Raw genomic sequence first — 72,089 nt, 5'->3', positions numbered from 1 at the left:
AAAATATTGAAATGGGCTCGTCAAACTTCACTTGGAGATATTGCAAGGTTTGTTTCATCCAGAGGACTTGGGTACAATAAGCTACTGATACTATGTGTTCTGCTTCTGCTATGGATAATAATGTTGAAGATTGCTTCTTTCTTAACCACGAAACAATACAAGCACCTAGATATAAGGTTTCTCCATTAATTCTCTTGCGATCATCAACACTTCCTTCCCAATTTGCATCGGTATAACCTTCGATGGTTAACTCATTTCCTTTAGGATACCATAGTCCATATTCTATTGTTCCCTTCGGATATCAAAAAATCCTTTTTACCACAATGACATGGGATTCCTTTAGTGCTCCTTGGAATATTGTAAATTTCCCAATTGCCTACATCACATCTAACCTAAAAGATGTTACATATAGAAGACTACCAATCATAGATATATACATCCTCTGATCCACATCTTTTGATGAATTGTTTATGCTTAACTTGCAACCTATCACCATTGGGTTGAGAATTGGCTTGCAATATTCCATTTGAAATATCTTCAACATTTCCTATATATATATATATATATATGGTTTGATAAATAAATATTCCCTTGTCTTGTTGAGATATCTGAAGTCCCAAAAAGTATGTCAATTCACCTAGCAGCAACATCTCGAACTCACTCTGCACATTGGCAGCAAAAGTTTTACTTAACCTGTCATCATCACTCAGAAAGATTATATCATCCACATACACTTCAATAATAATCTTACTATCATGTTCAATACTTACATAAATATTGCTATCCACACTTCCCTTCTTGAATCCTTCTTGTTACAAATACCTGTCAATATGGGCATTGCATGGTCTGGGTGCCTATTTGAGACCATACAACGACTTTTTTAACTTGCAAACATAATCTTTCTTGTTTGTGAGAAAAAAACCCTCATGTTGTTCTCAATTACTTCTTCTAATTCTCCATTTAGAAATGTTGATTTCACATCCATTTGATAAAATTTGATCTTTCTCGAACATGTATAAGCCAAGAATATCCTCATAACTTCCATTCTAGCAACGAGAGAAAATGTTTCTCCAAAATGAATTCCTTGATCCCATGCATATCCTTTGCAAACCAACTTTTCCTTGTTCTTGGTAACCTGTCCATCCTCATTTAACTTGTTCCTGAAAACCCATTTTGTCCCAATTACAATTTTATCTTTTGGTTGTGGGACCAATTCCCAAGTGTCATTCTTCTCAATTTGATCCAATTTTCCATTCATACTAGCTACCCATTGTTCATCTTGATTGGCTTCTTCAAAATTGTTTGGCTCAAATGTAGCTAAGAGAGCAAGATGACTTGTTGTGGTATACAAATCCGTGAATTTCTTCTAGTTCTTATTCCTTCATTGATATCCCCAATGATTTGATTTGATGTACGATTCTTTTGATAACATTCTTTGGGGGTCCTTTTGGTGTGCTTCTTGTTCAACTTTATGTTCGTCTCTTATCTCTTCCTACTTGGTAGTTGTTTCCTTATTCAATTGTGCTTGATCTGGGACTTCATGTTTGATTTGTTTTAGTTCCAATGTTAGGTCCTTATAATATTAGTGATCCCCCCATTACTATTGTCGTTTTATCCCTTATTGTTATTATTGTGCCCTTATTGTCCCCATATTGTTATTATTGTGCCCCATAGAATCCCTCTATTGTTATTTTTGTGCCTTTATATTATTATTGTTAAGTCGGCTTGGTTATATTGTGACCTCGTAGACTCCTATATATAGAAAGGAGGTTTTGTCATTTGAATAACTTAAGAATTGTTCATTTATGTAATGTAAAAGAGGTTGCCCCTTTGAAGAGGATTATTTCTAAGGTGTTGATCTATTCTTCTATATTTTTGTGAGCTGGTTTCATAACATTTGGTATCAGAGCTTTGGATTCTAGGGTTTCGATAGTCCAAACGGGTCATCGTGCCATTTTCGCTATAACTTTTTTTCAGCGACATTTCAGAAGCTAGGAAAAAAAACAATTTATACCGAAATATTTCTGAACTTCGCATCCAAATTTCAAAGCTTTTCTCACTATATTGGTAGAGATATGATATAAGGAAGTTGGCGTTTTTGTAGATTCCCGAATTCCATTCCAAACAGGTGACCTGGGGAAAATCGTCATAAATTTTGTTCTGAAAATCAGATTGAAATCCCATAAGACGTTTCAGAAAGAAGACATCCTCTAGTTTTTTGTGTATCAGTTTTAGGTACTAAGGTTGAAACAATGACACATGACACGCTGTACAAGTTCGCTCTATTGAACTAGTCTATAATCAGGTCACTGTGAGAGATTTGGCATAACTCTTCCTTGGAGAATCCAATTTTGATAAGGCTGGTGGCATTGGAAAGAGGATGTAGACGGCTAGTGTAGGGCACGATTTAAGAACTGGGAGATCCAAAATTACAGAGGTACATTAGATTCAATATCGAGCTCCTACAAGTGAAAAAAGGTGTGTATTTTTTAAATTTTTGCATAAGCTTGGTTTGAAAAATTAGTTTGAAGGAACTCAAAGGGCATAGTGAAGCATTATTATCGATAATTGATGCCCCTAAGAAAGAAAATGGAAACACCTAGCAAGAAACCTAAAAGCTCTAGCATGACTCATGAAGAAGAGGAAGAAATGAAACATGATATGTCAATATTACGAAACCAAGTGCAACAAATTTCACTTGCACAAAAAGTAATAGAAAATATAATGGATGGTTTAAAGAAAGACGTAGAAGCTAAGATGGATGGTTTATGGAAAGGTGTAGAAGCTAATATGAATGACTTGGAAGCTAAGATGGATGACGTGGAAACTAAGATGGACGACATGGAAGCTGAAATGAATGTCATAGACGCTAAGATGGAAGCTAAGATGAATGACATAGACAATAAGATGGACGCAACCTTTTTTTGTTTGCCTCTTTTAAAATAAATATATAAATAATTATTTCCTTAAGCATTTTTTTTAGCTTTTTCCTTGATAGTTAGTAATTTATTCTTTATAAAAAAATGGTTTATAACCTCTATATATATATATATATATATATATATATATATATATATATATATATATATATATATATATGTATATATATACAATTTACATGTATTAGACAAGACTTGTGATTCATGTAAAGAGACATTGTACTTATTTTGCTTTTCTTTACATTGCTAATACCATTGGAAATTACTATGGGTTGCAAAAACCATGGGTTGCAATAACCACAAGCTTGTAAACGACCAATGAAGCTTTTCTTGAAGAATACATGTTAATTTTCCAGTGTTCTATGCTTGACACAATCACTTGAATTCTTCCCAATAGAACTTAATTTTTCAGTAACAATAAGCAATTGTAGATAGAATGGTAAACCAAATGTATAATAGAATACGACCAAGAACAATAGAGACAATGGTTTTAGTTAAAGACCATGGGAAAACCCCACAAGGGGGTAAACTGATGCAGGGTTACCCCGCACATACCCATAGTATGCATAAATACATCTGTCCTAGGTATTTGACTCTCAAAAGGAGTCAAATCTTCAACCATCAAATGGTTAAGGCCCCCTTTGTCTGTTCCTTTATATCGGAACTCAATCACCCCAATGAAAACCTCCTATCAGGACTATTCACCTTCTCATAACCTTCCTTTAGGCCTTCGTAACCTTTAACTAGCATATATAACCTTCCCTTTTTAAACCTTGGCTACATATGTTTATTGCATGAAATAATTTATCGACACATATTTTCCTTACAAAACCTTTTACAAAGGAAAACACTGCAAAACATACCTTTTTTCTGCCTTATACAGCCTTTGCACAATTTCAAAATTCATGCTTAATTTTATTGTTGTAATATACATAAGTAAATTTAATTAAAAATGAATTAAATTTTGATATTATGATTTTGTAAAACATAAAGTTTGGATGAAAAATTTGATGAAGACAAAATAAACGAATAATCATATCTAGATATTTTTTTCAAAACGTGAGAATTCAACATAATCACCTCATTAAAAAATTCTTGACTTTTCATGAATTTATATAGGAAATAACTCAAGGAGGTTAATAGCAATTTCCTTGGAATACTCTTACCATATTCTTTCATAAATGATAAAAAATAAAGAAATTAAGATATACTGAATCACTCTTAAATGCAAAGGAGAAAACAAAATGTTTGAGTTGACCTTAATTCAACTTAGAAGTTATTTGAAAGAAATGTTTGCAAATTGTCTTAAAACACCATTAGGCAAATTTACAGGTCTAAAATGGGTTTCCTAAGAAAAATAATAAAATAATAGTGAACCTTTGAAGGAAAAGAAGGAAAAATACTTTTCTTTTAATTCTATTTCTAGCTTATCTCCTTATATGTTTACTCAAATGCAAATTGTAAGCATCCAATGATTTATTTTTATTTTTATTTTATTTTATTTTTTTCTAATTATATTTTCAACTTATCTCCTTATAGGTCTACTCAAATCCCAATGGAAGCACTCATTGGATGTAAAATTTAGTTATGCATCCAACGAGTCCCAACTATGCATACTTTTGAGAAGGCTCACACTAGGAAAAATTGAAAATACATGAAGAAAGGTGAATCCAATGCTTTTGAGGTTGTAACCTTGTAAAATGGTATCCGAGTCATACATAAAGATTATGAGTGCTATTTTATGCAAAAAATTCATAAGTCTTGAGCCATGAGCTTTGTGTTTATAAGTGAGATGTGATACGCTGCTACTTAATCGATGTTATTACAATACCTGTCACTGAGTAGAGTCTTTGAGTTCGTGATGCAATTGTGAAAACCTAAGTATGCATGAAGTTAAAAATATATCTCTTTCCTTGAGTGAATTTTTTTCTTTCTTTCTATTTGCTACCTTATTTGCTTACATAAAACACAATTAAGAGATTAAGTAAATGAAATATGGAATTTCCAAAGAATGTTAGTTCTCAATTTTATGATTTGAATAATGAAATTCATAAAATAGAAAAAGAAATCATGGATTCCAAAATTATTAAGTTCTGTTAGCTTAGAAAAAATGATATGATACAAAGATCAGAGTGCAAAAATTGTTAAACACACTATGGTAATAGGGCGGATAAATGCCATGCACTAATTAAAACTTTTTACTTGATTAGCATCCATAAACCATGTATAGATTATGCATTCATCAATAAACTAGTATGTAAGAGATCATCAACAAAAGTACACCAAATATTTAATGATGAGAATACATTGATAAAACCATGATCAAATACATATACATGAGGAGACAACAATCTTCTTGATTTATGAGCACCAACTCAAAGGAGGCTACAAGCCCCGTGGGTTTCGTTTGTTGTGATTGACATGGAGCACCAACTCCCTTGGGTTTTGCCACACCACAAGAAGGAGGCTACAACCCCCTGAAACACAAACTTCAACTTGTGTATGATCTGCTGCAAAGTGGTATGCTTCAGAGATATAACAAGTCACCTTTAGATATGCCTTAAAAAATTCTCAAATCAATATTCAAATCTACTCAAAATCAGACATCAACTCCTTAACCAAATATGTCCTCTTTTATTTGTCTGCTTCAGATCTGTCCTCTTTATGCCATCAATTATGTTCATAATCAACCAAGTATTATATCAATATTGCAAAATCATGATACCTTAGGTCTTCCCTTAGCCACAAGTTCAATATTGATCACTTAATTAAGTTATTGTTAAACCACAAGTCTATAGTCAACGAGTCTATGGTCTTCATGAAAAGACCTCAACATTCGATCTATTCCTTAGATTAAACCTCAAACTTAACCATGCAATATGAAAATATTAACTTGCAAAAATACTAGATGATCCATATTTATGCAGGAAAGAAATGAAATACAAAATTAAACAAAAACACAGAGTTACAGTGAAATCTGAACTTCAATTGATTAATAACAAATATTGAAAATGTTTTACAAGAAGAATGGAAATGAGCTAGCTCGAGTGATGGTAGATTATCTCTGAGAAAAGATGTGATATTTACATGCCTTTTGAATTATGTTACAATGAGTCTCACAGACCTTTTTATTATTGAGAAACAAGGGTCGAACAAGTGGTTGCATCTTTTTCTCTTTATGGGCATCTTCATTATTGTCTTGGTGAAAAAAAAGTGGAACAACATGTTTTCTTGATCAAGTAGGTGCATCAATGTTTTGTCTAGAGTCCGTGTCAGGTATCTACTCCATTGTAGCCTCATCTCTTGATACATTGGCATTTACATTCCCCAATGATGCTTCAAGATGTTGAAATCCTTCCCCAGATTAACTCCCATAACCCTGGTCCATTGAACTCCTTTCTTAGCCAACTTGGCTTGACATCAATGACAAAAATCTCAACAAAAATATGAACCAAAAACTTTTTTCTTCCATTTTGGTGAATTCTATGTGTATATTAGACATATGCTCTTTCATTTCAAGGATATATTGTGCCATATCATCAAGATTCTATGATAAACACTAAACATTCTATGCCAAATCTCCTTTTAAGATTCTTTGTATTCCACATACTACTTCTAAAATTAGAGAAGGCTACTTGCCTTTGTCTCCTCATAGAGTAAAAGAAATGGATTCTTAATTGTATAAGTTTTCCAGATCTACTTCTATGAGAGAAACACAAATATTTGTAGCTTGAAATGTTTAAGAAAGAAATGGAAATAATCAAGAATGTAATTGTTGCTACTGATCTGGTAAAGGAAAAATGTCTCTTTAGTGAAATACCAATTTGATAATTTGAAAGACAATGCAAATAGTTTCCACAAGTCACTTGTTAATGCAATTAATACTGAATTCCATGGGTATTTTGGTACTCATGATCCCCCTATATTTGTAGAAGATGATGCTACCAGAAAACCTTTCCAATTTGCATGGGAAACATGGTGCCAAGTAATTCATTATGATCATAGTAGTTCAAGAGATTTCATGAGTATTTCCTATAACAATATAGACCCTAAACCTATTACAAATCTAAATTTTACATCACGAAGGAAAATATTAACTATTTTCCAAAAGTTGTTAGAAATACTACAAGGGGGGTTGAATAATTATTTCTCAGCAATTATCACTTTATTAATCCTTGTTAGAGCATTAGTTAACCCTCAATTTTTATTATTATGGTTCAATAAGAGAAGTAAACAACAACACAAAAATAAAGACATTAGGCACAAGATTTTTAGGTGGAAAACACCCTCCGGGTCAAAAAACCACCAAACACTTTTCTAATAAGTTATTTAATCTTCAACCCCAACTCAAAAGGAATTAACAACTTCCTAGAACTCTAGAAAAACATTTTTTTCCAGCTCCCATTGGAAGGACATCCCAACGCCCTGGTTTTATCAACATTCAGCTAAAAGGATGCACCAACACCCTAGTGATCCACAACTCGCCCTAGCACCAACCTACCACCCTGAAGTGTTTAGAGGCCCCATCTTGAAGGTGACTTCATTTGCTTGCCTATCACTACCTTACCAACCTATAAATATAAAATAAAATAAAATATTTGGACTCCCGTACCAGGGACAATGGCCCACATACAATGATAATCAATGATTTGTTTCAATTGATCAACAATTCTAGACTCAACTACCCTTGACTCCTAGAACCCTTGACTAAACTATAATACAAGCCCTTATCCCAAACATTTTTTCCTTCTTCAACTCTAGGAAACAACTCAGACTCTTTACAAAATTTGTGCTCCCAAATTAGAGACGGTGACTCAATTACAATAATTACAATGATGTACAATAATTGACTCGATCGATGAACATAATTTGAAGACAATTCTTTACAAGCCAGTGGGATATTGCTGGAGTAATTTTGTTTGACTTCATTGCTTCACTGTTTGTGCTTCTAACTCCATGGGCCCACTGCTTAGTTCTTGTGCTTATGATGCTTTATGTGATCACTGTTCTATCCTAAATTGGTGTAAATGCTCTTATTTTCTAAAGAATGTTTGCACCGGAAATTTAAGATATGCCCAAGACGAATCCCAATACCAAATAAAAAAAATATGCCTTAATAAAACACTTGCCTGTGCCTAAAGTAAGGGGATTAGTGAAATATTAATTTTATAACAAAAAATATCATATAATTGAAATAAATTCAAGAATAAAAGAGTAAAATAATGCTCACTTGGACCTTGCTTGTTGCCATGAAGATAGAGTTCAAGACTTATCTATACTTCAAATCAGTCCTAAACAATATGAAACTTTTATTGTCTTTTCACAACACTACACCAGACAAGCACCAAGGCTTTATTCAATCCCTAACTTGAACTCATCAACTGTCCTAAAACTAACTCTAAAGGACTTATAACTTGTATGCTATCATAAGACCTAAATGCTGCAACCAACCTCTACATACATGTTAACTCTATGAAAATTAACTTTTTTTTTGTACACTTTGTGTCCTAGAGAGGTCGTCTCTCACTTGAATTCATTTCTTTTATGATTATGAGACATAAATAACCCTAAGACATAAGGAAAAACCTTAAAATACTTAAGAAATGAACCTAGGACTATGATACAAGGCCTAAAATCTATACAAGAGTACTAGATTTGAAATCTAGACATCATAAGGCCAAAAGAAATATAGAACATGTTCAAATTATTTTTCTCCTAATGAGTCATAAGAAAAATAAGTGGAGGAAATTATATACCTCATTCTTGTAGCAATATGAGCAAACTTCAACAGAAATAATCCTTTGTAACTTTAGTGATTTAATATCTCAAAGAACTTCACAATGAACCCTAACCCTCCTTGAAAATGTTTGCGTCAACCTCAGGGAATATGCATCGAATTCAAGCCTTTTCTTTACTACTCCAAGATTAGTGATGCTTTTGATTTAGTCTATGTAATGTGACATGTCTTTTGTGATTAAAGCCCTAAGATGTAGGGGTTAAATACATGGTTTTTTCATGAAATGAAATGAGTTGCAAAGGAAATATTTGTAACCCTTCACTTGCCGAAATATAGATATGAAACAAATCCTTTCATTGATCTATTGTCTCTTCCTGTAATAGGATAGGACGAACCAAACAACATAAACTTCACAATAGGAACCCTCTTGTCTGATCTTACATATCACCACAAGGCTGTAAGTATCCCCGAGATTAAAATAGTCAAAATATCATTGTTTTTTTCACTCACACTAAGGTGGATAATAGATCTCTCTATATATAGACACACATTTGAGTTGTGAGGGGTTTCAAAGATAGAACATTGAATGATAGTAGGGATAGATGTTAGAGTAGATTAGGATTAAAACATTTTTTAAGTTTATATAACCAATTTCTATATTATCTTAAGAAAAAGGTCATTAGCTTATTTAATAGATGAATGATTATTTTAATAATTTACCAAAATAATATAATTTTATTAATATTGATTAAATAATAATAACTAACCATTAAGGCCCCTATTTAATATTGTTTTAAATATCTTTCTTAGAAATATTTTCGATTCCATTGGAAATTTGAAATCAATGATTGGCTTAGTGCATATGGTCCTACCAAGGTTGTGAATTCAATGATTGAGTTACTACCTTTGGTTCTTGAAGGTATTCAAATTATACACAATGAGATTGTGGGAATGATCACTGTCATATAGTGACAGCCGTAGGTGAATAAATGATAAGGTGTCATAACACTACTCCTTAGGGTTTTAGCCCACAAAACTAGGACTTCAACTTAAAAATAAAGTAACTTTCAACCTGTAAAGAACATCGTGGGGTACCACATCATCGAAAAGATATTTTTGAGGAGAATATACTAGAAGGATTAGGAGATAGAAAACCATGAATTTCCATGCCAAAGTTTCCGACAAAGATCGGGGTGGCTCATGGTACTTCTTGGGTTGACATCAATGACAACCACCTATCAACAATATCACTCTTTAGCATTCATGGAAACGCAAGTACTCCCCCTGTGATCATAAATCCCATTGAAATCATACTACTAACCTTCCTAACATTTCATCCCCCACTTTGACATCAATGGCAAAGGGTAACTCCCCCTGACAACCTACCTCTCGTGAGGACCTGTAACCTTCCTCAACTCCTCCTATATACTAAACGAGATAAAATAATAGTCTAATGAGGAATTGGGAGAATCCCAAGATTTTAGCGAAGATACTCAAATGTCTCACGAGGCAATGGTTTGGTAAAGATGTCAATGATTTTTTCTTTTGTCATGTTGTATTCAACTTTAATGTTCTTCTCAACAACTTGTTCTCTAACAAAATTATACTTAATCATAATGTGTTTTGTTTTAGAATGCATCGAAGGATTCTTGGAGACACTAATTGCATTGGTGTTAATGCACAATATTGGAATGGGCTCATCAAACTTCACTTGGAGATCCTGCAAGGTTTGTTTCATCCAGAGGACTTGGGTACAATAAGCTACTGATACTATGTATTCTGCTTCCGCTATGGATAATAAGATTGAATATTGCTTCTTTCTTAACCACGAAACAATACAAGCACCTAGATAGAAGGTTTCTCCATTAATTCTCTTACGATCATCAACACTTCCTTCCCAATTTGCATCGGTATAACCTTCGATGGTTAGCTCATTTCCTTTAGGATACCATAGTCCATATTCTATTGTTCCCTTAAGATATTGAAAAATCCTTTTTACCACAATGACATGGGATTCCTTTAGTGCTTCTTGGAATCTTTAAATTTCCCAACTGCCTACATCACATCTGACCTAAAAGATGTTACATATAGAAGAATACCAATCATAGATCTATACATCCTCTTATCCACATATTTTGATGAGTCGTTTATGCTTAACTTGCAACCTATCACCATTTGGGTGAGAATTGGCTTGCAATATTCCATTTGAAATATCTTCAACATTTCATATATATATATATATATATATATATATATATATATATATATATATATATATATATATATATATATATATATATATATATATATATATGGTTTGATAAATAAATATTCCCTTGTCTTGTTGAGATATCTGAAGTCCCAAAAAGTATGTCAACTCACCAAGTAGCGACTTCTCGAACTCACTCTGCATATTGGCAACAAACGTTTTACTTAACCTGTCATCATCACTCACAAAGATTATATCATCCACATACACTTCAATAATCATCATACTATCATGTTCAATCCTTACATAAAGGTTGCTATCCACACTTCCCTTCCCGAATCCTTCCTGTTACAAATACCTGTCAAGATGGGCATAGTATGGTTTGGGTGCCTGTTTGAGACCATACAACTCCTTCTTTAAGTTGCAAACATAATCTTTCTTGTCAGTGAGAAAAAAACACTCATGTTGTGCTAAATTTACTTCTTCTAATTCTCCATTTAGAAATGTTGATTTCACATCCATTTGATAAAATTTGATCTTTCTCGAACATGTATAAGCCAAGAATATCCTCATAACTTCCATTCTAGCAATGAGAGAAAATGTTTCTTCAAAATGAATACCTTGATCCCATGCATATCCTCTGCAAACCAACCTTGCCTTGTTCCTGGTAACCTGCCCATCCTCATTTAACTTGTTCCTGAAAACCCATTTTGTCCCAATTACATTTTTATCTTTTGGTCATGGGACCAATTCCCAAGTGTCATTCTTCTCAATTTGATCCAGTTCGTCATTCGTAGAAGCTACCCATTGTTCATCTTGGTTGGCTTCTTCAAAATTGTTTGGCTTATATGTAGCTAAGAGAGCAAGATGGCTTGTTGTGGTATACGAAGCTGTGAATTTCTTCTAGTTCTTATTCCTTCATTGAGATCCCCAATGATTTGATTTGATGTATGATTCTTTTGATACCATTTTTTGGGGGCCTTTCGGGGTGCTTCTTGTTCAACTTTATGTTCGTCTCTTATCTCTTCCTAGTTGGTAGTTGTTTCCTTATTCAATTGTGCTTGATCTGGGACTTCTTGTTTGATTTGTTTTAGTTCCAATGTTACGTCCCTATAATATTAGTGATCCCCCCATTACTATTGTCGTTGTATCCCTTATTTTTATTACTGTGCCCTTATTGTCCCCATATTGTTATTATTGTGCCCCATAGAATCCCTCTATTATTATTTTTGTGCCTTATATTATTATTGTTAGGTTGGCTTGGTTATATGGTGACCTCGTAGACTCCTATATATAGAAAGGAGGTTTTGTCATTTGAATCATCTAAAAATTGTTCATTTGTGTAATGTAAAGGAGGTTTCCCCCTCGAAGAGGTTTATTTCTAAGGCGTTGATTTATGTTTCCGATCTTTTTGTGAGCTGGTTTCATAACATTTGGTATCAGAGCTTTGGATTCTAGGGTTTCGCTGCTCCAAACAGGTCATCGTGCCATTTTCGCTATAACTTTTTTCTGTGATGTTTTAGAAGTTAAGTAAAACAACAATTTATGCGGAAATAGTTCTGAACTTCCGGTCCAAATTTTAAAGCTTTTCTCGCTATATTGGCGGAGATATGATCTGAGGAAGTTGGCGTTTTTGCAGACTCCTAAATTACATTCCAAACAAGTGACCTGGGGAAAATCATCATAACTTTTGTTCTGAAAACCAGGTTGAAATCTCATAAGACGTTTCAGAAAAATGAAAACCTATAGTTTTTTGTGTATCAGTTTTAGGTACTAAGGTCGAAACAGTGACACATGGCACATTGTACAAGTTCGCTCTACTGAACTAGTCTATAATCAGGTCACTGTGGGAGATTTGGCATAAGTCTTCCTTAGAGAATCCAATTTTGATCAGATTGTGGGCATTGGAAAGAGGACGCAATGGGCTATTGTAGGGCATGATTTCAGAACTAGGAGATCCAAAATTACAGAGGTACATTAGATTCAATATCGAGCTCCTACATGTGGAAAAATGTGTGTATTTTTTAAATTTTTGCATAAGCTTGGTTTGAAAAATTATTTTGAAGGAACTCAAAGGGCATAGTGAAGAATTATTATCGGTAATTGATGCCTCAAATAAAGAAAATGGAAACACCTAGTAAGCAACATGAAATCTCTATTATGACTCATGAAGAAGAGAAAGAAATGAAACATGATATATCAATATTACAAAACCAAGTGAACCAAATTTCACTTGCGCAAAAGGTAACAAAAAATAAGATGGATGGTTTGAAGAAAGACGTAGAAGCTAAGATGGATGGTTTAAATAAATGCATAGAAGCTAAGATGGATGGCGTGGAAACTAAAATGGATGGCATGGAAGTTTGGATGGCATGGACGCTAAGATGGAAGTGAAGATGAATGGCATAGACGATAAGATGGAAGAATTGAAGATAAATTTGAATAAGTTGCTACAAGAAATGGTCACTAATGGTGAAAGGGTAGTAAACGAAACTCATGATGAGAACAAAATAAATGTTAATCATGATTTCATAGACTAATGTTGGATTGAAGACCCACCATGTTCCAAAAATCAATATGAGTAAGTTTGATGGCAAGGATCACGAAACATGGATACTAGAAATGGAGCAATTTTTCGATCTCCATAATGTGCAAAACACACAAAAGGTATGTATTGTAAATTTATATTTGGAACCAAATTAGTTTGTATGGTATCGATGGCTTTGATCTTGTAAACAAATTGTCACTTGGGCAATTTTTACGAAAGAAATGATAGCACATTATGAGGATACAAAAAGCAACACCTTTTTTAGCCAATTGATAAATCTCAAACAAAAGGGTTCAATGATGGAGCACATTGAGGACTTCCAAAAATGGAACATAATGGTAAAATATATTCCAGAGGAGCATAGGATTGATGTGTTCATAGGGACTTTAAAGGATAATATTCAACATGAGGTTTTCCTTTTGGAACCTGATTCGCTAGAGAAGGCATTCAGGTTAGCAAGAAAAATGGAAAGAAAAATTATGGCAACCAGTAAGCCTACCACTCACAACTATAAAGATGGAAGTGTTGTTGCCCCTTGCCTTCCACAACCTACAAGGTTGACACCACAAAAATTGGAAGAAAAAAGAGCAAAAGGGCTTTGTTACAGTTGTGATAGCAAATACACTAAAGGTCATAAGTGTGCTGAGAAGAAATTATTCTACATAGATTGTGAAGAGGAGGAAGAAAAGGAATAAGAAATGTCAAAAGAAGAGGATATACTCTAGGAACAAGCCCTAGGTAAAGAAGAAATGAATCCGACCATATCTTGTAATGCATTGGCTGGAATTACCATTCCTCAAACTATCAAGGTAGAAGGACATATCAAGAAGAAAAAAGTAATAGTGTTGATTGATTTGGGAAGTACCCATAATTTTATTCATTGTAAGATAGCAAAGGAATTGAATTACTTCCTATATCTAGCACCATAGTGTTATGTGATGGTTACAAGTGGAGGAACCATAAATTGCTCTGGAAAGTGCCATAATATCAAGTTATCCATGGGAGAATATGTATTGAATAGCCCAATGCTTTCCATTCCAATGGGTGGTGCTGATGTTGTACTAGGAGTCCAATGGATACAATCCTTGGGTAAAATAGCTTTAAATTTTCAAGAACTTCTCATGAAATTTTCTACGGAAGGAAAGGAAGTTGAATTAAGGGGTATTACAAGGAAACTGGGAAAGATAATTAGCTCTAACGGTATGAAAAAGCTTCTATAGAAGGAACAACAAGGTGTAATTGCACAATTATGTTCGCTAGAGGTACCCACATCGAAATCATCTATTTCTCCAGATCTCTAAAAAGTCTTGGACAATCATTCCAAGGTATTTGAGACTCCCAAAGGTCTCCCACTTATTCATGATCATGATCATGTTATTCATTTGATTCCAGGAAGTGTTCCTCAAAACATCAGGCCGTACAGATATCCCTATGCCCAAAACAGTGAAATTGAACGTATGGTTACATAAATGCTAGAGGTTGGTATAATTAAACCTAGTCAAAGTTCTTTCTCTGCTCCAGTAGTATTAGTTCACAAGAAGGATGGATCATGGCGCATGTGTCCAGATTATCGGGGGCTCAACAAGCTCACTATTAAAGATAAATTTCCCATTTCTGTCATTGATGAATTATTGGATGAATTGTATGGATACATTTACTTCACCAAGTTGGATCTTCGTTCAGGATATCATCAAATCAGAATGAAGACTAAGGACATTCCAAAAACAACATTTAGAACTCATGCTCGGGTCATTATGAATTTTTGGTCATGCCATTTGACATTATTAATGCACCTTCTACATTTCAAGATTTGATGAATTCCATTTTCAAACCCTTCCTTAGAAAATTTGTGTTAGTATTTTTTGATGATATACTAATCTACAACAAGTCTTAGAAGGATCATGTCCAACTTTTTGACAGGGTGCTCAAACTATTGGAGGAGAAACAATTATATGCAAAAATGTCCAAATGTTTCTTTGGAGTATAAGAGGTGGAATATCTCGGTCATATTGTATCTCATGAAGATGTTAAGGTAGACCCTAGCAAAATTAAAACCATTAAGGAATAGAAAGTCCCCACATCCATAACGCATCTATGAGGATTTCTCGGGTTGACAGGGTATTATCACAAGGTTGTTAAGAATTATGGTAGAATAGCAACACCTCTAACAACATTATTGAAGAAAGATGCATTTTCATGGACTCCAGAAGCAACGAAGGCCTTTGAACATCTTAAAGAGGCAATTTTCCAAGAACTAGTCTTAGCTACACCGGATTTCACAATAACCTTATTGTGGAATGTGGTGCCTCAGGAAATGGAATCAGTGCTATTTTAATGCAAGAAGAAAGACCCATTACTTTTGAAAGTCATCCAATCAAAGGAAAGTATTTACACAAAGCTATTTATGAGAAGGAAATGTTGGCAATACTACATGCACTTAAGAAATGGTGACCCTACCTAATGGGAAGACACTTCAAGGTAAAAACAGATCATGATAGTCTTAAATACTTTTTAGAACAAAGATCATCTTCAGAAGAGCAGCAAAAATGGTTCACAAATATGTTGGGTTATGACTTTGAAATCATCTATAGAAAAGGGAAGCAAAATGTTGTGGCAGATGCACTCTCAAGAAAGGATGAGGATGTGGAAGCATTTCTTTGTGCTATTTATATTATCCAACCAGATTGGATAAACGAAGCAAGGGATGAATGGAAGAATGACGAGGAAGTGTGGGCACTCATTCAAAATATACAACAAGATCCCAGTACATCTGATACATTTATCTGGAAAAATGATTAGTTATGGTATAAGGATCAGGTATAACTATGTAAGAATTCCTAACTCAAACAAAAGATTCTTAGGGAAGTGCACACCTCTCCCTTAGGAGGGCACTCATGATTTCTAAAAACCTACCACATGGTTAAGAAGGATTTTTTTTGGGATGGCCTTAAATCGGATATTCAAAAGTTTGTGGCGGAATGTTTGGTTTACCAAAAAAAAAAAAAAAAAATTGAAACAATTAAGACTCCAAGACTATTACAACCTTTATCCATTCCAAGCCAATGTTGGGAGGAGGTTTCAATATATTTTATCACAGGTTTACCCAAGTCCGAAGGAAAGAGTGTTATCATGGTGGCAGTGAATAGAATTACCAAGTATGCACACTTTTGTGCATTATCTCATCCATTTAAAGCGAGTACAGTTTCTACTACATTTATGGAAACAATTCAAAAGCTACATGGAAACCTAAAGATTATTGTAAGTGACAGAGATCCCATTTTCACTAGAAATTTTTGGACATAATTATTTTCTTGTCTTGGTACTCAATTAGCTCATAGCTCATATTATCATCCTCAATTTGATAGGCAAACTGAGATAGTAAACAAATGCTTGGAAGGATATCTTCATTGCTTTGTATCTGATAAATAGACACAATGGGTCAAATGGTTGCTTCTGGCTGAATGGCGGTATAACACTTCCATATTGCAACAAAAATGACCCCATTTATGGCACTTTACGGATATCATCCACCATCCATCACATCATATTTAAGAGAAAATTATAAGGTTCAAGCAGTGGAAGATCACATTGAGCACCCGCAACAAGTTCTCCAACTCTTAAAGGATAACCTCACCTTGGCACATAATAGAATGAAACAGCAGACATATCAACATCGCAGCGAAAGAAGTTTTGACGTAGGTGATCGGGTATTCCTACAACTACATCCATATAAACAAATGTCACTCAAGCAAGCTAAGAAGGATAAAAAATAATCACCAAAGTATTATGGTCTGTACAAGTTGTTGCAAAGGATAGGTAATATGGCATACAAGGTGTTGCCAAAGATAGGTAATATGGCATGCAAATTGGAGCTTCCTGCAGCTTCTCGAGTGCACCTAGTTTTTCATGTTTCATGCTTAAAGAAGGTTATAGGTGACAAGCTTCCAGTTCAAACAATATTGCTAGAACTTGACGAGGAAGGAAAAATCATATTGGAACTTGAAGTAGCCAAAGAAACAAGAACTCGACAGCTATGAAATAGATCAATTTCAGAGTATCTCATTAAGTGGAAGAACTTACCAGTTGAAGATTCCACATGGGAGGATGAGAATTTTATATAGAAGCATCCAAAACTACTCAAGCGTTGAGGAAAACACTTTTTTGAAGGAGAGGGGCATGTTAGGTCCCTATAATATTAGTGATCCCCCCTTTACTATTGTCATTGTATCCCGTATTGTTATTATTGTGCCCCATATAATCCCTTTATTGTCATTTTTGTACCTTTATATTATTATTGTTAGGTTGGCTTGGTTATATTGTGACCCTGTAGACTCCTATATATAGAAAGGAGGTTTTTACTTCCTTATGGTATTGCTCACAGTTCTCAAGTAGATATGAAGCATAATGACAATAACACGCAAGAGTATAGATCACTGGAGGGAAATAGTGTAGAAAACAACAACCCATCTACTGGCTTCTCTCATTCAGAAACTCGAACCATACATCCCAATCAAAGACCGAAATCAGATAATGCCCAGGTCATTAACTTATCAGATGTCCTCCTAGATCATGCAACTGAATCCATCCTAAGAAAAGGTATAAATTTTTCTATAACCCCTAACAAAATACCAGTAGGGGAGGTCATCAATAATATTGAAGTAGATATTAGAAACCTAGATATAGCAAAAAGTGAAGAAATCAGACAAGATATTGTTAAGATTCTTAGAACTTATAAACCTCCTGCTTCTAACATATCCATAGAAGAAAAAAGAGCTTTAAAAAACCTCAGGAAAAATAAAAACATAGTCATCCTAAAGGCGGATAAGGGTGACAAAAATGTAATCATGAATAAAATTGATTATGAAAATAAAATGGAGGAACATCTAAATAATAGTGGTTGTTATAAAATCATTAGTAAAGATCCCAGTGACAAAATTATGCGGGAAGTAATCAAGAAAATCAACGAATCATCTTTGGATGACATCACGAAAAAGAAAATCATCCGTAATAGTTCCATTATTCCTACAAGTTATGGTGCTCCTAAGTCCATAAACCTAACATAGCTCTCAGACCTATAGTCAATACCATAGGTTCCCCCACCTACCTTCTGGCAAAACACCTGGCCAAAAAACTTAGACCCCTGTCTAGTAATACCCCTTCTTATATTAAAGACTCATATTTTTTTCTTCAATGGATTAATAACATAGAAATGAAGGATGCTGATGTTATGGTTAGCTTTGATATTGTATCTCTTTATACTATGATTCCTATTGATGAAGATATTAATATCATGAGAAACATCACAGATAAAGAAACTGTGGATCTTCTGGAGCTTTGCTTAAAATCCTCTTACTTCAGTTTCAAAGGTAAAATTTATGAACAAACCCATGGTGTGGCTATGGGTTCTCCTCTATCCCCCATAGTTGCCAACATCTTCATGGAACACTTCGAACAGAAGGCTCTCAGGTCATTTCCATACACCCCTGAAGAATGGAAAAGGTTTGTCGATGACATATTTTCCAAATGGAGTCATGGAAAAGAAAAACTTGACCTATTCCTCAATCACTTAAATAGCCTTTTGGACCATATAAAATTTACTATTGAAATTGAAAATAATAACCAGCTTCCCTTCCTTGATATCCTTCTAACCAAAAAATATGGGTCACTTGGTTTCCAAGTCTACAGAAAGAAAACCCATACAGAACGATATCTTCATGCAAATTCTCATCACCACCCTAAACAAAAGATTGGCATCATTAGGACCTTAACCACTAGGGCGGCCAGAATATCTGATCCCAACCATTTAAAAGATGAACTCAACCATCTTCACAAAGTGTTTGAATTAAATGGCTATAATAGGAATACCATTAAGAAAGCCATGCACCTATCATTAAACAAGAATAATAATATCAAAGATCAAAATTCATCAACTCCTAAGGTCTCCCTTCCGTACATAAAAGGCACCACTGATAAAATTACTAAAATTCTTAATAAACACAACATTAATGTAGCCTTCACCCCTTCCAACACCATCAGACAATTATTCAACTCAGTTAAGGATCCCATAAACCCTAACCTTCAAAAAGGTGTTTATGTTATTCCTTGCTCATGTGGAAAAAAATACATAGGTGAAATAGGTAGGTCCCTTAACATTAGAATTAAAGAACACACTGCTGACTTAAGAAGGGAAAGGACCTCAAAATCAGCCTTAGCAGAACATGTTCACTCCTCCTCTCATTACATCTGCATGGAAGAAGTCAAACTAGTTAGAAAAGAAGACCACTATCTTAAAAGGAAAATCAAAGAATCCATTGAAATAGAGAAAAGGAAGAACAACTTGAACCGAGATGATGGATTAAAACTAAGAAACACTTGGAAACCTTTACTTGAGATCTTAAAGAACCAATAATTAACTCATATCCTTTTTAATAATTTAATCCCTCATCTATCATTAAAAGATTAACAAAATATAAATCAACTCAACAAGAAAACATTATATAACATCCTCCTCAAACAAGAAATCAAAAACATAAATAAACATATAAATCAAATAATTGGTTATTTCATAACTAAGCATTTGATAATATTAAAATAAATTAAAATCATAACTTATTAATTATAATAGCATGGTAACACATATAGACCATACAACATCATTTTATGTTATACAAGACAGAACACCTTGCGTGGTGGAACTTGATGGACAACATTGTACAGCATATGCAAACGACATTTACAATATGTAATTTTCTCTACCTTAATGAAAATTACGTATTTTTCCAGTGGAAAAAAAAATAGCATGGTAACACATGTATTTAAATTAAACATAAACTCTTAATAACTCATATTAAAACATTTAGAAAATAAACAATAGGAATCATATAGAAAATTATAAGGAATTAATTAAACAAGTTAGTTAATTAAGTAAACAAATTAGTTAATTAGTTATACAAATTAATTAGTTATACAAATTAATTAGTTAATTTGTTCAATTAATTAATTACACAAACAAATTAGTTAATTAATTAGGGCACTGATTAAAACAAATTAATTAATTACTTTTACAATTTAATTAATTAATTAAACAATTCATTAATTAATTAAACAATTAATTAATTGATTAAATAACTAATTGATTAATTAAACAAATTAGAAAATAAACAATAGGAATCATATAGAAAATTATAAGGAATTAATTAAACAAGTTAGTTAATTAAGTAAACAAATTAATTAATAAATTAGTTAATTTGTTCAATTAATTAATTACACAAACAAATTAGTTAATTAATTCGGGCATTGATTAAAAAATTAATTAATTAATTAAACAATTAATTAAACAACAAATTGATTAATTAAACATATAAATCAAATAATGGGTTATTTCATAATTAACCATTTGATAATATTAAAATAAATTAAAATCATAACTTAAGAATTATAATAGCATGGTAACATGTGTATTAAAATAAACAAGAGTTCTTATAACTCATAGTAAACAATTAGAAAATAAACAATAGGAATCATATATAAAATTATAGGGAATTAATTAAGCAAGTTAGTTAATTAATTAAACAAATCAATTAATAAACAAATTAATTAGTTATTTTGTTTAATTAATTAATTACTCAAACAAATTAATTAATTAATTAGGGAATTTATTAAAACAAATTAATTAATTAATTTTACAAATTAATTAATTAATTAAACAAACTAATTAATTAATTAAACAAATTAATTAATTAAGTAAACAAAATAAACAAATAAATAAACAAACAAATAAATAAATAAATAAATAAATCTGAATATTAACAAACTAAGTGGAGATTAGGGTTGAGAGGCGGTTTCAGGTCATAGGCTTCAGGGAAATCTGCTTGACTCCACAGTCAGGCCCCTAATTGCTACACCTCCCTGTGGCTCCCGTAACCTTCACCTCAATGGCTTACGGGCACTGCCAATCGGTTGGAAGTTTCCCCATTGACAGTTCTGATCCCTCTCACCGACATTCCCTGTTCTCTTGCATCGATCCTGCAGGCAGCTGTCAGCTAGCTAGATTGACAGTTATGGAGGATCTTCTTGATTATTCTGCAGACCCTTCGGAGGATGTGCCCATTTGGACACAACCCAGGACCACTACGGAAGGGTTTTTCTCATTTGACCATGAACTCTCCAAGGAAGTAGAAGGCCTCCCCTCATTTTCTCAATCCTTTTCCCGGCCACTGATACCCTCCATCTCGCTCCCTGAAGGTGCACCTGCTATCCAAGAATACAACTCCCATCCCCCATTACCTCATTCTCTGGCCTTGGGTGAGCCGTCTCATCATCTGGGGGAGCAAACCCTAGGGGCGACCTCCAATCCATTACCCTCTTCAGAAGGATTAATCAAACCCCCTTCACAGGCACCCGACACATCTGCTTTTTCGGCTCCAGTGTCGACACCACTTGGAAAATTTACGGGTATCAGCACTATCCATGGTTTTTTCGACTCCATCCCGGTGAAGACCACATCTACGGCTAGGGTTTCTGCCTCTCAAGCAGCTGCACATCCTATTGGGATTTCTGAAGCTTCAGGTAGCAGAGTCAGAGGGGTATCTAAGAGGAAGTAGTGCCTCCAACTCCGAAGCAGTGAGACTTTCCTCAAGCTATCAGAGGATATTCCGCTGATAGAAACTATGGATTCGGTGGAAAAGGTTCTTGTGGGGAGGGTTTGCGGCAGGCACTACAATGTTGAGCGTCTACAGAAATGGACGATGGAGGTTTGGGGCCATCATATGACGGAACCCCCCAGGGTTCAAACATTTGTCAAGGGATGGTTTGCACTGAAGTTCAGCTGCTTGGCCCATACCAATTGGGTTCTCTCTACTATTTGGCATATAGACCAAGCCCCTATGCTTCTTCGAAGATGGATGCCATTGTTTGATCTCGAGTTGGAAAGGGTTGATGCTAGTCTAATCTGGGTTCGACTCCCAGGGCTGCCCTTTCATTTCTGGACGGAAGAAGTCTTCAGATGAATTGGGGATGCTATGGGGACTTACCTCACTTACGACACCTCCTTCCAGACCACAGGTCGTATGGATTTTGCTAGAATATTGGTACATTTAGATCTCTCTAAAGGCTTACTGGAGCACATTAATATACAATGGTGAAATATTACAAGGAAACAATTATTAGACTATGAAGGAGTCCCCTTCAAATACAGGCGGTGTCATAAAGTGGGTCATCTTTTCAAGGATTGTCTTCTTAATGATGGGAAGCTCAAGAAGACTAATAGAGAGTATCTTAGGAACCTTTGGAGCCGGAATCTCAAAGGCATGCGAAACCGGTAAGGGAGGATCAGCCTCGAGTTACTGGGGATCAACCTTGGAAAATTGTTTCAGTTGCACAACTTGCACAACCTAGCACTAAGGAACTGGATTTGGCACATGCACAACCCTCCCAGAAGAAGCGAGGCAGGCCTCCTCACCGTCCCCCTCCCCACCTCCTAAATAGTCCTTGGCATCCTTCGAAGACTCCAATGCATCAGGTAAGATTTACTCTCATCCTGTACCCTCGCATTGCTTCTCTGATTTGCATGATATTTCTTCATCTGGGCTTTCTTTGGGTTCGGTTTTGGCCATTTCTTTGGATTCCACTGCACATATTGACTGTCACATTGCTCCCCCTCGTCCTACCATATCTTTCACCCCCCTCTATTGATTACCCCCCCGGCACCCTCACCCTCAACACAGGCTCCTCCCGCATCTGGATACCACACTCGTTCAAAGGCTAGGAAACTAGCATTGGACCAAGTTGGTCTAGATATTATCCCCTTCCCCCCCCCTTAAGCTTCAGCGAGGTCGACCCTCTTCCCTCTCCATTGCACAATCTCAGGCGGTTGACGATATTGCATTAGGTACTTAGTCCACTATACTCAAGGTCCTTAGAGCCAGAGTTACCCCTGCCGAACCCTCGACATGAAGATTTTATCCTTCAACTGTAGAGGGCTTGCTAGGCCTGAGAAAAAACTATCCCTTTGTCGGTTAATCTTCGTCGACTCGTTGGACCTCATCTTTTTACAGGAAACCCTCGGTCCTGTGGCTGATATTTCTCGCACACTGGAGAATATACTACCTGGGTGGAAATTCACTGGACTAGATGCCCATGGTAGATCTGGGGGTCTGGCCCTGGGATATAATTCCTGTTCTATCAAACTTCTTAATTGTTGGGGAGGGGCTGGCCATATTTGGGGAGATATTCGTTCAGCAGAACTGGGAATGAATTTTAGAATCTTCAATATATATGGGCCTTGTCAAAACAGGCATGTATTTTGGGAGAAGCTCCTAGAATCGGCTTTGTTTACTGCTGATCATCTAATTATTGGAGGAGATCTCAATTTCTCCATAGGACACTCAGAGTCCTGGGGTCATCGTGCATAGTCAGACTCCCTCTCAGATTTTTTCTCTGCCTCTCTGGAATCACACAACCTGATCAACATTCCTTCTCCTAGAATCCAAGCTACCTGGAGAAATAATAGGACAGGTGAGAATGGGCTAGCTAGAAGACTTGATCACTTCTTAGTTAAAGAAAATGTCCTGGATTTGGGCCTGCACATTAGGCAATGGGTCGGATCAGGGGGGATCTCGGACCATCTGCCTATCTACATGGAAATTGATGCAGGCAGAGCAAAGCCCAAGGGACCATATAAATTTTGCTCTGCCTGGCTCAAGGAAGCCTCTTATATCAGCATGGTTACTAAATACTGGAAAGCAAATCCACCTGGTGCAAGGGGAAATTTTACGGAGGGATTCATTAACAACCTCTCAGAGCTAAAGAAATTGTCAAAAAACTGGGCACACCACAAAAGAATCCAGGATGATCACTCTCTGCGACAAATTGAACTCGAGCTGGTAAATTTTGAAAATGATCTGGGTGGACTGTATAGTTCAGAGGAACATAAGGAGAAGATCACATCCCTCTACACAGCTCGAAGCAAAATTCTTAAGGACAGAGAAGAAGCCTGGAGGCTGAGAAGCAGAGCTATTTGGATGAAGGAAGGCGATGCAAATACCAAATTTTACCATAAGTTCGCCAATGGGAGGAAGGCGATTAATACTATATGGCAGCTTCAGGATGAATAGGGATAGATTGCTAATACTTTCCCTTGACTTGCCTCTCTAGCCACCTCTCATTTCAAAAGGGCATATAGTGCTCCCTGGGACACTAATTTGGCCGAGATCATCAAAGTAGCTCAACATTTCCCATGATTTGTGGAGCAAGAAGAGGGTATTGATCTGATGAAAGAAGTCACACTGGAGGAGCTGGAGGCCACATTAAAATGGTTTAAAAAGGACAAGAGCCCTGGACTTGATGGTTGGACTATTGAGTTCTACCTGGCTTTCTTCGACATCATTGGCGCAGACTTATTACATGTTATTGAGGATTCTAGGAACAATGGACATCTAGAGGCATCCATCACCTCTACTTTCATCGCTCTTATTCCCAAATCTGATAATCCACTCTCCTTTGATGAATATCGTCCTATTTCGCTCTGCAACTGCTTGTACAAGATCATTGCCAAAATTATTGCCAACTGGATGTAGCCCATACTTTCCAATCACATTTCACCTAAACAATTTTCGTTCCTCCAAGATAGGCAGATTCATGAGGCCATTGACATTGCTCAGGAAGTCCTTCATTCTCTCCACAAAAAAAAGGGCAAAGGTATGATTTATCTAAAGCTTTTGATAGAGTGAACTGGTTGTACATAAGAATGCTTTTAACCCATCTCGGGTTCCCCTTCAATTTCATCAAATGGATTATGTGTTGCATCACTAACATTCCGTTTAGTGTCCTAGTCAATGGGAGCGCATCCCCTTTTTTCTTCTCGGAAAGAGGTTTGAGGCAGGGATGTCCTCTATCTCCGCTACTTTTCCTATTGGTTATGGAGGGGCTAAGCAGAATCATCAGGGAAGAGCATAGAAGAGGCAGACTATAGGGTATCAAGATGACAAATGATTGCACACTCACACATCTACTATTTGTGGATGATGTTCTGATCTTCCTTAATGGAAGTATTGGTGATCTCACCAATATTAGAGCCTCTTTTACCTTATTTTAGGAAGCTACGGGCATGATGATCAATGAAAATAAATCTACTATCACAACAACAACATGCACTTAGCATGAACAACAGTTTGCCTTGCATCGCTTCCGATTTACACAGCTGAATCTTTCTGAGGGATTGAAATATCTGGGTATAAATTAAAGCCTATTGGATACAAGATTGCTGATTGGACCTGGCTCATTGCTAAGTTGGAAAAAAGACTCAACATTTGGTACCTCAAATATTTATCTCGAGCTGGTCATCTTACTCTTATCAAGAGCGTCTTGGAAGCCACTCTTGTATACTGGATGTCCCTGGCTTGGATTCCTAGAGGAATTCTAACCAAAATACAAGCAATTTGTTGCAGATTCTTATGGAGGGGAAGCCAGCCAGGGAAGATTTTTGCATGGGTCAAATGGGACGCTCTCAATCTACCAAAAAAATGGGGAGGTTGGGGACTTAAGAAGCTGGATGACTTTTCCTTTGCATTGGCTGCAAAGCTAGGGTGGCACCTAGTCACATTTGATAGCCTTTGGACGAGAGTGACTACTTCGAAATATATTGCCCCCTTACAAATCTTGGATTGGATCCGAAGACCAATTTGGAACATAGCCGAGATATCGACCATCTGGAAGGCTATCATAAAAGCTCTGGACTCCATTCGCGCTGGCCTTACTTGGATGATACTCTCGAGCCACAGTGTTCGTATAGGTATTGAACCATGGGTGGGATGTGGGAACGCACATAGATTGCCACCTGATCTCCTCCAGCACCTCAGGGAACACAATATCTCACACATAGCTCATATTGCAGACAAAGCAAACTCTACTTTTCTATACCAGGCTTGGAAATCCGCCTTCTAGCTCAACATCCCCCCTCATTGGCAACAAAACTGGGAAGACTATACTCAGGCTCTATCAGAAGCTCACATTCGCATAACAGAAGGAGAAGACGAACTCATTTGGGCTTTAGCTAAATCGGGTAGATTCTCCCCAAAGGAAGGATACCTGATACTGACGGCTGCAAGGAAACCACAGACCATTCAGGCATGGTGGAAACATCTATGGAAGTTGAAGGCCCCCCCCAAGACTAGGCTACTTATGTGGTGCATCTTGAACAATAAAATCCCTACAGGGGATAACCTTCTGAAGCGCACCTTTCACGGCCCTCACTAGTGTTATCTATGCAAAAGTGATTTTGAATCTGTAAATCACCTGTTTCTCATATGCCTAAAAGCTCGAAAACTATGGTCTCTAATAACATCTGCAGTATCCCCTCCTTGTGACTGGTTCGCAAACTCTATAGAGGTGGCATGGAACCTTTGGTACTCCTTGGTGTCCCCCACAAGCTTTGCTGTCTCCCCATACTATTCTGCTGGGAAATTTGGATCGCCCACAATCTCCTAATCTTCCAAAACATCCATCCTCGATGGCCCATCATTGTTGCTAAGGTCTTGGCTGATTTTGCTCTCATCCTTGATGACCCCCCTCCCTCGAGGCCAAGAAACATTACTTCTGAAGTATTTGATCCCCATATACCATCGACATATTTTGATGGTGCCACTCAGGAGGATGGTTGTGGGGGAGGGGCCATCCTTCATATCTATGTAAATCACTCCTATAGCATACTCCTGAGCTTTAGAAGAGGCACCAACAATTATGCGGAGTTATCAGCAACAAAACACCTCATTCTATTTGCATTGGAGAAGAACTGCCGAGCCTTACAATTATTTGGGGATTCTAAAATTGTTTGTGACTAGTTGAATAGAACCACTAGATGCTGGTCTTTCTCTTTGAGACATATTCTGGATGAGACTCTGAGATTGATTACTCATTTTGAATTTTTTACTTGCAATCACATCTACAGGGAGCGGAACACAGTTGCTGACCGCCTTTCCAAAGAAGCTGCGCTCTGGGAGCCGGGCATCTGGATGATCCAAGAACAGAATGATGGTGCCCATTATCAGTACTATCATAGGCCTTTTATGGATATTATTGCTTAGATTGCATGGCACCTGGATATTTAAAATTTTGTATATATATTGCACTTCTGGACAATTATGTCGATCTTATATCATGTTTAATAGATTTTATTGGACTGTTACCTCCCTGCATGGATCAAAGGTCACAATTTATTTTTGAACTCTGCTACTCTGGTTGATGACAGCTATGTCACAGTACAATTTTTGAATATGCACATGCATCTACAAAATGTAATTTCTCCTATTAATGAAATTATGAATTTTTTCATGGGGAAAAAAACTAAGTGGAGATTGGCTGACCTAATTTCTTAGATTAACTCCTTCATAACCTATATGTATATATAACTTAAATATAGCTCATGGATACATCATGAATATCTCTAGAATATCTATTGTCGCATCCCCTGATGATGGACTCACTTGGTAGTCTGAAACGTTGGGTTCATAAAACTCTATAACAGGTCATTCCTCCTCTGTTTAAAACTATCCTCACCTATATGGATTCATTATTTAATAACATCTAAGAATTGTTCATTTGTGTAATGTAAAGGAGGTTTCCCCCTCGAAGAGGCTTATTTCTAAGGCGTTGATCTATCTTTTTTATCTTTTTGTGAGCTGGTTTCATAACATCCAACTTGTGTATCTTTGATTTGCTTGAAGATAAGCTTTCGTCATTAATCTTTGAGCCATAATATTCATTACAAGTTATATTGTTTCTTTCAACTATTCGTTTAAGTCTCTGATTATAACATTTATAAGCTTTTCTTTTGCATGAATAACCAACAAAAACACCTTCATCTACAAGAGAATCAAGGTTTCCTATTTTATTATCTTCTCTTTTAATGTAGCATTTACTTCCAAATACCTTAAAACATTTGAAATTTGCTGGTCATCCTTTCAAAAGTTCATATGGAGTCATATCACAATTGTTTCTAAGAAAAAAATTGTTCAAATAAACACAATTGTATCAACTTATTGAACCCAAAATTTGTCATCTAAACTTCAATCATTTAGCATTTTTCTGGCCATTTCTTGTACAATTTTATTCTTCCTTTCAGCAATTCCATTTTGTTGCGGTGTTCTGTCTGTTGAGAACTGTCTTTTTATTCCATTTTCTTCAAAAAATGTTGAAATTATTTGGAGGTGCATTCGTCGCCATTATCAAATCTCAAATATTTAATCTTATAATGAGTTTCATTCTCAACCATTTCTGTGTAGGTCTTGAAACATTCAAATACCTTGGACTTTTTCTTCAAGAAACTAACAACCATCATCTTGGTATAATCATATATCATTAACATGAAATATAATTCACCATTCAATCCTTTAGTCTTCATTGGTCCACATAGATCAATATGTATTAATTCCAATGGTTGTGATGTGAAGTGTTCTTTTGTCTTGAATTTGACCTTTTTCTACTTTCCATTCTGACAATGTTCACATGCAATGTTGGATGGTTTTGAAATTAATGGGATCTCTTTACAACCTTTTTACTAATTCTAACAACGTTTTCAAAGTTTATATGTCCCATTCACCTATGCCATAAACAACTCTAATATTATTTTTCCAATGAACATCCTTTAACAACCTCATCCAAGGTGTATATGTCATTTGGAGCTCTACTTGCAACAACTGCAAGTTGATTAGATTTTTCTTTTCTTATTTCACATTTCTTTGAGTCTAATAACAATGTGTGTCCTTGATCACACATTTCACCTACACTTAGAAAACTGTTATTGATATTTTCAAGAAGAAACATATATTTTTCTATAGCATCCTTGCTTCCAAGCTTGATAGTACATGTTCCTATGACATTTGAAGTCCGTCATTTCCAAAGGAAATGGTTCCATATTTTCCTTCATTTAAAGATATTCCTATCTCCAATCATATGTGTAGAACAACCACTATTGACATATCAAACATTCTTTTAATTTGAGCCTTTAAGGCAAGAGCACACCTTTTAGTTTTCTTCTTCTATACTTGTTCATTCCAATTATGTTGTGATTCCCTTGAGGGGATCATAAACCTTCAATCCCTAGCCAAATGTCCAAAGTTGTTGCATTTATACCATTCTAAATTTCTTAAATGATCAAATTTGTTGTAATTTTGCCAAATTTTTTCTTGCAGATTTTTGGAATAGACATTCCTAAAATTTCTTCCAAAGTTGCTTTCATAAGTACAACAATATATAGCTTTATGCCCCAACTTTCTACATGAATAAAAAAATCCATAAAACATGGGTTGATACCTAGGAGGAAACCTTCTTCTTGGAATAGTTTCCAAAGAGCCTTCTTGTATATCTTCAATCTTTGATTCGGTTGGGAATCATCCTTGCTTGGTAGATCCTTTAACTTTTTCAGCATAGGTTTTCTATGCATTTTACCTTTCGATCATAAATGAGTTTGAACCATTTTAAAGGATTTCTTTGTAGCCTAGACCAGTCTTGTCAGTGTATTACCTTTGGTTGCTGATGAGCTCATCCAAAGTTTTAGAACTGTTAGCAAAATATTGCAGAACATTTCTCCTTCTTACTTCCTTTCGAAGAGATACTATTTGGGCTTGTAGTTCTTCCCTTACCTCATTTCTTTATTTTAACTTGTTCCTGAGTGATTCTTAAATTATTTTGGATTATTCTAACTTTACTTTGAGGTTGATGATTTCTTCTTCATTTCTTTTGTTGATATTCTTTACCTCATTTAATTCAACTTCCAGAGAATTAACATTTTCCTTTTATGCTTTGAGTTCTTTTATAACTCTGACAACTTTGTTTTGAAATTTAATTTAAGTCATTTATTCTTTTTCATCTTCTTATTTTTCAGATGCATCCATCCTATTATCCTTAGCCAAAAATACTACTCTTTTTGTGTTTTCTTCATAACTGTCACTTTCTTCTTCAGATGGGGGACTATCTACCTTGGAGAGGAATTTTTTCTTAAACCCTTTCTTCTTACCTTGGTTGTTGAAGTTTCTTTGACCCTTCTTTCCTTTCGTAAATTCTTTATTCTTATGAGGGAACTTAGCAGCAAATTTACCTATTTCACCACAATCAAAACATATTAATGGAAGTTTTCCTTTGTACTTATCCATTCCTCTTTTCATCTTCCTTGTAATGTACACAAATTATTCATCTAAAAGTTCTTATTCTTCTTCTTCCTCTTTGCAACAACTAGATCTAGGTTTGGATACATGTTTTCCCTTCCCGATCTTCTTGGATGCTAAGAATGTTGTTTCTATATCAGATGAACCATATTCTTCTTTAATCCTCATTTCATAAGCCATAAGTATCCCATGTAGTTAGTTCATACTCAAGTTGCTTAAATATGATCTATCTTCTAAGCCCAAAACCTTAGGATTAAATCTTGATGGAATAGTTATGAGGACTTTTCGAACAATGACCTTTTTTTCAACTAGTTCTCCTAATCCTTCCAAGGAATTTGTTATTTAATCTACACATTGAAAGTAAGCTGCAATGTTCTCATCTTATTTCATCCTTAGTTTTTCAAATTGAGCTCTATTAATTTGAAGTTTTTCTTTTTTGACCTTTGAATCTCCTGCATATATATTTTGAAGCTTGTCCAATAGCTCCTTAACTATTTTACAACCCAATATCTTAAAAATAGACAGATTGAGTGAGTCCACTTATAACAAGATCCTTTTCTCTAGCATCATTTATGATATTTTTCTTACCTTGTTCATTTGTTTTTCTTTATGACCCTTGTCGCCAATTTCCCAAACTTCATATCCTTGTGAAAGTAAATGATCCTACATCCTTCTACTCCAAAGTGCATAGTTATCTCCATTAAATAGAGGAACTCTATTCTTGGTGTACTCCGTGATCTACTTCAAGTTGTTAAACTACTACTGAAGGAACCAAGCTATGGTACCAATTGTTGGAAATATTGAGAGGGGGTTGAATCAATATTTCTTAGGAATTAACACTTTATTAATCATTTTCAAAGAAATAGTTAATATTCAATTATTATTATTATTGTTCACTAAGAGCAGTAAATAACAATGCAAAAATAGAGACAACAGGCACAAGATTTTTAGGTGGAAAACACCCTCCAGGTAAAAGACCACTAAATGATTTTCTAATAAGTTCTTTAATCTTCAACCCCAACTAAAAAGAAATATACAACTTCCTAGAACTCTAAAAAAAATTCTTCTTCAGCTCCCGCTGGAAGGACGTCCTAATGCCCTAGTTTTATCAAAAATCAGCTAAAAGGATGCCCTAACACCACCCTACAAACCCGAAGTGTTTACAAGCCCCAACCCAAAGGTGACTTCATTCACCTACCTAGCACCACCCTACTACCCTATAAAGACAAAATAAAATGAAAGATGTGCACTCTCGTACTATGGACAATGGTCCACTTACAATGATAAACAATGATTTGTTTCGATTGATCAAAAATTATAGAATTAGCTACCCTTGACTCAACTGCAATACAAACACTTATCCCAAACAATTTTTCCTTCTTCAACTCTAGGAAACAACTTAGACTCTTTACAAATTTTGGGCTTCCAAATTAGGGACCATGACACAATTACAATAATTACAATGATGTACAATAATTTACTCAATTCATGAACATAACTTGAAGACAATTCTTTACAATCCAATGGGATATTGTTGTAGTACTTTTGTTTGACTCCAATGCTTCACTACTTGTGCTTCTAAATCCATGGGTCCATTGCTTATTTCTTGTTCTTATGATGCTTTATGTGATCGTAATTATGTACTGCATTGATGTATAAGTCTTATTTTCTAAAGAATGTTTTCACCTATAGTTACAATATGCCCAAGACGAATCCCAATACCAAATAAAAAAAATAAGCCCTTAATCAAACACTTACCTATGCCTGTAGTAAAAGGCTTAGTGCAATATTATTTTTATAACAACAAATATCATATAATTGAATTAATTGCAACAATAAAAGAGTACAATAATGCTCACCTAGAACTTACTTATTGCCACAAAGATAGAGTTCAAGATTGATCTAGACTTCTATTCGATCCTAGAATTTCTGAAACTTTTATTGTCTTTTCAAAACACTACGCTAGACAAGCACCAAGACTTTATACAGTCCCTAAATTGAACTCATCAACTGTCCTAAAACTAAATCTAAAGGACTTCTAACCTGTACCCTATCAAAAGACCTAAATGCTACATCCAACCTCCACATACATGTTAACTCTATGAAAATTAAGTTTGTTGTTGTACACTTTGTGTCCTAGAGAGGTCATCTCTCACTTGAATGCATTAATTTTAAGATTATGAGACACAAATAGCCCCAAGACTTAAGGAAAAACCTTAAAATACTTAAGAAATGAACCTAGGACTATGATACAAGGTTTAAAAGCTATAGATGAGTAATAGATTTTAAATTTGGACATCATAAGCCCAAAAGAAATACAAAATAGATCTAAATGATTTTGCTCCTAATGAGTCATAAGAAAAATAAATGGAGGAAATTCTATACCTCGTTCTTCTTGTAGCACTATGAGCAAACTTCAACGAAAATAATCCTTTGGAACTTTAGTGATTTAAAATATTAGAGAACTTGACAACGAATCCTAACCCTCGTTGAAAATGTCTGCATCAACCTCAAGGAATATGAATTGAGTTCAAGCCTTTTCTTTGCTATTATGAGATTAATGATGCTTCATATTCAATCTATGTGTAATGTGACATGTCCTTTGTTCTTGATGCCCTAACCCATAGGGGATAAATACATGGTTTCTTCATGAAATGAACTAAGTTGCAAAGGAAATATTTGTAACCATTCACTGACCGAAATACAAATATGAAACAAATCCTTTCGTTGATCTATTTTTCTCTTCCTGCAATAGGATAGAATGAACCAAACAACATAAACTTCACAAAACATAACTCTCTCGTCTGATCTTACATATCACCACAGTGCTGAAAGTATCTCTGAGATTAAAACAGTCAAAAGGTCATCGCCTTTTTTTTCACTCACACAAAGGTGGATAATAGATCTCTATATATAGACATAATTTTGAGTTGTGATGGGTTTCAAAGATAGAACTTTGAAGGATAGGAGGGCTAGCCATTAGAGTATATTAGGATTAAAACACTTTTTAAGTTTATTTAACTAATTTTTATATTATCTCATGCAAAAAGGTCATTAGCTTATTTAATGGATGAATGATTATTTTAATAATTTACCAATATAATATAATTTTTTTAATATTGATTAAATAATAATAAATAACCATTAAGACCCTTATTTAATATTGTGTTAGATATTTTTATTAGAAATATTTTCAATTCCACTAGAAATTTTAAATCAATGATTGACTTAGTGCATATGGTCCTACCAAGGTTGTGAAGTCCATGATTGAGTTATTACCTTTGGTTCTTGTAGATATTCAACTTATACACAATGAGATTGTGGTGATTATCACTATCATATATTGACAACCGTAGGTGAATAAATGATAAGGTGTCATGTCACTACTCCTTAGGGTTTTAACCCACAAAATTGTGTCTTCAACTTAAAAACAAATAACTTTCAAACTGTAAAGAACTGGGTGGGGTACCACATATCATTGAAAAAATATATTCAAGGAGAATCTAACTAGATGGATTAGGAGATAGGAAACCATGAATTTCCATGCAAAATTTACCAACAAAGGTCAGGGTAGCTCCTGGTGCTGCTTGAGTTGACTTCAATGACAACCACCTATCAACAATGGAATACCTGGGCTAAAATCTGGAAGTCTATCAATAAGAATAGGATCACATGGTTCGAATTTTTAAAGAGATTAACATGAAGTTTTATTGTAAATATTGTAATTTGGTGGGTAAGGCTCCATCCAAATAAAAAGTTTAGAATAATGACTTCTGCGATATATTCTAAATTTTATGGAAATGCATTATTAGATGAGCAACTCATTATTGACCTATTCATGAAACAAAATTTAGATGATATCCGCTAACTTCCTAGATTCTTTTGCACAATGAAATATTTTTTTTATCATATGGTAGACCCTAACAATAATTCATACGTCATGAACTATTTAGCAGGAATTCCTGGTAAAATTTTAGAACTAATTCGAGAAAAATATCCAAAATAGATAACAAAAATGGACGAGTCTTCTATAGAATAAATGAAGTAACTAAATTTTAAATCAATCCAAAAATATTATATGTAGCACAAAATTGAAAAATGATTTCGAAAGCAATTTGGCTTTGACAATCAATCTTGTGATATTTATGTTGAAACTTTCCATTTTGGCTGAAACCTAAACATCGAAATCCAAAAAACAATGTGATAAACATTATTCTCTCAAAATATGTCACTATTCCTATTCACAACAAAAATACCATAATGATAAGAATTCTAGATCATTCTATAATCCTCCTCCTCAATGAAAAAATTATTTGAGTAAAAGAAAATCTCCTACTAAGAAAATTGATTACTATATATGTCATAAGCGTAACCATTGGGCTAATCAATGTCCTCTGTGAGGTAACACTCAACATTAACATAAACCTCTTGACATAATTACACATGTTTATGGTCTTACCACATGGAATCCAATGCTATCTCATCTTTTATATGGTGAGTATTTTAGTATCACAAAGTCTTTCGATTCTGATTCTAATCATGATTCATCTCCCACCTCTCCTCATTTTCATTCTTCATTTGTAAATAAACTTAACTTACAACCTTCTAGTGATTCAACCACTGGTTCATATTATTAGAGATAATATTGACACTTTATCCCTTCCTTATTTAAAAATTCCTTGCTTTGATCCTTCTCCAATTCAATTTTTGTGACGAATCATAACACTTTAGGAAATAGTTGCTAATTTAACTACTGGTGATTCTAGATTTCAATGTAAATTGGAAGCCCAATTGAATTCTATTCAAGATCAATATTATTCCCTTACATAGCCAAGCCTAGTGATTTTGGAATACTACTTTCCAAAATAACTAAAATAAACTAAATTTATTAACAAACCTAAGCCTACCCATAGAAAGGAAGAGCTGATGTATTGACACGAAAGAAAAATATTTGGAAAGAAACATCTTGTTGCTATCTCAGATGATTCTTATTCATCTATTGATACTTATTATAACATAGAAAAGTAGATTTGAAGAGAAAGAGGGAGAAATGAAACATAAGAGAAAGTTGATAAGGGATATATTGGTGTAATTAAATTAAGATGACAATGAACTAGTATTTGTTCCAATGGAAAAATCATAATTTTATTAATGAAAACAAAATTACATTTTGCAAATGCTAAAATGCATTACATCAGGCAGTCTAAAGACTACTGGTCGAAGGTTCATGAAAAACAAACTAATGTACAAATATGTAGACTAATGTACATGAAGGGGAGAGTCATGTTTTTCTCCCCTTCTTCTTTTCAACCTTGCGCCACTCCCCTTGAGTCAGCATCGAAGATACGAGTGCAAGTGAGTTGAACGCATCAGGTTGGATATTGTCCTTATCTGAATTTGAATTGTCTGGTGTATGTAGTCGTTTTTCTCCACTGGAGTCCTTTGCCTCATGCATCTTTTCTGGCTGTGATTCCATAGGATCTTGTGGAGTTTTCTCGTGTGCTTCTAGTTCTTTGTCTGCCTTGTTATTCTCATTGGGTATGGGGTCTTCCATAGCCACTTCCTCCTCCTCATTAGAGTCGTGGGGGGAAAATTACCAACCCTTGGGTTGTTTCCCTGTTTTATTTTTTCTTCGTGTCTCCTTTTTGGCTTCCGGGCATGTGTTTTGTAGATGTCCTATTTGCCTACAAATTCTGCATCTAAATGTTGTGTTTTCATAGTCCAGTATCTGTGTCCATCTCTGTTGTTGGTGTTTCAACATCATGTGATCTGGTAGTCCTTTGCTGAGATCTACTTCCACACAAATACAAGTGAAAGTATATAATCTCTCCTCCAATATTTATGTGTCCATTTTGATATATCGCCCAATGGATTTTGCAATACTAGCCAGGAACTGTTGATCCCAAAAATGTAATGGTAGATTATGCAGCCGAACCCAAACTAGCATCCTTGAAACAACCATATTATTAGCATCAAAATCTGAAAACCAAGGTGTGATGAAGAAGCTTGTGGATCCCCAGAGCCATGATCTTTCCTGAAGTATAATGTCCCTTGCCTTAGCTGAATGGAATCTGACAATGAAAACCCTTTTGAGCATAAGTGTATTTCCCAGTGTACAATCTAGTTTGTGAAAATATAATGGAAAAACTCAGTAGGTTTTGGCCAAAAACAGTTGAATCGACTGATTATGGATTGTGATTCAAAAGTATTACAATGGATATCTGTTTCTGGTATATCTATGTTTAATTCTAGAATGTCATTCAATTGTTCCACAATATATGGACTGGGTTCAGTTCCAGCTTGCTTTACTGTTGTTGTAGGTGTGTTTTTTCCTTGTAGGATATTCTTGAAAGAAATTCCTCCATTTTTGTGCTTCTATTGTGTTTCATTGTTTTTTGTTGTACTACTTCCAATTCCTCCTCCTGAATGTTTTGTTTTACTAGAGGCCGCAACTCCACCTCGCAGCCTCAGGTTGAGTGTTATGGTGGACACTGACATAATGTTGTAGTCCTTCAGGAGTCTAGAGTCCTGTAGTGCTCTGCCCCCAAATATCAAAAGTTGAAATCCGACAGGATATCCAATATGTTGGGAGATGAGATGCTTCAGATGTAATACATTATCAGTTGCGAGAACCCAAAGCAGAAAAGACGACCCCGGAGGGGTTTTAATAATAACTTGAAATCGATGAAAGTTTACCAAATGTGGGGAATCTGTGTCCACCTCAGATTTGCATTGTCGTGCTGCTCCAAGTACTCTGTTTTGCAGAACATTGTGTGGATGCAAGACAGGAGAAAACCCCATGATCACCAGATTCGCCAGGTGCTCTGTTTTAGTCAATGGAGATCGCGTGTATGTGTCATGATCCAGAGGCAGGAGTAGTTTGACTGTTACCTCAGTGTCCAGCAGGCCCAATGCCGCAGAATGTAAACCCCCATCTATAATAGTGTGCAGGCTTGCTTGCATAGAAACCCTTTCCACCATTCCACTACTGGCAGGCCGATGATACAGAGGGTCTGGGAAAATAGGAGGGTTTCTAATTGCATACACTCCAACCATTGTAGATCTGTTGTGGCCGCGCAATAGAAAACTATAATGGAGTGATAGATCCATAGATGCCCACTCTACCTCCACCATCCCACATTGCTCAGGACCATTCTTCCAGAACCACAACTCATTTGCATTGTTGGCTCTTAGCAGGGTGTCTGCCATGGATTCAGTCTCGACATACTTGTGATCCTCATTCCCTTTGGCCTTGATCCTATTCCTTGCCTCCACTCCCACACCGGTGCCTGTGAGTGAAAACCTAACACTCTTGCTCACCATCACCATCCTGCATTTTCTTTTCTCTTCGACAATGAACTAGTTATATTAAAAACAATGTTGAATAAAGAACTAGAAATTAAATTGTTTGGATATTTTGTAAATAAGAATGATTTAATAGGATAAAAAACAATTTCTTTTATTCTAGAGCAAAGTTATAGAATCTCATGAATTTTCCCACAATGCAATGGCCTTGCTGATAGAGTGGTAATAAGTATTGGGATAAAAGTTACTATCTATAATAAATATAATATTGATGCTCAAATTAACACATCTGCAATGAGTTCATGTGCAAGGTTCTTAGCCATTACTAGATACTATTGGTAGAAAATTAATCTGTCATTTACCGATCATTGGTTTTGCTCTAGATTTACTAATCATGGTAAATGATCTGAAGCTAATAGTTAATGTTTAATATTTTCTTAATAAATATTTTTCATTCATTTTAACAAAAGATGAATTCAATATGCATATAAATGGAAGAAAAGTAAGCCTACATCATAAAATAAGTTATGAAAATAGAGTACTTGCTAATATGCGAAATGAAGTTCAACAATCCCTTGAAAAACTATTGAAGTTAAAACAAGATAGCTCATCATGCATAACTACATGTCCTAGAGGAAATTGTTAATATCAACGATGAAACTGGAAAGAACCACACTTTAGACGATCTTGATACCTTTTCGACTAGATAAAAGTACTTTGTAGACCTCCCTCATAAAGAAGGGTATACAAGTAAACCACAAAAGACTTCCAACTTAATGTCCCCTTTAATGTTGGAATATTGTAAAATATATATAGCAAACTTGTTTAAATAAAATTGATAGAGAGAAGCATAATTCCTTGGGATTATCCTACTTTTTATGTAAATAAGCATTCTAAATAGAAACAAGGAAAGCCAAGAATGGTCATAAATTATAGAGATCTGAGTGACACAGTAATTTGTTTATTATGTGAGATGTTTTACTACTAGGTCACATAATAATCTATTGGATAAATAGTAACTTCTTGCATGTTTATTGTTTTAGTTTTGTAACTTTCATTAGCGAGTACTTATTGGATCAAAATACTAACTATTCTAGATTTGTTCTAGTAATTTAAGCATTCTTTGATGTCTTGGATATTAGATATTTGTTTTTTTGACTGTGTATCTTCGTGTTTACTAGCTCATTGCTTCCTAATTCTTATCTATATTTCAATAGTTAGCTTAGATTACTTGCATCTTGCATTTAGATAGTTTTAGTTTATAAATTACATCCTCTTTTTATGATGATCGTCCATATCTCACAACATTCTCAAAACCAAACATGGCTACTAGGCCATAATCTAGTGTAGAAATTTTGAATAATTTAACACATATTCAACAGAGATTATCATGATCATGTACTATTGCGGAATACATACACAATACATAAGCTCCTCTACGTTGATCATCAATATAGCAACATCAATAACAATAAAACATCAAGAGCATTCACACATTAACACAATATGTAACCCGGGGAAAGCATCTCGCTAAAAACCCCACACTATCTGTATATTAATGATTAAGACCATGTAACATTACAAAGTAAAATGCTTATCACAAGCAATCCAGTACCAGCTCCACCTGTTACACACAATACAACTAAGATCTGATCTCCGAATCTATTCCACTGCTTGCCTGCCTCCTCTGCTCAATACCTGCTCAAGAATTGAATGAGAATGGTCTACCAAACTCGTATTTCACCTCCAAAGAATCACTCACAATGTGTAAGACGTGAGCAGAAGCTACAAACTGGGCAAATACATGAGCAAACTCATTGGCATACTCAATCCCTTGATTGTGCAAGATCTGATGCACAACTATAGTCACAACTGATAGCAATCTGATTCTCTAACACCTGTCCCTGCTGAAATGAACATGCACTGACATGCAACTGAGTTAACTGATGTATTCTATAGTTGTATTATGAGTTAATAATTAGTTTAACAGCTCATCATTAGTCTATTTGCAGTTAGACTAACTACAACTAGTTTAACCAAGTCAAACTGAACACAACTCCATCAACTCCACAATCAACTCCACCAAACTCAACTAATTGAGTTCTAACTGAAGTCATGCATGCAACAACTCAACTGACTCATAAGAAAAGCGTACTTCCTTCTGACAGCTGCATGGGCCACATCTGTAGCTCAAACTGAAGTGCTCCAAGAGAATAAGATCAAGTTTATAGTCCAAATATTATTATGAGACAATAATATTTGACTTTTTTATTTTTGACAGCCAGTCTAAAAATAGACTTTGATCACCCACACTGTGGTCACCCACACTTTGGTCACCCACATTGTGATCACTCACACTGTGGTCACCCACACTGTGATCATCCACACTGTGATAAAAAATAGAACTTGCGCCATAATTTTCCTGCGGGCCCACTTAGTGAAGGCGAATCTTTTCACTAAGCTCCATCATCTTGTTGCACTCTCAACACTCCCTCTCGACAAGATATGGATTATCAGCGACCCCTATCCTGCCTCGGTGGTACTCGAATTTGCTCCTGGTGAGAGCCTTCGTCAGAATATCAGCATCCTGATCCTCTGTTGGAATGTATGATAGCAACATGATCCTCTGCTGCACACAATCTTTGATATGATGGTACCTGATGTCAATATGCTTAGATCTATCATGAAATACAGGATTAGCCGAGAGTTTAATGCAACTCTGGTTATCACAGTAAATCACAGTAGGATCCAAATGAGAACCAAACAAACCAACTAGGATCTTCCTCATCCATATAGCCTCGCATGCAGCCAAACTTGCTGCCATATACTCGGCCTCCGTTGAACTGAGTGCCACGGATCTCTGCTTCCTGCTGTACCAAGAAACTGCTATCGATCCAATACTGAAGACCCCTCCTGATGTGCTCTTTCTGTCCGTTGGGCTCCCTGCCCAATCTGCATCCGTGAAGCCACATAGCTTCACCTCATCCTCCTGTCTGTACCACAAACCATATCCCGATGTGCCTCTCAAGTAGCGCAATACATGCTTGCCCACCTTCCAGAAGAGCTTGGTAGGCTTAACCATAGCTTGTGAAAGTTGGTTAACTGCATAGCATATATCAAGTCGTGTATTGACCAAATACATCAGTGACCCCACCAACTGTCGATAAACAGTGGCATCCACTTCTTCTCCCGAAGTGGCATCCTCCTTCCTCCAACCTCTAGGAAGAGGAGTATCAACATGCTTACAGCCATGCATGTTGAACTTCTCCAGTATCTCCCGAACATACTTGCCCTGAGAAACAAACAGTCCACCACTGCGTTGCCATATTTTCAATCCTAGGAAATAGTGAAGGAGGCCCAAGTCCTTCATCTCAAACTCTGTAGCAAGATCCTTCTTACATGACAGTATCAACAGCTCATCACCCGTTAGAATCAAATCATCAACATACAGTACAATGATAAGCAACTTAACCTCCACCACAATATGGTATAGGTTAGGATCCCCCTCGCTCTTGGAGAATCCAAGTCCTGTGAAATAGCTGTCTATCCACGTGTACCAAGCACGTGGTGCTTGCTTCAACCCATACAACGCTCTCTTGAGCCTGCACACATGCGACTCGCTGCTGAAGACCTCAAAGCCTTCGGGTTGCTCAATGTACACCTCCTCCTCAATGACTCCATTGAGGAACGCAGTCTTCACATCCATCTGATGAATGTGCCATCTCATCTGCGATGAGAGAGCAAGAATCGTCTGTATGGAAGAATACCTTGCGACAGGTGCAAAGGCCTCCTCATAATCGATCCCCTCTATATGTGAAAAGCCTCGGGCAACAAATCTTGCCTTGTACTTCTCCACACTCCCGTCAGCTACCTGCTTGACCTTGTAGATCCATCTCGAGCCCACCACTGATTTCCCTTCCGGTCTAGGAACAATCTCCCATGCACTGTTTCTGACAATAGAATCATACTCTTCCACCATGGCGTCTACCCATGCGGGATCCTCCACAGCTTCCTCGAAAGAGGATGGATCAGTCACAACACACTTGCTCATCAGAGCCATGTATCCAGTGTACCGATCAGGTGACTGTCTCTGCCTGCGTTGGGCTATAGGTGGTCCTACAACTTTCTCTGCATCTTGAGCCAGTCGCTCAGCTTCTGTCAAGCGCTTTCGCCCTCTGATGGATGGCGCTGCATGAGTGGTCTCTTCCACTCCATGAACCTCTTCCTGTGGCTGATCCACGTCCTGAAGCTCATCCTTAGGAACTAATAGCTCCTCATTTGCATGCAAGTGTAGCTCCCTCTCAAGCGAACACTTCATGGCTTTCTCCTCCTGAAATTTTATATTCCATCGCACAACAGTTTTACCACTGTCTGGCAAATACACACGATAGTTGTGCGGCGTATCAGTGTACCCCACAAATATCCCAACCTCTGCGGTTGGCTCCAACTTCTTCCTGGCATCCTTCGTCACATGCATGTAAATGTTAGCACCAAACATCCTCAAATGAGAAAGATCAGGCTTCTTACCAGAATAAGTCTCCTCAGGTGTACTCATGCCAAGTATCCTATGAGGAAAACGGTTCTGCACATAAACTGTCGTATTGCATGCTTCCGCCCACAAGTGAAGGGGTAGGCCCTGATCATGAAACATTGCCCGTGCAGCACCCACAATCGTTCTGTTTTTCCGCTCAGCTACCCCGTTCTGCTGTGGGTTATGGGGAGCTATGAGCTCTCTACGAATCCCTTCTGCCTTGCAGAAATCCTTGAACTTGTCCGAGATGTATTCACCACCATTATCGCTCATAAGAGCCTTCACCTTCTTCCCCGACTCCTTCTCGACCAGTGCTTTGAATTCACAGAACTTTGAATATGTCTCGCTCTTCTTCTACATGAAGAAGATCCAGCACTTATGAGAGAAATCATCAACAAAAATCACATAATACCTGTGTTTTGTTGTCGAAGCAACTGAGAAAGGTCCACACACATCTATGTGAATTCTCTCAAGGATCGTTGTGGCGCGACTATCCTTCTCGTGAAAGGTGGATTTCACAAACTTCCCCAAAGTACACCCCTTGCACTGATCTGACTGCGCAAGTGTGCCTTTAGGAAGCCCTGTAGTGATCTGCTATAGTATCTTCAAGGCTCCATGGTGAAGGTGACCCAATCTCCTATGCCACAACTCGCCATCATCCCGGCTCACCAATCCTTCTACCTTTCCCACCATTGCTGCGCATCCATCTACATGCAACTGATAAAGGTTCCTCACTCGAACCCCTATCTTCCGGGTCTCACCAGTTGTCTTGCTGCGCAGGAAAGCCTTTCCCTCGCTGAAAACAACATCATACCCCTTGTCTTCTAACATCGCCACTGAGATGAGATTCTTCATCAATCTTGGAACATGCATGACTTCCTTCAATACGAAGGGTTTACCAGACTCCCTCTCAAAGGAAATGGTACCGATACCGGTCGCACTGTATCTACCATCATCGCCCATCTCGATGTGCACTCCAAGATCTTTGTCCTCCAGATCAGAGAACAAATCTCTATCTCCCGTCATGTGAAAAGACGCACCACTGTCCAAGAACCACACTGATCCCATCACACTTGAAACCAAGCATGCGATCAATGAAAAATCAAGCTCAAACTGTGAGGCTAGAGCCTCTCCTGGTGAAGATCCAGCAGCCTGCTTGATCTTCTTCTTCTGCGGACAATTAGTGGCATAGTGTCCATGCTGGTGACAGTGAAAACACTTCACCTTGGACATATCCTGCTTCTTGCCTTTCGCACCAGACTGAGAAGCTTTCTTGCTCTTCCCTTTCTTTGCTTTGGCAGCCAAAGCACAATTCTCTTCATCAGATACCTTTGATGAAGATCCATTCTCACCTTTATTATTTCTGAGTTTATACTTGAGCGCCAGGTTGCTCTTGCTTTGGAATAACATTTGCAATCCATTGAAAAACATTTCAACAACACTGCTGCAAATTCGATTTCCACCAGCTCAAACTCAACTGCTTCCAATCTAAGATTCGTGAGAACACAATATTTCTCGTACAGAGATTGACTGTATGGGCATTCACCGGATATCTCACCTTCCAAAGGAAGGATGAATCCAGAGGCTACCTGGCCCGATTATAGACTCTTCCTGAAGAAATAGAATGTAAACACTTCCTGAATAGTAGATCTGATGATCAACAGCTCTGATACCATGTAGAAATTTTGAATAATTTAACACATATTCAACAGAGATTATCTTGATCATGTACTATTGCAGAATACATATAAAATACATAATCTCCTCTACGTTGATCATCAATATAGCAGCATCAATAACAATAAAACATCAAGAGCATTCACACATTAACACAATATGTAACCCGGGGAAAGCATCTCGCTAAAAACCCCACACTATCTGTATATTAATGATTGAGACCATGTAACATTACAAAGTACAATGCTTATCACAAGCAATCCAGTACCAGCTCCACCTGTTACACACAATACAGCTAAGATCGGATCTCCAAATCTATTCCACTACTTGCCTGCCTCCTCTGCTCAATACCTGCTCAAGAATTGAATGAGAATGGTCTACCAAACTCGTATTTCACCTCCAAAGAATCACTCACAATTTGTAAGACGTGAGCAGAAGCTACAAACTGGGAAAATACATGAGCAAACTCATTGGCATACTCAATCCCTTGATTGTGCAAGATCTGATGCACAACTATAGTCACAACTGATAGGAATATGATTCTCTAACACCTATCCCTGCTGAACTGAACATGCAATGACATGCAACTGAGTTAACTGATGTATTCTATAGTTGTATTATGAGTTAATAATTAGTTTAACAACTCATCATTAGTCTATTTGCAGTTAGACTAACTACAACTAGTTTAACCAAGTCAAACTGAACACAACTCCATCAACTCCACAATAAACTCCACCAAACTCAACTGATTGAGTTCTAACTGAAGTCATGCATGCAACAACTCAACTGACTCATAAGAAAAGCGTACTTCCTTCTGACAGCTGCATGGGCCACATCTGTAGCTCAAACTAAAGTGCTCCAAGAGAATAAGATCAAGTTTATAGTCCAAATATTATTATGAGACAATAATATTTGACTTTTCTATTTTTGACAGCTAGTCTAAAAATAGACTTTGATCACCCACACTGTGGTCACCCACACTTTGGTCACCCACATTGTGATCACTCACACTATGATCACTCACACTGTGGTCACCCACACTGTGATAATCCACACTGTGATAAAAAATAGAACTTGCGCCATAATTTGCCTGCGGGCCCAATTAGTGAAGGCTACTCTTTTCACTAAGCTCCATCATCTTGTTGCACTCTCAACATCTAGATGGGTCTCTTACCCTAAATGCTGTAAGGTGTAATTGAGACCTTATATTATGTAGAACCCCTTAATAATTGTTTCTAGGTCATTCATCCCAGTCGATAATTAAATTGGTGCTAGGAGGGACTCAAAGTGCATGGATGGTAGAATACTTTATTCTCAACACACAAGCACTTATGGAAAATAAAACCTTGCCCAACATCCCCCACACCCTTCTTACCAACTCTGAGTATACTGAGAGAGAAACCGCATATGAAGATGTTTTATCTAAATTAAAAAATGTAGAACTTCCCCAAGGAGCTTTATACTCTATCTCTTCTATAGAAGTAAATTCCCCAAGCATAATACTTGAGCTAACATTAAACAAATTATAAGACTTCCTTTATCTCCCCATCTCCCTAGAAAGAAGGTCACTAGAAGATCGGTCACAAAAGACAAAGTCCTAGTTTACATCAAAGTTTTCATTAAGCACATTCTTGAAGGTATCTTTGGTGTTTTTTTCTAATATTATCACTACTTCTATTTCTCCTCCCTCTACTCATGCACTATATGATATCGAAGATGAAAAATATCACATTAACCATCCCTATTCTTCCTCAGAGTTAGAAGGTGGGAGAAGGAATGCATACCAATTATAATGGTAGGTCAACCTCAACCTAGATGGGTGTAATAGGGATCCCTTAACATTGTAAGCATGCTTCATAACCTTCCTAAAATGCTAGAAATGATTTTTCCCAAATTTGATCGTGAGAAGGCGACACCAACAAAAGACCACATAATTTTTTATCTAGATTTATGATTGATAAATGTGCAACATGAAGATGTGTTCTATAGGATCTTGTTGGTGCAATTATATGGTTAATATATTGCAATCATGAATATGTCAATATGGTTTCATAATCAATAGAGTTGATGCACTATATGTGCCAATAACAGATAAGTTCCTATGTCTGATGAGTATAGCCTAGATAAGAAGCACTCAAAACCAATACTCCATTTTACAATTTTCAATCTAACTTCCTCACACAGCTTAAAGATTAAAAATCAAAACTCATAAATAGAATCTCAACAAGCATGTGATCTAAAGGTTCTTGCTCAGGTAATGAGTTTGTCCATTTACAGACTCATGAAATAAAATATGGATTCAACTCTGTTTTCCTGTAGCAACTGGTTTCAATCACTGAACTAAAATCAACTCACTGCACTCAAATATCAAGCAAAGCAATCATTCCTAATTTAACTAGTTATGAAAGAAGCTATGCATTCTTATACATGAAATGTTAGGTATAACATGAGTCTTCACTTAACAACACATGCAAGTGAATGATAAGATCTCTTATCTTAAATTTTCTCTTTCTTCAAAATAGAAAAAAACAATTAGACATAAAACTTGAGAAATAAAGTTTTCATTCACAAAAATAATGAATCCTTACTCAGAAACTAACAACTCCAAAATTATAATAGACTTATATCACACACTCTCAAACAAATTACTAGAATAGAACATAACTGAAATCACATCAAATGTTTTGAAATCAAATCATAACACTGAGTCACTCTTCACACACAAACCAAGCTATATTCACAATAATTACAATAAAAGCTTACCTTGATGGCTTCAGTGGGGCCTTGCCGAGCTAACAAGGAAAAAAGAGAGAACTATAGAAATAAAAACTCCATTAACACAACAGACTTATCAATTGCTGCTCATACCATTGATTTTAGAAAAGGTTTACAAATCTATTTTCTTAGTTAAATCTCCAACATAACAATTGTTGGGTGTGTGTTATATTCTTTCTACAACTACCTGAAGCACGCGGGGGGGTAACCCTCCTTGTACGTCGCACTGGGCGCAGCAAGGGGACAGTAGCCCCCCTGCATAGGGTTTAGGGCAACACCTGGGGAGCATTTTTTTGGACCCTATATTAGGTGGGTAGACCTATCTATGGTTTTGTGCATGGATTTCGCACATGGTTTTGGGCATGATGGTTTTCTGTCCATGGTATTTTTGTAGATTAGGTCAAGGGAGCTACAATTATGTTCTAATACAGGGTTAATGGATTGTGGTTTATGGATGCTTCGACATGTATATATATGTATTGTAACATTGAAAGGAATATAATGAAAAATCAATCTGGTAGTCCTGGTTTTTAGATCCAGGGAAAATACCTGTGTATATCTGTTTTATGTTTTATGCTTTCGTCATTGATTTTTTTCTGTCTTTTAGAATTTGTATGCAGTTAATTTCTGTATGGGGTTAAAACCTACATTTGGTATTAGAGTTATTTTGGCTTCAAGGGCACACCTTTGCTACTGAGGGGTTTTTCTCAGGCCTATGGTAGACCCTGTTTAGTGGGAGATTTGTGGTATCGATTCTTGTGGTGAAAGAATATGGTGAGCAGTGGAAAGATAGAGATTGAGAAATTTAATGGTCAGAGTTTTGAGTTGTGGAAACTTAAGATGGAGGATCTGATGGTGGATAAAGATTAGTGGATCGCGGTAGATCTGGGTACTAAACCAACGACAATGTTAGTTGAAGACAGGGTGAAGTTAGATCAGAAGGAAATGAGCATAATAAGATTATGTGTCTCAGATTTAGTATTTCTGAATGTATCAGGGGAAGCTTCAACGAAGGCTTTATGGGACAAGTTAGGGACATTGTACTAATCTAAGTCTTTGGTGAAAAACTCTTCCTACAAAAAAAGCTGTATAATTTGAGGATGAAATATGGAGACTCAGTGATAGAGCATTTGAACGCCTTTAATATTGCGGTAAGCTAGTTATTATATATTGATATTAAAATTTTTGATGAAGATAAGTGCATCAGTTTGTTGTTTTCTCTACCAGATTCGTGGGATAGTTTGGCTGTTGCAATAGGTAGAAATGCAACTACCTTGCAGTTTGATGAAATAGTCTCATCCTTGTTGTCGGAGGAGATGAGACGGAAAAATATGGAGGGCCAAAATGGTGATGCCTTGTTTGTATGAAGATGGTCCCAGAACAGAAACAAAAATAAGTCCTCGAGTGGGAGATCTAAATCTAGAGGGCGATCTAAATCTGAAGGAAAATCTCGTTGGAGGATAAGACTCCACAAGAGGTATGGAATGGTACGAAACGTTCTCTTTCACATTTGAGGGTATTTGGATGTGATGCATACATACATTCCAAAGGATAAAATAGCAAAGTTGGATAGTAAATCTGAAAGGTGCATCATTATCTGCTATAAGGATGGTTTAAAAGGTTATAAGCTTTGGAACCTAGAAAAAAGGATGGTTGTGTACCACCAAGATGTGGTGTTTAGAGAGGTGAAAGATGTTATTAAACATGAAGTCCTACTAAAGGAACCTAAGAAGATAGAGTTTGATCTAAAAGAGGAAGAATCTGACTCTACAACATAAGAGGAATTAGAAGATGAAGAGCCACAAACACCAGCCATGAGAAGATCAGTTCGAGAAAGAAGGAAACCAGAAAAATATAGTTCATCTGCTTTCTTTTCAAAATTTTCTCTATCTATTACTGATGATGATCCAAAAACTGTGAGGGAAGAAGTAGATTCAGAGGATGGAAAAATCTTGAAAGAGGCCATGGTTGATGAAATGGCATATTTGCAAAAAAATGAGGCTTGTGATTTGGTGGAGTTTTTGGCTAGAAGGAAACCCATTGGTAGCAAATGGGTGTTTAAGAAGAAGATGAATGAAGAAGGCAAGGTGGAGAAAAACAATTCTCGGTTGGTAGAACAAGGTTATTCCTAGGTGCCGAGAATTGATTTTGGTGATATTTTTTCTCTTGTTGCCAACATAGATTCTATTAGATTACTTTTATCCATTGCTGTTTCTTTTGATTTTGAGGTAGAATAGATGGATGTGAAGACAACATTTCTTCACGGGGATCTGGAAGAAGAGATCTACATGAAGCAACCTGAAGGCTTTGTGGTGAAGGGTAAGAAAGAACTGGTATGCAAGTTAAAAAAGTCTTTGTATGGGTTAAAACAATCACCAAGGATGTGGTATCAGAAATTTGATACATTTATACGGGGACTTGGCTTCACCAGAAGCAAAGTAGATCACTGTGTGTATTTTAAATTAATTGGTGATCGTGTTATTTATCTGGTCTGATATGTTACTGGTTGGAAATTACAAAGAAATTATTTAGGATTTGAAAACCCAATTGTCCTCCAAATTCGACATGAAAGATATTGGTGCTGCAAACTATATTTTGGGCATGGAAAATAAACAAGATCGGACAAAGAGGAAGATCTAGTTAAGCCAGAGGAAGTATGTCGAGACAATACTACAAAGGTTTAATAAGCACGATAGTAAAGTGGTGAAGGTTCCTATTCCTTTAGGTGTAAAGTTATCTACTGAACAATGTCCCAAGACATAAGAAGAGGAAGATGACATGTCCCATGTTCTATATGCAAGTGTAGTCGGTAGCCTAATGTATGCAATGGTCTATACTAGACCATGAATTGCACATGCAGTGGGAGTATTGAGTAGGTTTATGTAAAAACTACGGAAGGAGCATTAGACAACAATGAAGTGGGTTTTCAGGTATTTTTGTGGCACTAGTGATTATGGTTTGTGCTACAAAGGAAGACTCATATTGTACAGAATTTTGGACATTCATGGCTTTGTTGATGTAGACTGGGCTGGAGATCTAGATCAGAGAAGATCTACAAGTGGGTATGGGTTTAACCTATTTGGAGGTGAAATTAGTTGGATGAACAAGAGACAATTTGCAATGGTACTTTCAACTACAGAGGCAGAATACATGGCAACCACTCATGCAAGCAAGGAACCAGTTTGGTTGCAGAGATTGTGTTCAAGTATGGGGTTAGTACTACAAGCTATAAGGATAGACTGTGACAACCAAAGTGCAATTTTCTTAGCAAAGAACCCTGTTTATCATTCAAAGACAAAGCACATTGATGTTCAATATCACTTTGTGAGGGATATGGTTGAGGATAAAAAGGTGTTGCTAGTAAAGGTGGACACTTTGAAGAATACTACAGATGCATTGACAAAGTCTGTGAGCACTGATAATTTCTCTTGGTGTAGAGAAACAATGGGTGTTGTAGGGATGGACCAATGACTAAGCTCTCCTGTGGAAAGAAAACAACAAGTGGGATAATGTTGGGTGTGTTTTATATTCTTTCCACGACTACCCCATGCGTGTGGAGGGGGAAGGCCCCCCTTGTATGTTGCACTGAGCGCAACAAGGGGGACAGATGCAGGGGCCAACAGCTCCCTGCATGGGGTCTGGGACAGCGCCCCAGGAATTTTTTTTGGACCCTATATTAGGTGGGCAAACCTACCTATGATTTTGTGCATGGATTTCGCACATGGTTTTGGGCATGATGTTTTCTGTCCATGGTATTTTGTAGATTAGGTCAAGGGAACTACGGTTATGTTTTAATCCAGGGTTAATGGATTGGAGTTTATGGATGCTTCGACATGTATATATGTATTGTAACATTGAGAGGAATATAATGAAAAATCTATCTGGTAGTCCTAGTTTTGGGGTCCAGGGGAAAATCTTTGTGTATATCTGTTTTATGTTTTATGCTCTCGCCATTGTTTATTTTCTGTTTTTTTAGAATTTGTATGTAGGTAATTTGTGTAAGGGGTTAAAAACTACAAAAATACTGTCTAAATCTTTGTATATCACCTATCATCTATGAGCCTTCTCTTATAGAGGAATGACTATTACATACAAAGCTTAAAGATATTGTCAAATCATTGTGTAAATATTACAATCAATCCATTACATCACTTTCCTTCACATATTTGGCTTCATCCTCATGACACAGAATGCATGAGGATGAAGCATATCTTGATTTTCCATAAAAAGATGATGCTTTGACCATTAGTTCCCTTGGTCTCATCAGAAGTAGCTCACTTGAACCATCGAAAGCTAAAAAATTGGGTCTGGTACCGGATGAACACAATCAACACAGGACGAACGCAGGTACCGGATGAGCACAGGTACCAAATGAGCACATGTACTGGATGAATACAAGTACAAGACGAACAAGGTTGGTACCAGATGGATAATATTGGTGCTAGACGAACATGAAATGAGCCTTAAAATCTATTTGAGTCAATCCAAATAATTAGAGAATATAAAGAATCAATTATTCTATTTCTACTAACAAGAAATCATAAAAACCATGCTTTAAATATAAATTACCTCATAGATACACAAGGATGCTAAAAGTTATGTTCTTGAAGAAGATAGGAAAGTGGTGAATAGGTTTGAGGTAAAGTTGGTAAAAAATAGAGGACAATATGGGGTATTAAAGGCATAAAAAAGGAGATCCAACAAATCTTCTCGTACACCTTCAAGAAAAAAATATCCACCTAGCACTACAAGCTACCTACCACTTCCATAACTAGTTAGAATGCCTTGGAGAGGGATTTTCTTAGCAAATTCGGTGACGGAGAATTACCCGCCAATCTTTTAAAAGAGTTGATCGCAATAAGGATGGAAAAGAAAAAAAAGAAGGTTAAGGACTTCAATCAGTGGTTTGCCACATTGTTGGATAATATCTCCACTAAATATCACCCTACTGATCCTTTGGCTATAGAATATTGCACTTCCACCTTGAACCCATCTATATCCATGTTTGTTAAGAGAACATAGAATAATACCTCGCTCCTGAACTTTGAAGAGGCTATTAAAGTTGTAAAGGAAATGCTATACCTGGCTAACAATACATGTAAAGAAGAACCCAAGGTTAGTGAAAAGAAACCTATGATTTTGAATAAGTCGGCATAGAAAGACACTACAAATCTAGAGACTGTACTTAAATTATTCAATAAGCTCTCAAATGAAGTAGTTGACTTGAAGAAAAAATTAGGAGAAAGATCTTTTGGGCACAAACCTTTTTGTTTGTTCTAGAAGAAGGCTAATAACTAGTCTAAACCTGCCAGTAACTCAAATGTGAACCTGAACCTAAATGAATTTGACATGGACAATTTTTGTTCATACCATCAAGATAATCATGCTCTAAAAAACGTGTCAATTATGTATCAATTCCATGGCACTGGTTATCAATCATCTTTTGGAATAACAATCACTATATGATGATTTTGAGTCAAGAAGTAGAAGATGATCCTAATATGGCTAAAGAATCTAATGAAGGTTTGTTAACGCAGGCATTGACATGCCTATGTCAACAAAGAATAAATGACCTAGACCAAGGCTTTTCACACAACTATAGTTGTTTGGAATGGTCATTCTCGACATGCTTAAAGACTCTAATGGCCTTATGCCTTTTCCTTTTGAAAAAGAAAAAAGACAAGGGATCCTACAATTATCCTAAATGCATACAATGACATATATACAATGAGAATGAAACTACTATTTAATCTATACAATTGTACACATATACAAAAGATAATGATGACCAATAATTTCACTCTTTAAACTGAGTCTTTGTTTGTTGCTTAGTCGAGTCTTTAGAATGATTAAAGTTAAACAACAAAATAAGCTTAACTAAGACTAATCTAAGTGTGATCCAATAACAATGAACAAATATCTATCAAATCACAAACAAACAAAAAATGAAACACCTATCCAACTGGAATAAAATGATTTAAATTGGTTCACTTATGTGTGTATGTGAATGATGAAAATATAGATTTAGTCTTATATTAAAGCCATCCAAACTCTTTCACATGAATCAAATGCAAATCATGACCATTGCAATACACTTCAATGAAAATATCAACAAAACAATTGCACAAGACTATCATTATAAATTTTTACAGAAAGATTGAAAAAAAGTTACAAACTTCCATAAAACTTACAGAAAAGCCATAATGAAAAAAACTGAAAATGACTTTTATTCTCTATAGAGAAAATTCATACAAAGTTGAAGCCAATCCTCAAAGTTCACTCATCATGGTTTCCTTACAAATGTTGATCTATCAACTGTTGAGAACATCCCTATTCCTATTCCTCTTGAAAAACTAAGTTTACAAAGAAAAATAAGAATGCAAAGAGAAGTCAAAGTCACTTTCTTGTGGACTAGAAGCCTGCGTTTTGGTTTACATCAATGAATTTTTTATAAGCATAAAAAAGAATTATTTTCCTTCCTTTGAATTTGTTTTTTTAAGATCCAAATCTTCCATTTTTTTTTACACCAAACAAATAACAAGACAAAAACCCATTTTTTTAAAACCAAACATAAAACTAAAATCAAACATTAAAACTGATATAAATCTAATTAAAATAACTAAAATAAAACAATAAATAACAAAATCAAACTATATTGAAAAGATACTAAACATATATAATATATATTTGATTATATTAAAACCTAAATAAATATAAACAAAATAAAAATAAAAACTAAACACAACTATATATAAATCAAATAACATACAAATATGTATATTTAAAATTAAACAAATAAGGAATTAAAACAAATGAAATGTTTTATTTTTAAACTATAATAAAAATAAACAAAAATAAACACATTTTATTAAAAACAATTAAATGGAAAATTAAAATTCTGTAACAAGCCGCACATGTCCAAAATACGGGTTCCAAAGAATTGAGGGGATCTCCCAATCGACGCAACGGATCAAGAAGATTTCTGCGGGGAAACTATTTGGGATCGTTTCCGAAAAAACCCATGTTCCAGATTTTGGAGATTCGTCTTGGTTTGATTAGGATCTGAGATAGAAAATAGTCAATTTTTTGTAACGTCACCACTCTGCAAACGAACTCTGTGAACAGAAAAAACGATTTTGTGTCAAGCAACGCAGCCGATTAGCGATAAATCCACCAAAATCTAATGACACAGGAGGCATACGATCAGATCAATGAGAAGAAAAGATTTTAATTGCCCCTTTTTGGCATTCACAGGTTCTGCAACAGTGTTGGAAACTTGATTGTGGTAAGGTTCTGCAATGCGGCTGTACTGTATTTCTAGGAAACAAATAGCATGAATAAAAATATAATGGCAGAAGATATTATATGGGGAATTGAACTTTATCTTACAATGTTCAAGAATAAGCAAAATGAAGAACTCTACAGTATAGTCACCGAGAAAGAGTTCCCGGAAGCGCTGAAATCTTTGGAGAGGGATAAATGTCAAGGTTCAGATGGTTGGACTATCGAACTCTTCTTTCATTTCTTTCAACTTATAAAGAATGACCCTCTGAGTATGGTTAATGAATCCAGAACAAGGCTTACGATTCCTTGGATTGGGGATTCCTCAGATGCGTCTTTACCAAAATTGGACTCAGTATGTGTTGACAAGGTAAATTACGCCATCCTGATAAATGGACATCCAACAAATTTTTTTCGAGTTGCTAAAGGATTGAGGCAAGGATGCTCACTATCCCCGCTTTTATTCATCCTGGGAATGGACTGCCTAAGCCTGCACATAAAAAGAGCAGTGATGGAGGATCAATTCCGGGCACTGATGATAAACAACAACAACAACATCTCACACAATGTTTTTGTAGATGACATATTGATTTTGGGTATGCTCTGCCCGTTTTTCCTGGTTATGTCTTTTTAATATTCTGAAGAAATTTGCAAGTGCTACAGGACTACAGATAAATGAAGGGAAATCTGTAATTTATCATGGAAAGTGCGACATGGAAACTATTGAATATATTGAAGGATTATTTCGTATCAAGGCAATACCTATTCAAAGGGGAATGAAATACCTTGGATATCACCTAAAACCTTGTAGCTACAATATAGCTGACTAGCAATGGATCATTGATTGCTACTATAAAAGGATATCTGGATGGGAGTTCAGATGTCTCTCAATGGGTGGGAGAGTTATCCTTGCCCAAGTAGTTTTAGTACAACTAACAGTATATTGGGCTCACTTGTATCATATCCTGCAGCCGTTGTCAAGGAGCTAAACCGCCTTACTGCAAACTTCATTTGGGGAGGCTGCCACGAAATGAAGAAATATCATCTCACCAAATTGGCCAGCATTACCTTCCAAAAGAATCGGGGGAATGGGGGAATTATGGATCTCCGCAGATTTGGAAGAGCATTATTATTGAAATCCTTATGGAGGGGATTATTTGGAAAAGGCACCTAGAGTAATACCATAAAAAAAAAAGTACCTTGGTAATAAAGACTTCGGACACTGGTACAGGAAAGGCACCATAGGCATCAGACAAGGTTCAACTATCTGGAAAAGTTTTCAGAAAACGGAGGGTTATTTCTTTCAGCAGCTTACATGGAGATTCCAAAATGGAAACAATATTCTTATAGTTGTGGATCCAATATTTGGTGCTGGGGAGGAATGTTCCATTCCAGAGAGCATTAAAAATATCCTTCATGGACTGGGCATATTTTTATGGGGTCAAGCTATAGCGGGTTGGCAAGGCTCTTTATCGATTTGGAAAGAAGCACACACCATTGGCCTAAATGGTCATGTGGCCCTACAATGGAACAAGATCATAGCAAATATAAAAAACATTGGTATCTGTCGTATGGAACCCTGAGACTATCTCACATGGAAAGGCAAGATGAAGGCTGATAATATTGTTGTAGCTGATACTTATCTCTCTCTTTCCAGAGTACCAACTCTACAATTAGGTTTGCATTTCCCCACAATTTTTTGGAAAATAGGAATTCCAAACAAAATCATCATTTTTTCTTGGTTGGTTTTTCACAACAAGAACCTCATCTAGGAGAATCTACAGAAAAGACACTGGCAAGGGCCGGGTATCTGTTCTATCTGTAAATGCGAAGCTGAAAACAACAACCACATCTTCCTGCAATGTAAACTCACCACCCATGTATGGAAAAATTTATCTAAATATTTTGGCTTTCGTTTTATACTGCATTCATCCATCACCGATTCATTGGAATGGTGGAGTACACGAAGCCCCCTTGGAGATCCATGCCTTTAATCAGTATATGGGCCATCTGGAAATGGTGTAACAACTACTTGTTCCAGAACACTAGAAAGGACTTCTAGCAGGTCTTTCATAAAATTGTAACAAATTTCCATGTCCCCCCAGCCCAATCGCCCAAGTAACAATCCTCGTGTGCACATTAGCTCACAGTTAATGTATCCAATGGGTTGTTTTGACGGTGCAGCACAAAAAGGGTTATGTGCTTGTGGGGTTTGGATATCCATATCCGAACAATTATCCTACAATATTCTCTGGAATGGAGGAAATGGCACAAACAACAAGGCGGAAGCAATGGCTCTTTGGGGCCTTCTGTGGTTCAACAATTTTCTAAATATCTCTTTCCTACATGTATATGGAGACTCCAAGATCATAATTGACCATGTTTTAGGAAAGGTCTCCATTAGCACTCCTTTTTTACAAGGATGGATGAAGAGAATAAAGATCCTTTGGAAACTTCTAAATAACTTCACAATCCAGCACATAGGCAGATCCCAAAATATGCAAGCAGACAACCTATCAAAAAAAGGTATGCTTCAAGAACCTGGCAAATGGTACCTGGAAATCAATTGGGAGAACAACACCTATGTCATGGAGGACCTTCTTTTTCCAGGAATATAGGCTTTTCCTTGGGCACTACTGAAAGTCTGGTTTTGTTTTTGTTTGTGTTTAATTCGCTGCCTAGCCACTGGGCATAAACAATGTTCTCTACAAGGATGAAATCTTTCTTTCTTCCTTCTCATAGATGGTGTTTCATCAACATGATCATACAGTTCCCTAAAACAGGTATACCATACTATCGGCTGTAACTTTGTCTCTATCTTATATCTTTTCAGCTCCTTATACAAGGATAAATCAGGGATTAGTTGTATCACTTATTATTTCTTTTTGTGGTTATGGGACACTGGCAATTACAACCTGTTTTTGCATATATTTGACAGTGCCAAAATGGCTTATGTTTTGAACAATCGTTCTCATTTGTAAATCTTTACTCTGATTATTAATACAAATACAAATTGTGCTTTTTTCGTATTGAAAAAAAAAGGTTTGATTTAATGGTTTATCGAGTAACATTGTGGTTTGGTTTAATGGTTTATCAAGTAATGTTGTGGTAAGGTTTGGTTTAATATTTAACTAAGGTTTGGTTTAATGGTTTATCACGTAACCTTTTGGTAAGGTTTGGTTAAATATTTTTTTTTTAAGGTAAGGTTTGGTTTAATGGTTTATGAAGTAACATTGTGGTTTGGTTTAATGGTTTATCAAGTAACATTGTGGTAAGGTTTGTTTTAATGGTTTATCAACATTGTAGTAAGGTTTGGTTGAATATTTGTTTGTTTGTTGGCTTGATGTGTATGTTGGTTAATTGGTTAAGTAATTGACTTGGTTTTTGAAATAAAACATAAAATATTAAAATTCGATTTTAAAATTATTTTTTTTATTAAAATTAGATTTTAAAATAAAATCTAAAATTAAACATAAAAATAAAAAAATTATACAATAAAATTATCGACTGTGCAAATAATTAAATTTTGTTTTTAAATTATTATTATTTATTTTAAATTTTGTTGTTGTTGTTTTTTTAAATACAATATATACATATTTTAAATATAAACTTTATATATATAAGTTTTCTAATGATTCTAATTTACACAATATATATAATTAACATAAGTTAATATACACATTATATATTTACAATAAAATAAAAATTACCAAGACAAGCTAAACTCGTCGAATAAATTGAAGAAGTGAATGATCAAGCACCGCATCCAGAAGACGATCAAATTTCAAGAATGTTAGAGTAAATGTCAAAATTTCATTCACTAAGAAAAGTCAACAAACCACCACATGGAAAGCAATCAAAACCAAACCAAAGGTCAACCACTAATGATTGAAGCATGACAACAAGGCATGACCAAAAACCTAGAAGAGGAAAAAAGTGTAATAATGACATAACCAAGCAAATCCCTCATATGCCGATCAAATTTCGAGAATGTTAGAGTAAATGTCAAAATTTCATTCACCAAGAAAAGTCAACAAACAACCACATGGAAAGTGATCAAGGCCAAACCAAAGGTCAACCACTAGTGATTGAAGCATGACAACAAGACATGACCAAAAACATGGAAGAGGAAAAATGTGTAATAATGACATAGCCAAGCAAATCCCTCATATACCTTAAGGTCCATAATCCCACCAATAAATACATGTCCATTAAGCTCATTTCAGTCAAATCCAATCAATTGGAAGAAATAGTAAGAATTTTGAGGAGGGGCCCTTTATTTTTCTATAAAAAATGAAGGGAGTAGGTTGGCATGACAACAGGGGTCTATCATGTTTCTTTGGGACTAGTTGGTAGATACAAATACTCAAACCATTGGGAAATATCCCTAGAGGAAAATGAAGCCACTCAAAAAATTCCAATAAACTATAGTCTTTGTAGCAAAGGGATTGAGCTTGAAACTACCCAGCCTGCAAAAAGGTAGAGATTGTTTCTAACCCCTCAATCTACTTGGAAATCTAATATCTTTGCACCCAAGACTAACTCTAGTGATGCATAGAATTCCAAGTTTAATTCCACTCTCATGTAAATCACAAAGAATACCTCAACTTATGGGTGGATAAACAAATGCCCTACCTTCATGCAAAAATGCAAGACTCCCTCTCCTATGGATACTACTGAACCTTCAAGTTCTTTAGGCATGTCCCTGAAAGAAAATATAATTGAAGATATGAAGAAAACTAGGGATAACATATTTTTGTCTGATATCTGAAATCTTCCATAGTAGAGCGAACCACTTCTTAAATCCTTTTAGTCCTCTCCTTCTCAATCCAAACCTGCAAAAATCTCTACGACTTCTGCTAAATATCCTACAACTACATCTAACAACACATATGTTGTTAAGTCCAATGTAAAATTTGCGAGTGTTAGATTACATTCAAAGTCACATAACCTGCCTTTCCATCTTACTTTTGATATTTCAATCATAATGCACACAATTGTTTGGTGGATTCTAGAGCCTCCTCCAATTTCATTCCTTATTTTGTGTGCAACAAGATTGATTTTATTCTAGAAAAGAATAATACTAAGATAATTCAACTAGAAAATTCAAAATTTCAGATGATGGACAAGCTTAAATATGTAATGATCAGTTTGTCCTCTAATTCTTGGGTCCAACAAGTGATTGACTATGCATTTAATATTCAACATAAAATTTGTATGGAACTTGCTAGTTACCATGCACTGGATATGTAGATCACACTTTCTAATTTCATTGGTTTGGTTTACAATTGAAGTATCAATGATTAGTTTAAATTTGAAGAGGGAATACAAAAAACCCACAAAATTTGTTAAGTTTCTACAGACTCTGGAGTCCAAGCTACACTTGTAATCAAATCCACACTTTGTACACGATCAAGAAGAAAAATCATAAACATACATCAAGATTTATCACATATACACAAAGATTTATCTAGGGGAAATCAACTACTCAAAAAACCTTCCTATCTATATTACATTAATCAAAGAATAGAAAATAATACAATGCTTGCTCAAGCCCAAGCACACCCTGCAACTATATAGCCTATCCCTCTGCATGACTGATTGACTCTGGCTAGGAACCTCCAAGCTCCTATTTCCTTGTGTTGTTCCTTGAGGAATTAGGCCCCTATTAATTAGGAAATTCCTCAATCTGGATCGTGTAATTCCTTTAGGCTGATCTCTGATTGCATGTACCACATGTACACTGCAGAATAGTCTACAACTGATAGTACACTATCCTTGAACCTCTATCTGAACCGATGAACTCGAGTTCTATGCACACATCAATTATTTTGGACTTATTAATTAGTTAACTAGTTGATCACTGAAGATGATTGAAGTCAAACCCCACTACAAAACCTTCTACTAGTTCCTCTAACAATTAGAACTAGTTTAATTGACAATAACTCAATTTAACTGAAATATATTGCTAGAAATCATTAATCAATCATACTGAGTTGAGCTCATGGTTCCCTAATTCGAATTAACTGAGTTAACTGAGTGACATGTTCCATGTCACCTCATTTAACTACCTCCAAGATTTCTGCTGAAATAGAAATTCAAATTCTAATCTAGTTTGACCAAGGAAAAGTCAAACTTAGATTTTCTTGTTGCATTCTCAACACTCCCTCTCAACAAGAAAGGGATTATCAGATACCCCAATCCTACCTCTATGGAACTCAAATTTACCTCTTAAAAAATCTTTTTTCAAATCATTTGCATCTTGTTCCTTTGTATGAATGTATTTCAACAACATAATCCACTTTGGACACAATCTCGTAGATGGTGATATCAGATGTCGATATGCTTGGATCAATCATGAAATAATGGATTATGAGAGAGTTTGATACAAATATGATTATCACAGTAAATCACAGTAGGATCCATCATTTGACCAAATAACCCAACAAGAATCTTTCTCATCCAGATCACCTCACATGTTGCTTGACTGATAGCCATGTACTCTGCTTCTACTGAGTTGAGTGCCACCAATATTTGCTTCCTGTTATACCAAGAAATCACTGTAGACCCAACACTAAAAATTCCTCTTGATGTGCTCTTATGGTTTGATGGATTCCCTGCCCAATATGCATCTATGAAGCCTTGAAGCTTCACTCCTTTTTTCCATCTGTACCATAGACCAAACTGGGTGGTGATATTGAGGTACCATAACACATGCTTTGCTTCCTTGCAATATAGTTTGGTTGGCCTGAACATAGCTTGACTAAGCTAGTTGACTGCATAACACATGTCTGGTCATGTGTTCACCAAATACATTAGTGAACCCTCAAGCTACTGATAGATGCTAGCCTCCACTATTTCACCTGAAGTAACATCCTCTTTCCTCCAATTCCTTGCTAGAGGAGTCTCTATGGGTTTTCTACCCTCCATGTAGAACTTCTTCAATATCTCATTGGCATACTTTCCTTGAGAGACAAATAATTCCCCATCTCCTTGCCATACTTCCAAACTAAGGAAATAATGCATGAGTCCCATGTCCTTCATTTCAAATTCTCTTGCAAGGTTTACCTACAACCAAAATGTGATAAAGGTTTGCATCTTCTTCACTTTTGGTGAAGCCCAACTCAGTGAGATAACTTTTGATCCTGGTGTATCAAGCGTGGGGTGCTTGCTTCAATCCATATAATGCTCGCTTGAGTCTGTACACATGCGAATCTTTGTCAAAGGTCTCAAAACCTTCTGGTCGTTTAATGTACACCTCCTCCTCAATAAATCCATTAAGGAATGTTGTCTACACATCCATCTAGTGGATATTCCACCCCATTTGGCACAACTAATTCTAGCATTTATCTGATGGAAGAGTGCCTTGCTACTATATCAAAGGCCTCCTCATAGTCAATTCCATCAACCTAAGAGAACGCCTTGGTGACACATCTGCTTTATGTTTCTCTATTCTTCATTCTACTGCATGCTTCACCTTGTAAAGCCATCTCTAAATAATCACCAATTTATCTTTTGGTCTTGGGACCACTTCCAAAACACTATTTTCAGGGAAAATTTTAAGAACCCCCCTTAAATTTATAAATATAATAAATGGGCGAATCTCCATGGTATATAGGAAAAATGGAAGGCGATTTTATCAATAATATAATATGTATATATAGTTTTTTGGCGAATCTCTCACCAGGCATGGCGAATATTTTACTCAATTATAAAATCTTGTAAGATCTTGGTGAGTCTTTCACTAAATAATAAGACTTTGTAAAGTCCTAGTGAATCTTAGCATAGGTTACATGCTGGTTTAATTCCCCCATTTAAATAGGCTACATTCCAGGTGAATACCATGGGTCAATACCATGTGCCATTTTGGTGAATACCATGGGTCAATACCATGTGCCATTTTTATTTTTATTAATTCTAATATTAGGGTTAATAATGGTTTTTTGCATGGTATTAATAACAATCTAGTCCATGGTATTTGTCCCATAGTATTTTGGCCATAAGTTTCACCTAAATATAACCCATTTTTTGAGTGTTCGTAAATATAAGGTGACTTATGGAGTAAATATAAAAAAATGTTTTATTTGTTTACCATACCTCTCGTTTATTTATATTTTATTAATTTACCATACCTCTTTTACAAATATGGTATTTGGCCCATAAGATTCACTTAAATAAAACCTCTTTCTTGAGCCTTCATAAATAGAACGAGGGTTATGGACTAAATATAAAAAGAGGTTTTATTTATTTACGATACGTCTAGTTTATTTATATTTTTATTTATTTTTTACCATACCTCTTTTACAAATATGGTATTTGGCCCATAGGATTCACTTAAATAAAACCTCTTTCTTGAGCCTTCATAAATATAACGAGGGTTTATATTTTTATTTATTTACCATACCTTTTGAGTAAGTATAAAAAGACGTTTTATTTATTTACCATACCTCCACTTATATTTTTATTTGTTTACACCCTTACATGTATATAAGGTGACTTATGGAGTAAATATAAAAAATGTTTTATTTATTTACCATACCTCTCATTTATTTATATTTTTATTAATTTACCATACCTCTTTTATAAATATGGTATTTGGCCCATAGGATTCACTTAAATAAAACCTATTCTTGAAAATGGGCAAATGGATTCACTTAAATAAAACCTATTCTTGAAAATGGGCGAATGGAAGGTTGTAAGTCCTAATTTCAAGGGCTAAATTTACCTTTTTTACCCTCTCCCTTAAAATAAGGTGGGCTATTTGAGGTGATTTGTAAAAATGTACTATGATACAAAATATTCGCACACTAAAAATTTAAAACCCCTTAATTTCGCCAAAGGGCGAACATTCGCCCCTAAAATTATCCTTGACTATTTTTGACAATGGAATCACATTCCTCTACAATAGCATCAACCCATACAAGATTTTGTACTACTTCCTCAAATGAGGATGGTTTTGTCTCTACTAGCTCAGTCATCAGAGCCATGCAGCCAGTGTACTGATCTAGTGACCTCCTCTACCTGCACTGTGAAGTGGGTGCTCTCACATTCTCTCTAGCATCATGCAATAGCTTTTCAACTTCCCTGGTTTGTTTCCTTCCTTCTCTAGATGTCTTTTCTTGAGTGGCTGTCTCCACTCTCTACTCCTCTCCTTGTGGATACTCCAAAACTTCCTAAGGTTCTTCCTTTGGATCTAAAATCTCTTGATCTAAATGCAAATGAACCTCCCTCTCAAGAGAACACCTAATTTCCTTCTCCTCATCAAACTTCACATCCCTTCAAGCAACTATCATTTTGAGGGATGGCAAGTACACATGATAATTGTGAGGTATTTTTGTGTACCCAAAAAATATCCCCAACTTTTCTATCAGATTTAGATTTTTCCTTGATTCCTTAGAGACATGGAAATATACTGATGCTCCAAAGATCTTAAAGTGTGACACATATGGTTTCTTCCCTGAAAAATCTTCCTCTGGTGTAATCATGCTAAGAATTCGATGAGGACTCTTTTTCTACAAATAGACCACTATGTTGCACGCTTCAACCCACAAGTGTAGTGGTAGGCCTTGGTCATGCAACATTTCCCTTGCTTCTCCCATGATACTTCTATTCTTCCTCTCAGACACCCCATTCTATTGTGGGTTGTGGGGTATTGTCAACTCCCGTCGAATGCCTTCCTTTGCACATAAATTTTTAAACTCATTCAATACATACTCACCACCATTATTGTTCCTAAGAGCCTTCACTTTCTTGCTAGTTTCTTTCTCAACAAGTGCTTTAAATTCAACAAACTTGGAGAATTTCTAGTCTTTCTTTTGCATGAAGAAGATCCAACACTTATGTGAGAAATTGTCTATAAATATAACATGATACCTGTGCTTGGCAGTGGAGGTTGTTGAGAAAGGTCCATAGTCATAAGAGTGGACCCTTTCAAGGAATGCATGCACCTTGCTGTCTTGATCATTGAAGATGGATTTTCTATAATTCCACCAGTCTACACCCTTTGCATGTATCCTACTGCTCTAGTTCTCCTCTGAGGAGTCCTGTGGTAATATGTTGCATGATATTCAAAGATAAATGATGCAAATGGCCAAGTCTTCTATGCCATAATTAACCAACATCTTAACTCTACACCTTCTTCACCTTTGTGCTCAATGAAACATAGTCTTCCACATCCATCTTGTATAGGTTAGTCCCACAAACCCCGATCTCCTTCACTTTTTCCATGGCGATGTGTCTTAGGAATGCTTTCCCTTGCTAAAGATCACATCGTAACCACGGTCTTCTAACACCGTGATGAAAATAAATTTGTCTTTAGACTTGGTACAAACTTCACATCCTTTATCCTGAGAGGGGAGCTCGAATCCCTCTAAAAGGCGACTGTAGAAATATCTGTTGCGCTATACCTTCCATCATCTCCCATCTCGATGTGCATATGGATATGTTTCTCCTCCAGGTCATTGACAAATTCTTTGTTCTTCATCATGTGGAACGAGGCACCACTATCTAGATACCACACACTCCCCATCATTGTGCTTGCAATGCATGCAATGAGGGTGAAGTCCAACTTGAATTGTGAAGCCAAAGCTTCACTTTTTGCTCCTCCTGAGGGTTTCTTTCCTACCTTCTTGTGTGGATACTTCGTTGCATAGTGCCCGAGTTCATGACAATGAAAGCACTTGATTTTGGAGAAGTCTTTCTTCTTCCCCACTTGACCATATTCTCCTTTGGATTGGGATCTATTGCCTTTCCTTTTCCTTTATTTTCTACCCAAGGTACACTTTTTCTTATTCTCACACTTGGATGAAGTCCTGTCTCTAGTGTTCCACCTTATCTCTTCCTGTACCAAATCATACCAAAGGCGTTCCCAATTTGGTAGGTTGTTCACTCCCTGTGCCAGCTCTTGGGAAGGCCTAGAAGGGCTAGGCTTACCAGATCATATTCTAAAACTATAAAACCAACACTCCCAACTTCATCACGACATTGTGTGAATGTGCTCAGGTACTATGGTATTATGTTGTTCTTCTGCATCTTGATATTTCAAATCTTTTCTTGAGCACCAACTTCCTGTGGTCACTATTGTTCTAGAATAGATCTTTCAATGCTTTCCACATTGCAAACGAAATATATTTCCCATGGATATTAGAGACAATATTGTCTCATTACCTCCAATATGATCCTTCTCGCCATGGCTACACACTTCTTCCAATATGCTAGATTTTGGGCATCAGCTGTTGTCAGTTTCTAGATATCATTATCAATGAATTCCTTCAACCCATTATCTTATAGAATTTCCTTCATGCGGTCCTTCCAAGCAACATAATTCGAGCTTCCCTCAAGTACATACTTGAGTCTTAGTCCATAGAAAGCCATCCTGCTAGCTCTAAATAATTGATCCTGCAAATTGGATCCTCGTGCAATAACAAGTTCGAAATCTCTTCTCTACTATGAATCTTGCTATGATACCATGTATATTTTTAATGTGTATACCTGAAACTTCTCATGAAATTACTAAAACATAAGACTCAAATATACTCTACTCATCTGCGGAATTCAATTCATGATCGAGAATGCAAATCATAAACATGCATCAATATTTATCACACATACATAGAGATTTATCTAGGGCAAAGAAACTGCTCAAAACCCCTTCCTTTATGTATTGCATTAATCAAAGAATAGAGAATAAATACAATGGTTTCTCAAGCCTGAGCACACCTTGTAACTGTATAGTTTATCCCACTACAAGACCTTCCACTAGTTCCTCTAACAATTAGAACTAGTTTAACTGACAATAACTCAATTTAACTGAAATAGATTGATAGAAATTAGCAATCAATCATACTGAACTAAACTAATGGTTTCCCAACGCGAATTAACTGAGTTGACTAAGTGACAAGTGCCATGTCACCTCAATTAACTACCTCCAAGATTTCTGTTGAAATAGAAATTTTAATTTTGATTTAGTTTGACCAAGGCAAAGTCAAACTTAGATTTTCTTGCTGCATTTTCAATATAAGTTAGCCTCGTGATGTATTCAATTGTAAATTGTATGATGGTTCTTTCACGAAAAGGAAGAAAAAGTGAGTCTTTAAGATAAAAGTAATAGTACTATCATAATAAATACACAAACATATCTGAAAGAATCGTTAATAATCTCGCAAAATATTTCACAAAGAAATAACAATAATGAAAGAAAAAGACACACAATTCAAAGATGCATACTAAAGCCAATGAAATAGTCCATTTTCATTAGACTTATGTAGAAACATAAACATACAACAAAAATAATGAAAGAATAGTGTTACAATAATTCACAACATATGCATGGAAGTGTTCCAAATCCAAGAGCTTCAAATTATAAAGTGAAAGTCCCAAGATATAACATTACAATGATGCAACACTAGTTCCAATAGTGGAACCTCAAGAAACTACTTCCTTCTCAAAAGACTAATCTTCTCTCCTATGCCTAACTTGAGAAGCCAAGGTGAAAAGTCCTTTTCTTGATCTACGAGGGTGTATATATAACAAATGGGGTGACTTTCCACCTCCTTTGTTACTCTTGAGCTTCCCTCATGAATTTTGAGCTTCCATGTGACTTTTTATTTATGAGACCCTTGGACTTCTACATGAATTTTCACATTCTATGTGTGACCTTTGGGCTTCCACATATTTACATTTCCTCATTTTTTGAAATTAAATAATTACATTCCATAAATGATGCGGAAAAATACAATTTCACATAAGACTCTTATGGTGATAGACTTGGAAATAGTGACATGGAACTTCATTGTGATGTTTCAATACCAAGATTTCCTCCTTGATACCTTCTTTTTATCTTCATGGTAGGTTTTGCAAGTACTTCAACTTTATCCTCCAAGAGGTTGGTTAGGATTATAGAGTATTCCATGTGATCTTGATCTTCATTCTTCTATTGTGATCAGGTGTCCCTTCATCTCTTCACTTGATTATATCTTTGTGTCTTTCACTTCACAAGTATCCTCTTGCATCATCTCCTTGGAATCCTCCTTGAGAATCAACTTTTCATTTCAAGATAATAGCACTAGTAAATGGAATTCACTTATTACAAGACAACATTAGTCCCAAAATCTCCTATTATTTCTTATTCCTCATGGAACACATTGATTGATCTGAGGCAAAGTGCAGGTTAAGGAGGAGGCCTAGGCAATGACGAGGGTATAGTCACTATAACTATGCAGTGCAGAGTGACTGAGGGACAAGGAGGCTACATTACGCAGTTGAGGGAGTTAGGGATGATGTGAGGTAAGATTTCTCACTGTACTTGCATGGTGCATAGTTCTAGGAGGAGAAGGTCCATTTATTACATAGTTGAGAAAGTCAAGGATTGAGACAGGGCTTGAATACTGATTGAGAATTCATAGTGTGTAGTGGAGGCCTAAGTAGGCAATGATTGCATAGTGAGCAAGTGAAAGAGGTAGGGACGGGGCACTAGGATTTCATAATGCACAATTCTTGGAGGTAGTGACTGTGCAATGTGTAGTTCCAGGAGCCAACAATGGCTGACTGGGGCTTATGACTATGCAGTGCACAAATCAATAAGGTAAGAGGATGGGTGGTTACTCGGGTAAGTTGTGAAGACAAAAAAACTTCAAAAATTTACTAAGTGTGGTATTAGTAACACAAAAAGATAAGACCAGACAAGACTTGTGTTGAGAAATCAAGGGTTGTGAGATGAGATGATTTCTCTTGCTTGATAACTGTTTGTGATGTATTTTTAATTTTTATTCATTTTCCTTAATTCATTATTATTATGTGTTCTATTCATTAAACAACTACCAAAAACACAAATAAAAATGAGATAAAGGACACAAGATAAAAATGATCAGCTAGGGCCAAAACCTCTGCAAACTAAGAGGAACACCCACATGAATTCTTCTGCTTATAGAAACTTCAATTGATGAATTCCAAGACCTAGACCCTTAACGAACAACCCCTACAAGACTAAGTTAAAGCCTTCTCGTTGATGTGATCTCCTATCACAAAGTAAAATTTAGTCAATCTCACTTTCTAATAACAACAATTGCTCCTTTGACCTCTTTCTTGGACCTACAACTATTTGACATCAACTCGGCCTTACTGCAAAAACCATAGATCACACGTGTGACCTAAAACATGAACAAATCCTTGTTGGCATTATGATACAGGTGATACACGTGTTGTACTTGATGGAACCTCTATTAGATGACAAATCATAGTTCAAACTCTCAAAATGAAGAAAAAGAGGTATACGCAGGTTCCCCATTGACCAAGCTGCGTGTACATGTGGGTTCGCAGACCAAAAGATGCGTATGGCATACACACGCACTTTAATGAAAGGGAAGGAACGTACATGTTGGAAAACTAAGATTTGGTCTGTGGTATTTGATCCATGGTATTTCGGTATTGATCCATGGTATTTGGTCCGAAGTGTTGACCCCAGGTATTTGGTCCAAGGTATTGGTTCTAAGTGGTTTTGGTCCATGGTATTGAGTAAGGCCTAGGACTATAAAAGGAGGAGAAGATCATTAGGCAATGAAACTTATGAATTGAACATCTAATGAAGAGAAAGACCTAGAATACAGGTTATTGGGTTATGGTGCACAACTGGATCTGAATCAAGGATGAACCTGAGCGCTTGAGGAAGGATAAGTTCTATTAAGGGGTCAAGACCTTAAGGCTTGAAGAGAAGTATCTTTGTGTGGTTTTGATTTCTTATCTGAATAATTGGTGCATGTTGTAATCTGTAAATATGATGATCTGGGTATAACTGATGTCTGAAGTTGTTGTAAAGTTTAAATCATCATTTACAGATCTGTACGCAGGTTCACTTTAGCAAAGGCACATATACACACTGGATCTACATATCAAAATAGCATATACGCAAGTTCGCCTTGAGTAAATGGCGTATGTACATAGGTTTGAAACATTGAAGTAGCATATACCTAATAAAACATGCTTTAACTACTTCTGTTTGCTGTTGCATTGTTCTGGGTTATAGCATGGGTTCTTGTTACTGTTTCTGTATTCTAGTTACAACATTCTGAGAAGTGATTGATTGATTCAGTTTTGATTGGTGCAAAGGAGATTGATTGATGCAGATATATTTGATGGTTGATTGATGTTATTGATGGATCCAGTCTGAAAATTAAAGAAACATGGTCCCTGGAAGAACAGAGAAGGTTGTAGCCTTCTGTAGGCCTGCAACTACGTACTAGTAAATGCAATAGCTAGTACAAGAGCTAGGGGGGTTGTAGCTCCCTTCCAGGAGAAGCTGGAGAATGAGAGAAGGTTGTAGCCTTCTACTGGTAGAAGCCTGCGTACTGGTATAAGTTTGCACCAGTACAAAAATTGTAAAAATAAGTTTCTTATTAAAATATTATAGAGATGATTGCAGTAGGTGGTTTTCACCCACATTAGGTTTCCACCTTATATCTTGTGTTCATGTGTGTGATTGTCTGTTATGTTTTACTGCTCCTATTTACTGTTTATATGGTTAATGAAGTTCTGATGCATTGATTAAAGATCAAAATATAATGGATTAATTCAATCATAGGTTTACTTGATATACACTAGTTGCATTAAACACAGTTGTGTATACACGCAGGTTCCCTTAACTAAAGTAGCGCATATGAATCAGAGTATGAAATGAAAAAGTTTTATTGATTTGGTAATACTGATTCACGTCCCCCTTCTCAATATTATTTTCAACAATTGGTATCAGAGCAGGTCCTTCAGAAGAAGCTTGATCGCTTGAAGGAAGATCTATCATCATGAGTAACTATGAAAGAGAGGGATCCATTAGACCACCAATCTTTGATGGGAGAAACTTCGTTTATTGGAAGGTAATAACTGCAAATGTCTGGGAAATCGTGGAAGGAGGATATACATTTCCATCGGCAATTCCTACAGATACGGTAGGTAAGAAGAAATATGAAACCAATGCCAAGGCTGTCAATACATTATTGGGGAGTCTATGACAATCATATTTTGTCAAAGTTATGCAGCTCAAAACTGCCAAAGAAATATGGGACAATATCATTCTAAGCTATGAAGGGGACAATCAGGTAAAACGTGCAAAACTACAATCTTTCAGAATTCAATATGAAACTCTCAAAATGCACAATGATGAAAGTATAGCTAATTACTTCTTACGTATAGATGAGATTGTTAATTGCATGAAGAATTTAGGTGAAGAGGTAAAATAAGTTACTTTAGTTGAAAAGGTTTTAAGATCCTTGTCTACTAAGTTTGAATCAAAAGTATCTACCATAGAAGAAAAGTAGGATCTTTAGACTATTACTATGACATAGCTGCATGAAATCTTAACTGCTTTCAAAATGAGAAAAGGAGGTCCATCAGATATGAGAGAAGCCACATTCAAAGCTTCAAGAAGAGAAGAATTCCATGAATCAGGACATATTTCAGAAGGAGAAGAGGCAAACTTCGTCAAGAACCTTCAATGGGGTTCCGGGAGATTCAGAGGTAAACTACCTTTCAAATGCTTTGCTTGTGGAAGAGTTGTCATTATGTTGCCAAATGTCCTCATAAAGATAAGCGTGATAAAGGTAAGGAATCAGTAAAATGGAACAAAAAACAAAGTATAAGTAAGAAGAGCTACTATACTCATGAAGATAGTGATGGTTTATCAAATAGTGATGAAGATGAAAATAGTAATGACTACAGACTTCTAATGGCTTTTGAAGATGATGATTTCTTGGATGCTTTAGATGAAGATGACCTTTATGAAGAAATATCTAAACTCAAAATCTATTTAGAAGAAATGAATATGATTATAGATACTCTGATATTCCAACTTGCTGAAAGAGAAAAACACAATGAAAAACTGGAATGTGAAATTGTGGGTCTAAGAAAGGATATTGAGAAAACAAAAGCCCTCAATATTAGATTTTCTAAAGGATCAGATACATTAAATGAAATTATCAAAGTGCAACATTCTCCTCTGATAAAGATAGATCTTGGATACACTAAAGAAATGTATCAATCACAGAAGCCGCCAACCTCCACTAAAAGCTATCTAGATGCAACAAAGAGCAGTAAACAGTTTGACAGTTGTTAGCAAAGGCATAAAGAAGACCACCAGGTAAATCAAGATCAATTTACTTCAAGGATGAACAGAAGCTACAAACCTCAGGTAAATCATACTCAATCTGCTTCAAGAATGAATATCAATAGAAACTACAATCACTAGGTCAGTAGATTCGATAATCGCAGGAACTTCTTTAATGGCCAATGTTTCTGATGTCATAATTTGGACACAAAGCTTCTCAATGTGTTGCTTACAAGAAAATCATGACTAGAGAAGCACAAAATCAAAGGAATGCGATAGAGATCATGAAACAGACTTACAATAACTTTTATCTTCTTGAAAATGAAATAGAATGTTCTATCTGCAACAACTTCGGTCATGAAGAATTTGAATGTAGGATTAAATTTCAGCAAACATCTCAGGAGCAAACTTCATTAAGTCCCAAAATATGGAAAAAGAAAGAGCCGCAACCAGAAAGATGTGGTATAGCCTTGTATGCAGAAGGACAAGAAAATCAGTGGTATATTGACAGTGGATGCTCAAAACACATGACAGGTGACAAAGAAAAACTTCAGTCATATAATGCCTTAGAAAATGAAAACAAGGTCTCATTTGGAAATGACACTCCTGCTGTCATAAAAGGTAAAGGCTCTGTTCTCTTAAAAGAAAAGGTTAAAGCTGGGAATGTTATGTATGTTGATGGTCTTAAGCATAACTTATTAAGTGTCAGTCAAATGTGTGATCAAGGAAATGAAGTAGTATTTTGATCAAATGGATGTGTTGTTCGTGACCTTGATACAAGATAAATAGTGATCAAAGGTGTAAGAACTCCAAACAACTTATACATACTCAAGGGAGGA

At 35.9% G+C, this 72,089-nt stretch overlaps 1 long non-coding RNA gene across 1 annotated transcript; it reads right to left on the bottom strand.

Moving 5' to 3' along the window:
- Positions 1–19,503: 19,503 nt before the first annotated feature.
- On the bottom strand, positions 19,504–54,496 carry LOC149256000 (uncharacterized). Its single transcript, XR_016266437.1, has 3 exons — positions 54,270–54,496; positions 53,795–53,995; positions 19,504–19,676 (listed from the first exon to the last, which is right to left on the bottom strand). It is a non-coding gene; the product is annotated as an uncharacterized LOC149256000 (long non-coding RNA).
- Between the last annotated feature and the right edge of the window lie 17,593 nt (positions 54,497–72,089).

Source organism: Pinus tabuliformis, chromosome 7 (assembly GCF_031772625.1).
Source record: "Pinus tabuliformis cultivar Carrire ecotype Pingquan chromosome 7, CPIR1, whole genome shotgun sequence".
Lineage (NCBI taxonomy): Eukaryota > Viridiplantae > Streptophyta > Pinopsida > Pinales > Pinaceae > Pinus > Pinus tabuliformis.
Note: the sequence above shows the minus strand (reverse complement) of the source record. Positions and strands in the feature narration are given on the sequence as shown.